At 33.7% G+C, this 72,089-nt stretch overlaps 2 protein-coding genes across 2 annotated transcripts; one reads left to right on the forward strand and one right to left on the reverse strand.

Moving 5' to 3' along the window:
* The first annotated feature begins 3,071 nt into the window (after nt 1–3,071).
* Nucleotides 3,072–5,717, forward strand: LOC149532843 (uncharacterized). The gene is made up of 10 exons (XM_089804048.1): nt 3,072–3,515; nt 3,643–3,829; nt 3,904–4,037; nt 4,114–4,226; nt 4,310–4,397; nt 4,466–4,609; nt 4,706–4,861; nt 4,996–5,075; nt 5,181–5,230; nt 5,320–5,717. Exons 1-10 carry the CDS (start codon nt 3,093–3,095, stop codon nt 5,433–5,435), a joined length of 1,491 nt encoding a protein of 496 aa, XP_089660174.1. The 5' UTR covers nt 3,072–3,092; the 3' UTR covers nt 5,436–5,717.
* Nucleotides 5,718–21,118: 15,401 nt separating this feature from the next.
* LOC149532844 (uncharacterized) lies at nt 21,119–45,114 on the reverse strand. The gene is made up of 11 exons (XM_089805774.1): nt 44,970–45,114; nt 23,001–23,248; nt 22,702–22,888; nt 22,485–22,618; nt 22,296–22,408; nt 22,149–22,236; nt 21,924–22,070; nt 21,670–21,825; nt 21,455–21,534; nt 21,318–21,367; nt 21,119–21,234 (listed from the first exon to the last, which is right to left on the reverse strand). Exons 1-11 carry the CDS (start codon nt 45,112–45,114, stop codon nt 21,119–21,121), a joined length of 1,464 nt encoding a protein of 487 aa, XP_089661900.1.
* Nucleotides 45,115–72,089: the final 26,975 nt, after the last annotated feature.

A 72,089-nucleotide genomic window follows, 5' to 3' on the forward strand; every position in this document is an offset into this window, starting at 1 on the left:
TTACTCAGTGCGGCTTGAAGCATGACTAAGACTCAATAGACAAATTATCACTCAAGTTCCACAATTGTAGTAGTCTTCCATTTCCTCCTTCATTTCTTGGACAACATAATGAATAGATTGTTATGTTAATTTTGACACTAATAGGAAAAATGATTCAACAATAGGAATAGCCCTTATTGAAAACATTTTTTAAAAAAATTTAGTCACAACTGTAATAGTCTTCCATTTCTTCCTTCATTTCTCAGGCAGAATAATGACTTAGTTATTATGTGATTTTGACACTATTAGGAAAAATGATTCAACAATACGAATAACCCTCATTGAAAGCAAAAAAAATTGTAAAAGTCGAAAAAGGAAAATTCAAAATAGAAATATTTTTTGGGTGATGCAAGGTTTCTGTTACACCCAATATGCTCATGCATCAATGTATATTATGGTCATGTGTGAAAAGTAATTTTCTTGTTATTTATCTAAACTAATACTCTATTTTTTTAAAGCTTTTAGAGCTTCAGAACATTTCAATGTCATTCATAGTAGTTAATGGTTGAGTATTATAACTATTGTGTAATTATTCTATTATCTTATTGGGTCATCTTCTTTTAATAGTTTAGGTCAAAGTATAGTCATACTAAGCCAATCATCATGTCTTCTCGCTATAGTATTTCATTCTTTCCTCTATTTAAACACCAAAAGGTGATTTTAAGTGGAATTCAAAACTATCAATAATAACAATTATTGTATGTTAAATTAATTCAAATGGTAGGGAGAGTGCCCTAGAACTTGAAAAAAGAGTCACTTCACATAAAAGAATAGAGAACCAAATTTTAGGCCGTTGCAACCAAAAGTTAGCAAAGCCATTATAGAATTTAACCAAAAACCCTATGAAATGTTATATTGAATAAGTCTACACCATCTATAGCACTATTCGTGTCTATACCAATATCTAACATAAAATCTTAGTAGAACAAAAACTTCTTCTTCTTACAAGTAGAAAATGCATAGTTCGAGTTACAACTATCATAATGAATAAACAATAACATTGTAGGTTATAAATATAACATAAATAAACCCAATAATATTATAGGTGTAACAAAAGTAACAAAAGAAGGGAAATCATTTAGGGGTGAAAATAGACTACTAGTCCTTATAGAGGTGACTGAGATCCTTCTTACAATATTTAGCATCAACATGCTTAGGTCTCTCCTCCACATTCTCATAATGTTTCCTATCTTGGCCCTCTTCCTTATTTTTCTCTTACTCGTGATTTCTCTAAATGAGATCTTCATCATAAAACTATTAGTCAACTTGCATAAACAAAACATAGAAACATTGAATTCCTCTTTATAAATAACATTAGGGATAGAATTTTTAAGAGGATTCAGTCTATTCTAGGGGGCCCTTAATCTTAGTTATCATTGTATTAGCTCTTTTTCGCTAAATTTTGTGAGATAAGGATTTGATTTTCATACAATATCTCTCTTGAATAATAGGTAAGAATGGGATAAGTTTACCATCTACTAAACATTGTCTAAATTGACATTGTCTCTTAAGATTTCTCTTCTTCAATATCATCTAAGTCCTTTTTGTTACTACAGTCTTATACATCCAAGCTATCTATGTCTTTACTCCTCTCAGGGTAATAGTCCTAGTTAGTTTCAGGGCCCACCTCCTCCTCGAGAATTTTCTCTTTAGTTTCCTTATTATTTCTCAACCTAGCGGATCTGTGCTTCCTAGAGTTGACACCATAACTTTTTGCTCCCAATTAGGCATGTAATATCTAGCCATCTTGGGAGTTAGTTTTAGCTCTAGGTTTGGTATTTATAATCTTAGTAGGGATGGGATTCTTAGCACAAGCTTTTTCTTTTAACAAAGGTGACGTCTAAGAGTTTTTTCTTCAAAAAACACCCTCAAGGGGGATTTATTCTAATGCAAACAATATAAAACTATGAATTATCGTATGAAATTATGAAGCAATATATAAATTGAAAAGTAATGTTAGCACTAGTACATGTTAGCTGCCACTATGATGGTGAGTAATTGTGCTTTCTCAATTCATTATTCTCTAATTTTGACTTTTATAGTGGTGGTTTGAATTATAACTAGTAAATAAGTATTACTTAATTTATGTGTGTAACAAAATTAGACCTCAATTAGAATTAGAATATTCAAGACAAGAATCAAATATGCCCCTCCACATGACACAATGGTCTTAAATCATTATATTCCCCTTATAATCATATCAAACTAATATACGTCATTGAAGATAAATGTATCACTTGCACAAGTTTACTATTACAAAGACACAATCAGTATTTGTTAGTGACATTTTCATTTCACAAGACAAATAATAGTCATAAGAAAATGAATTTTCTTATTAAAGATTTTCAAATGAAGAAAATTGTGATATGAGAATTTTGTTTTTAATCTTTCCAAGATTTTCATTATTTCTTACGTCGTCTCTCTTATTACTCTTACAATTAGCATTTGAATTAGTAACTTTTTTAATTGTTACATTGTTTTCCAAATATTTTAAAATAATTTTGTGGTTTATAACATATTAGATTTCCATTTCATTATAATATACAAAATCCATAAATATTCAGTTTTTCGTCACGTTGTTTTTATCATCTCGTTTCTCGATTCCCAAGTCCGAATACATTGTGCCAAATCAATATCATAAAAAAAAAATATTTCATCAAAAAGTCCGCATAAACAGCGATGTAATCTACGGAAATTGCGTATATTGGTGCATATGCGCGCCTATGATGTTGCCGTGAAGTGGTTGAAGAATATGAACAGACGAGCGAGACACAAGTTCATGATTGCACGTTTCCATTTAACATTTCCGATTTCATCATTGTCTGCGTCCTTTTCCATGATTCGGTGTTGTATAAGGAAACAATTTTGTCAATGTCGATAAAGCTTCAAAGTAAACTGCCACGATGTGGGGCGCAAAACCGGATCTTTCAGCCGGCCAGCACCCGTCACCTCCTTCATCTCCCCCACAATGAAATTAAGTATATATTTGATTGAATTGCTTAGAAATAAATATATGGTCCCATCAAAAAAGCTTGGTACAGAATAGTATCGAAATGGAATTCCATCCATTGAGTTTTAGATTGCTGTGTGTAATTCTTCTTGCGATATCTTCCTGTCTGGATGGAGGCTGTGCTTTGGAAGTTGGTGGGTACACGGCGAATCGACTGCGCGGTGGTTTTCTGGAGAAGTTAAAGAGATCTCGAACAAGTAATTCTGACGCCTCTAATGTAAGCACAGCTAGTTCCTACGAGGAATACAACTACACCCAAGTTCTGGACCATTTCGGATACACGCCAGAGAGCTATCAAACATTTCCCCAACGTTATTTCATAGACAAATCCAACTGGGGTGGCGCCCAAAACAATTCTCCTATATTTGTATGGTTGGGCGAGGAACAAGACATTACAAATGACGTCTATAGTAACTTCATGATAGACCAGGTTGCAAGCTTCAAACCTCTTGTGGTGTACATCGAGGTATTAATACACTTTCTCATCAGATTTGACTGCATTTGTTCTTATATAAGAGAACAATTTGAATGAGTTCAGCTCATTGATAAGTACATTATTGGGGCTAATTGCGGCAAGGTATGTATGTATGTAGCACCGTTATTACGGGACGTCAATGCCATTCGGGGGAGAAGAGGGAGCGTACGCAAATGCGAGCACAATGGGCTATTTCACATCCACGCAAGCCCTGGCTGATTATGCTACCGTTATTGTCGATTTGAAGAAAACATTAAATGCTGAGAATTGTCCGGTTGTAGTGGTTGGCGGATCCTATGGTGGAAGTAAGTGGGATTTCTCTCACATATTCTGTATTGAAATTGAATAGGATCTAATGATTGAAATGGTGTTGTCCCAGTGCTGGCTGCGTGGTTTCGGCTTAAGTATCCGCATATAACAATCGGGGCCCTCGCAGCATCTGCGCCGATCCTTTACCTCGACGGCATCGCTCCCACTTCTGGTTATGACAGTGTTGTCACCAAAGACTTCAGAGTATGTCCATTCATGTCTTTCACCTTGCAATCATCCTTATTGCCATTATATGAATTGTTTGAAAACTATTACGCAGGACGCAAGCGACATCTGTTACAAAAGAATAAATGAATCGTGGGACATGATGGACAAAATAGCGTCTAGCTCCCAAGGCTTGGTAAACCTAAGCAAACTGTTCAACACTTGTGAGTAAGTAACGACACCGTTAACTTCCCGTCTTGCATTAATCCTATCGGTAATCAAAATCTTCTTACAGGGTGTTCCTTTTTCAGGAATATTACAGATACAAGGGGTCTGTTCAATTTTCTTATATCAAATTACGAAGGCGCGGCACAATACGATTTTGGAGAAGTTAAAATGGTAAGTACACTAATGAAACCACTTTTGTTGTTCATTAGCTTTAATTCCAACTGCGCTTTCTCATGTAGATCTGCGAAGCCATCAACAGCCAAGCCGGAGATGTGGACACGGTTACAAGAATAGCTAACGCAGTAAATTCTTCAAACGAATGCCTGGATTTGAGTTCATACACTTATATTGATGGGAGCTCAAAATTTGGATGGGAGTGGCAGGTTTCATCGAATTCTATTATTACTATTATTAATATTATTATTATTATAAACGAAATGAAATTATGCTACCTGTCTAAGAAATTTGTTGATTTTCAGACATGCACTGAAATGGTGTTTCCGTGGGCCGATCCTGCTGGAAGCACAATGTTTCCGCCATACTCGTTTGATATCAACAACTATTCGAGGGATTGCTACCTCGAATACGGAGTCCTGCCACGCCAACACTGGGCTACAACTGAATTCGGTGGATACGTATGTAGTTATTTTATCTACTAGCTAGCATGGTCAGAAAATCTCTTTTAAAACTTACAATATAATTATCAAAAATAAAAAATTGGTTTGGAATTGATTTTATTTAAGATAGCCTTGGTCATATTAATGCGTAGGACATCAACGGAGTGTTGAAACATTTTGGGAGCAATATAATTTTCTCGAATGGGTTAAGAGATCCATGGAGTAGTGGAGGGTAAGCGATTCATCTTCTCAGACTTCATGTCCATTAGTCGTTGCAGTATATTTTTTAATTAGTCACTAGTTTAGTTAATTGCTCATGTTGGGAATGAAATTTCAGTGTGCTGGCGAATATTTCTGAAAGCATAGTAGCTTTAACGACCGAAGAAGGTAAGTTTCCTCAGAATTCATTTTTCACTCCTCCACAAAGTCAAACAGAAAGACTACTATTTATATAATATGAATTGACTGGTACGCAGGGACGCATTGTCAAGACATTGTTCAAAGTTCCAGTGGCGATCCGGCCTGGTTGAAAGAGCAACGACAGAAAGAGATAATGATAGTCCAAAAATGGATTAATGATTATACCACCTAACTCGAATTGTTCATCTGTTCGCCATTATAACCTACCTCACATTCAGTATTGACTTCTATTCCACCGACCTTGCTGCAGTTAACCATTAGTTTACATGCACCACGATTAGTGATATAACAATGCATGGTTACTGGGAGAATGCATGGCTTTTGGGATTTTTTTCGCAGTTTAACAAAACAGTCCTCTTGTTCCACCATAATTGGCATACATTTAAAGAGCTGTTCATTGACAGTTGACACTATTTTTACAACAGTGAACTCTAGCTTCTCTATTGTAGGATTTATAGACTTGAGGAGGAGTTTCGAAAGTTACAATAAATATATATTTCATATTTAATGAAAATGATGTTGTGTATTTGTTTGTATTGAGAGCCATGAATAAAAAAGCATGCTTTAGTGTGTTAAACATTGTTTTCTCTTTATGTTTTACAATGCTTTATTTTCCTATATTATTTACCTTATGTTTTAGATTCTTTAGTATTATGTTGAGCTAACTTGATAAATAAAGTGTATTTAAGGATACCATCCTATTGCTTTAAACTAAAGGCAAGCGTGATTTGTGGTATACATTAATTTCTACCAAGAAACATAATTTGTCAATTTAAGTATTTCATGTGGAAGTTTCTCGCAACTTCTTCCTCTGATTTCTACCTACCTTCAATAAATCAATAAACCATTTTGTACATGTTTTCTATGTTGTATCAATCACTGGAGATTTCACAACCCTCTATAAAGAGTCATATGTATTCACCTTTAGTGTAGGCAATTCAAATAAATTTGGTTTGTTGTGAGCAGCACACAAGCATCTTTTGTTTTATGTTCTAACTTTTCTTTCCCTCCAGCCACAATGTCATTGTTAAAGAGAAGAAAGGTGGCTAGATCCACAAGGAAGGACAAACCTAAATTTCAGCTCAAGGGGGTACACTAACAATCAAGCATTAAAACATTAAGACAAATCAAATGTCAAATGCTATTGTTATATGAGGTTTAGTTAGCAAATGAATATCAATAGAGGGCTCAAATGGATGTAGGCAAACAAAATGTAATTTAAAAAAAAGTAGTTTAGAGACATTATTCCTTACATGCCATGTTTCTCATGAGACCTCAAGTTACATTTCATTTCTAGATAGTGCTTGCAATAATCATCTGACATTAAAGAGATAGATTTTTGAAAGACTGGATACCTCAATCAAACCTGAAGTAAAATCTACCAATAATAATAGTAAAATAAAATTTAAAAGGTATAACCAATGTTGTAACAAAGCTTGGTAAGAAGTCTATTGCTGATGTTTATTTTGTATTTGGTTTGAAGAACAATCGTATAAGTGTAGAACAACTTAGTCAAAAAGGTTATAGAAAATAATATGTGTACTATATTCAATCTTCCTCCTAGTAACATGATGATTTCAAGTGTTAATATGACAAATAATAGAATATTCACACTTGACCTAAAAAGTGAAATAATAGAGGATATTGGAGAAACTTTTAAAGAAAAATTCAAGGTCAATCATTGATATGACACTTGATGTATGGTCATCTAAATTTTAAGGGATTGTATTTGTTACAAATAAAGAAAATGACAAGAGGCCTACTCTCCATGGGGATATTTCACTTGAGGTATTGTCATCTAAATTTTAAGGGATTGTGTTTGTTACAAATAAAGAAAATGGTAAGAGGCCTACTCTCCATGGGGATATTTCACTTGAGGTATGGTCATCTAAATTTTAAGGGATTGTGTTTGTTACAAATAAAGAAAATGGTAAGAGGCCTACCCCACATTGAAGCACCATTGAGTTCATGTGAAAGTTGTATCTTGCCTAAGAAATATATGATATTTTTTGTGAAATAAACTTCATAGAAAAAATTTTAACCTTTCAAAATTGTGCATATAGATATATGTGGTCCAATGCAAGCATAATCATTTGTGAGAAAATTAATTTTCTAACACTTATTGATGATATTAGTATCAAGATGTCATTTTTTGTTTTTATAAAATATATATATGAGAAATTTAGAAAGTTTAAAGGGTTCAAGGAATTGATTCACAAACAAAGTGGTCTATCCATGAAGGTATTAAGATCATATAGATGAGGAGAATGCAAGTCATGTGAGTTTTTTTTAATTATTGTACATGCATAATAAAATAAAATAGAAATTTGGTACATGTTACACACCTTAGCACAATGGTATTGTATAAAGAATGAATCAAATAATAGGAATGGAAAAAAGTATGTTGAAAGGGAAGAATCTACTTAAAAAGTATTGGGAAAAAGTAGTAGCTTGTGCATTTTATGTCTTGAACACAAGTCCAAACAAAATTCTATGCGACATAATTATGCAACAAGCATGGAGAGGTAAAAATAATTATGTTTCCTAGATATAAAGTATCTAGTTTTATTATATGTGGTTAAAGAAACAAGGACAAAATTAGAGGATAGTAGTGAAAAGTGGATTTATGTTGGTTATGATGACCAATCTAGGACATATAAATTAAATTATCCTATAACTAGAAGAAGAATCTTTGGATGCCAATATAGAAAAGACCAATATAGGTACATCACAAATACTATATGATGATAAAGATGGAAATTTTTTTAAAAACACCAAGTAGATCAATCAAATGAGAAAGACAAAACTCCATCAAGAAGTAAACATGCAGATAACACATAAGTAGAAGATGACTAAAGAGAATCAGTCTTGTCATTTTAGTGACTCTTTCTTTTTCGAGGACACTTAGCAAAAATTACCAATATCATTGCACTAGACATAAATCAAGGGCACTTTATCTTTCCATTTACCTTAACTTTTGACAACCTTCTTGCAAGAAATGCTTCAAATTGATTGGCAGTGGGTTTTGCCTTGAGGAAAGGCATCACATAGGCTTGGTGGGACCAAACCTATGCCTTCATCTACCAAATTTTGACTAAGGAAATTATTCGTCAATTTTAGGCATTGCCATAATTTTTATAAGGTCTTCCTCATCAAATTTTTTGACAAAAGGAAAAATAGATCTTACTATTCTAATTTCATAAATGTAATTTGAATAGTGTTATGAGTTTATTTTCTATTTTTGCATTATTTATTAATCAAAAGTGTCACCTAAACATAAAATAGTGAGATTCACTAAAATTTTAATAACTTCTTAATTTTTTCATAGTTCTTAAATTAATTTACATGTCATCAATCTGCACACAATTCTTTTGAAGTTAAAAAAATCAAATTTGAAAATGTTAAATTTTAATTAAATTATGGTGTTCATACATAAGAGGTTTTAGAAATTAGCTTAATCCTCAATTAAAAATTTTAAAAATAGAAAAATTCAATAAAAATTCTAAGGAAAAATATTCTCATCAAACTTTGGTGTCTTAGGTAACTTTGTTTAAAAGGATTCAAAAAAATTCATTTTGTTGTGTCAAATAATGGTGTCTATACTCAAGCATGGTATGGTCCTGAAACGAGCATTTTGAAAATGTGGTGTGAAAAGATTCATACAAAATTAAAAATCTAAGTATTTAAATAAATTACATATTCAAAAGGTAGACTTCGAGTACTACAATTTCTATTACTTAAATTTTCTAATATTCAAACTATAGGTGTCTCAAATTCTACCATCATTTGAGAAAAAATCTAAAAATAGGAAAAGCACTTCCACTTTTTGGCCAAAAGTAAGACTCAACTTCTTGCACTGACCCATCATCTAAGTTCTCCTTTTTTTTACTACATTCTTCTACATCCAAGCTATCTATGTCTGCACTCCTCTCAGAATAATACCCGTAGTTAGTTTTAGGATTCACCTCCTCCTCGAGAATTTTCCTTTTAATTTCCTTATTGTTTCTCAACCTAGCAGATCTATGCTTCCTAAAGTTGACACCGTAGATTTTTTCTCCAAAGCTATCTAATTTATGATAATCCTAAGAATTAGTTTCCTCTCCATTTATTCATTTTCTAGATTAATAGAGTTAGTTTTAATTCCCAGTTTGGTCTTTCTAATCTTAGTAGGGATGGGATTCTTAGAGAAGCATTTCTTTTAACAAGGGTGATGTCTAATAATTTTTCTTCAGAAAATGCCCCAAGGGAGGGTTACTCCTTTTTCAAGGAATATATAAATTGTGAATTATTGTAGGAAATTAGGAAGCAATATATAAATTTAAAAGTAATGTTAGCTCTAGTACATGTTAGCTGCCACTATGATGGTGAATAGTTCTGCTTTCTAAATTCAGTATTCTCTGATTTTAATTTTTATAATTGTGGTTTAAATTTTAACTAGTGAATAAGTACTACTAAATTTATACATGTAACAAAATTGGACCTCAATTAGAATTAGAATTTTCAACACAAGAATCAAGTATGCGCCCAAAAATGACATGGTCTTAAATCATTAAAGCCTCCTCGTTATGTGATCATCTCAAACTAATATACTTTGTTCAAGATAAATGTATGACTACCACAAGTTTACTATTACAAAAAGAAAATTAGTATTTGTTAGTGACATTTTCATTTCATTAGACAAATAATAGTTGTAAGTAAGAAAATGATTTTTTTTTTTACTTTTGAATTTTCTTATTAAAGATTTTTAAATGAAGAAAATTGTGATATAATAATAAATTACTTTTTTAAAAAATCTTTCTAAGATTTTCATTGTTTCATATGTTGCCTCTCTTATTATTCTTAAAATTAGCGTTTGAATCATTAACTTTTTAATTGTTACATTATCTTTCAAATATTTAGAAATAATTATGTGCTTCATAATATATTAGATTTCCATGTACCACGGGGTCAGCCCTCTTTTTGGCTTCTATCTAAATACATCAAAAACATATGACATAGCTATCCTCTCTACAAAATGCACTATTGACCAAATTTCAAAAAATAAAAAACACAATGATTTTTTTTGAAATTTTGATCATTTGATCTTCATAATCTGCATATTTTGTGATATAAAACTAAAATAAATAAAAGTTTGACTTCTCTTTGTCTTTAGTACATTTTATCAGATTAGCCAGTCCCAAAAACATATTAGATTTATTAGAACACATAAATATTCAGTTTTTCTTGGTGTTATCATCTCGTTTCTTGATTCCCATCATCCCATGTCTGAATATATTGTGCCAAATCGATATCATTAGAAATAAATATTTCATCAAAAGATCCGCATAAACAGCGACCTAATCTACGGAAATGCGTATTTTGGTGCGTATGCTGCACAGATGTTGCCGTGAAGTGGTTGAAGAATATGGATAGGCGAGCGAGACAAGCACCTACGCACAAGTTCATGATTCGCGCTTTCCGTTTAACATTTTCCGAGTTCATCATTGTGTGGGTCCTTCTCCACAATTCAGTGTTGTATAAGGAAACAATTTTGTTAATGTCGATAAACCTTCAAAGTAAATTGCCACAATGTGGGGCTCAAAACTGGCTCCTTCAGCCGGCCAGCTTACCATCATCCGTCACCTCCTTAATCTCCCGCACTATGAAATTTTTTATATATTCGATTCAATTGCTGAGAAATAAAAGTATGTTCCCATCGGAACTTGGAAATCTTGGCTCAGAATAGTACTGTAGAAATGGAACTCCATCCATTGAGTTTTAGATTGCTGTGTGTAATTCCTGTACCGATTTCCTCCTCTCTGGATGGAAGCTGTGCTTTGGATGTTGGTGGGAACACGGGGAATCGACTGCGTGGTGGTTTTCTGGAGAAGTTAAAGAGATCTCTAACAACTAATTCTGACGCCTCTAATGTAAGTACAGCTAGTTCCTACGAGGAATACAACTACACCCAAGTTCTCGACCATTTTGGATACACGCCAGAGAGTTATCAAACCTTTCCCCAACGTCCATGGTAACTTCATGATAGACCAGGTTACAATAATTTTAGCGATAATCAAAATCTTCTTACTGGATGAATCGTTTTTCAGGAATATTACAGATCCAAGCGGTCTGTTCAATTTTGTTATATCAAATTACGAGAGCGCGGCACAACACGATTTTGAAGATGTTAAAATAGTAAGTACACTAATGAAACCACTTTTGTTGTTCATTAGCTTTAATTCTAACTGCGCTTTCTCATGTAGATCTGCGAAGCCATCAACAGCCAAGCCGGAGATGTAGACACGGTTACCAGAACAGCTAACGCAGTAAATTCTTCAAACGAATCCTCGGAGCTCAAAATCTGGATGGGAGTGGCAGGTTTCATAGAATTCTATTATTATTATTTCAAACGAAATGAAATCATGCTGCCTGTCTAAGAAATTTGTTCATTTTCAGACATGCACTGAAATGGTGTTTCCGTGGGCCGATCCTGCTGGAGGCACAGTGTTTCCGCCATACTCGTTTTATATCAACAACTATTCAAGGGATTGCTACCTCAAATACGGAGCCGTGCCACCCCAACATTGGGCTACAACTGAATTCGGTGGATACGTATGTAATTTCTTTTATCTATTACCTAGCATGGTCAGAAGATATCATTTAAAACTTGTAGTACAATTAACAAAAATAAAAAATTGGTTTGAAATTGATTATATTTAAGATAGCCTTGGTCGCGATTAATGCGGAGGACATCAATGGAGTGTTGAAAGATTTTGAGAGTAATATAATTTTCTCGAATGGGTTAAGAGATCCATGGAGTAGTGGAGGGCAATATAAGCTATTCATCTTCTCAGACTTCATGTCCATTAGTCGTTGTAGTATATTTTTTAATTAGTTGCTAGTTTAGTTAATTGGTCATGTTGGGAATGAAATTTCAGTGTGCTGGCGAATATTTCTTAAAGCATAGTAGCTTTAACAACCGAAGAAGGTAAGTTTGCTCAGAATTCATTTTTCACTCCTCCACAAAGTGAAACAGAAAAAATATTATTTATGTTAAATGAATTGAATGCTACGCAGGAACGCATTGTTAAGACATTGTTCAAAGTTCCAGTGGCGATCAGGCCTGGTTGAAAGAGCAGCGACAGAAAGAGATAACGATAGTCCAAAAATGGATTAATGATTACAACACCTAATTCGAATCGTTTATCCTTTTCTTATTTCAAATAGTTTAAACATCACATACTAAGTGTTTGTTAGTCAATGCTGACTTATTTTTCCAAGCTTAATCATTTATTTCTTAGTGTGTGATGTATAAGGATGGTCTTCTCATCCTGTTCAAATTTGTATTCTACCCTTACATTAAGTATTATCTTCTACCTGTATAAAACCATTTTTATATGATTATCAAAAGTGAAGCTCAATATCACACTTTATAAATTATTTTTTGGATATAATAGAAAAAAAAAAACCAATGGCAATTTAAATTGTAGTTCTCTTGTAGTTCTCTTGTAGATATTAAAATATAGAAATACAAATAGATTAATTAAAAAGATTTGTAGAGTCAGAAATTATATATTTTATATTTATTTTTCAATTTTACATTCTTCTAGTTTTATTGATCAATAAAATGGCTTTAAGATTATCATTGTAATGCTTTAAGGCTAAAAACAAGTGTGATTGATGGGAGGCATTAATCTCTACCAACTAAAAAATAGATATTTTCAAACTAAATATTTCATGTGGAGGTTCTTCCTTGCTTCTTCCACATATTTCCACCTACATTCAATATATCAATAAACCATTTTGCACATGTTTTCTATGTTTGTATCATTCACTAGAAATCTCAAAAGCCCTCTATAAAGAGCCATATTTATTCACCTTTAGTGTAGGCAATTCAAATAAATTTTGTTTGTTGTGAGAAACACACAAGTATCTTTTATTTTATGTTTAAAATTTTCTTTCTCTCTAACCATAATATCATGGTAAAAAGGATGTTGGTAATAAGTTTATTGCAAGGTACAATCAAAGGTTCTTTTCTATTTGGCAAATGTGTATCTGTTAAGATAATTGATGCTCAAGACACTATTACATCGACCTCGCTGCAGTTAACAATTAGTTTACATGTGCTTCTATTAGTGATGCAACAATGAATTTTTTAGTGTGATAGAGAAAAATTATAACTATGACTGAGAATGTGAGCAAGGAGATCAAGGGAGACTATAGCTAGAAGATTGTGCAATGAATTTGTAGCCATCGAATCAGAGTTGTACAACTAGCAGGATGTACTAAAAAGGATATCCATTTTTTTATTTGTCAAAAGAAGATTGTGGGTTTGTAGAGATTAATGAAGATCTATTATATACAGTCCTTAGCAACCAAGGTAACTCATTTGTATAAGGAAATTAGTTTGTTTAAATGGGAAAATTTGGTAAAAATGTAATGAAAGACAATGAGATTTTGATCTATGGGAAAGATTGTTTGAGAGATGAATTAATAAAATTAGAGAAGTGTAATTCTTAATTATTAGAATAATTTAGAAAGTTTGGAATGGAGAGATATGGATATTTGTGTAAACTAGAAAGTCTTGAGAAATAATTAGAAAAAAATAGAAAGGAAAATGATGAGTTGAAAGAAAAATTAATCTTTTTTTGATGAAGTCGAGAAGGAGACTATTGATTTGGATAAGAAAGTAAAAGGTTTGGAAAAAGAAAAAGAAAAACTGATGTCAAACAACAAATTTTGTGTTGTCTCTTGTAGTACAAAAGATTTGGTTTGTTAGCATGTTCTATCACATAGAGATGAAGGTAAGGATGGAGTTTTTCATCATGACAAAAAAGGTTATTTTAAGAATAACATTAGTTTTTAGATTATGCAGAAAATGAGATTTAAAGGAAGCATATTAGGAAAGCATGAGAAAGGCATGAAGAAGCCCATCTAGCCTATTTGGAGGTCAAAATTAAAAGGCCTTAGATTTGGTAAGAGAGGTGGATCCAATCTTTCTAGTATGAAAAGTTGAGAGAAATTGATTGAAAGAGTGCATTGTTCTCATTGTCATGAGGAAGGACATTCCAAAGATAAATGTTGGGATCTTCACCCTTGTCAAATGTGTAGGTTGAAGAGTCATAGTGAGAACATATGTTGGAATATATATTGTCATGGACAATCTATAAAAAGTTGTATGTAGGTTGATTATGATTAGATTGATGGATGTTGTTGGTAAAAGTGACAAAGATGTTGAGAAGGTTGTACAAAGCTCCAAGTTTGCATGTCAAAAGTGATAGTGGTGGATCAAGGTGTCATAACCCTATAATAACATATGGCTAATGTAGACATAAATCTTGTTTTAATAATTTATATATATTGACCATTTATAGTGACATAATATGAACTCATAAAATTACTCAACATATTGTATTGAATTATTATCAATATTTAATAATAGAAAGAACTTATAAATGATGATGATGATGATAATAATATATTACCTTTGATGAATATCCATATTAAAAATAATATTGGATAATATAATGATTATATTGTATAAATAATAGCATGCTTTGTAATAAAAGAATTAATGAGTCATGGGTCAAGTAGTCATGACCCGCGACCATAGAATGGACATACAAATAAAGGGGACGAAGACTTTCAAGGGGGTAAATATAAAGATCAATCCTCTTGCCAACTAAGAAAGCATCAGCAAACCAAAGACTGAAAACACAGCAGATGTGAACCAAGAGCGAGGATATAAATGTGGAGAAAAGTTGACTAACAAAACTCGCACATAATTTAGTGGAGTTATTAAGTAGGCAAAACAATAATTTCCACGTGTATAGGAGTATGCAAGGTACTATGCCATTAGTAGACAAAACATAAATTTTAAAATATATCGGTCTAAGGTGACGTGAGTGCACAAATATTTAAAACAAAGACGTGATTGAAGGTTGATGTAAGCGATAGGTAATAAGGTAATGATGCAGTGGAAGACGTGGAACCCATCAAAAGCAAAGGTATATTTTAGAAAGGTATGATTATAAATATTATGACTGTTAATATTAATTTTATAAATTATTTTATTTAATTATTTATATAAATTTACACACATATATATATAAACTTATAAAAATGTCATTAGGATCATTGATATAGAGAGATAATGTACATCATAATAAATGAATATAATTTCTTATGGGAAATAATTAATCCAAACTATGTTTGGTGAAGGATATTTTGTCTAAATATTATTTTATTATTCAAGTGCATTTGGTGGAGAATGATTCAATTATAACTTGGTGGAGGGCATTCATTGTGAATGTCATGAAACGATCCAAGTATAACTTGGTGGAGAATGATCCAAGTATGACTTGGTGGAGGGCATTCATTGTGAATGTCATGGAATGATTCAAGTATAACTAGGTGTAGAACATTCATTATGAATGTTAATTATTTCATAAAAATGAGATATTTAGTTAAAAAAATTATAATCTTATATTTATTTGTAAGTTATTATTGTCCCAAGCTAACCCTAATATCGAGGACATTACACAAGGTTCCAATGTTGAACTGAAATAGTTGACAACTCCTTGTTTTTTTGACAGTTGGAAGTATCAAATGTCTTCTACATATTACAGAAAGGAGGGGAAGACTAAGCCGTGTGATCTCTCATAAAAGAGAGAAATTTATAAATGGATAGTTGAATTCTATTAGAAATACAATGTGAGTGTATTAGACTCCAGTTATGAAAAGATGCATTCTGAGTTGCATCAATAAAGTTTGAGTTCCTTGAGATTTTATTGTGAGTCTCAACATGAAGGGGGAGTGTTATGATAATTGATGCTAGAGTCACTATTCCACCGATCTTGTTGCAATTAACCATTAGTTTACATGCACTACTAACAGTGATATAATAATACATGGTTATTGGGATTTTTTATAGTATATCAAAACAATCCTCTGGTTCCATTGGAAATAGCATGCATTTATAGAGTTTTTCATTGATAATTCAAATTGTTGTTATAGTAGTGAACTCTAGCATCTCCATCATAGGATTCATAGACTTGAGGAGGAGTTTAGATAGTTAGAATAAATATATATTTCATATTTAATGAAAATGATGTTGTGTATTTGTGTGTATTGAAAGCCATGAATAAAAAAATCATGTATTTGTGTGTTAAATATTGTGTTCTCTTTGTGTTCTATAGTGCTCTATTTTCCTCTATTCTTTTCCTTGTGTTTTAGATTCTTTAGTATCATGTTGAGCTTGATCAATAAAGTATCTTTAAGGATATCATTCTAATGCTTTAAGCTAAAGGCAAGCATTATTTTTGGTACACATGAATTTCTAGCAACTAATAAATAGAAATTGTCAAACCAAGTATTTTATGTGGAAGTTTCTCATGATTTCTTCCATAGATTTGTACATACCTTCAATAAACCAATAAACCATTTTGACATTTTTTCTATGTTGTATCAATATCTAGAGATTTTACAACCCTCTATAAAGCCATAAGTATTCAAATTTTCAACATTTGAACAATATTTCAGCTTTTCTCGTATTCACCCCTAATGTATGGAAAACCCAACTGCTTCTCCTTCTTCGAGGGTGTTCATAAATACTTTATCGCTTACCCTCTTCACCATCTACTATGGATTAGATCCTACATGAGACACCATATTTTTAGAAAGCATATGAGTTATTTTTCCCATTATATGTATTTTTTTCTATCATACTTCCATGGATTACCTAATTGTAGGTGACATGCATCCATTGGTAAAACATGAGACAATACCTTATCTTTGTATCCTCCTATGGTAAACTTCACCAAGTTTTCTCATTAATCAAAACATGTTATCCCTTTAAAAAAAAAAAAAGTAACTCTATAGGGTTATTATGTGGAATTATTTGAAATTTTAACTTGCTAAACATCTCTTCTAAAAATATTGTATATGTATACCCTAGATTTATAATAATTGTACACACTTTACCCATAATATTGTAATTTATCCTTAACAAAGGAGATTCTTTATCTTGACTCCTCTTCCACATGTTCTTTTATCAAAAAAAAATCTCACAAAAAGGTTCCCTCCAACCTATGAATCAAAACTCACCTCTGGTGACTTTACAGTTGCAATGTCCTCTTTGATATAATTCACTCTCTTATCCTCTCCCTGAGATGGAGAAGTCTTCTAAAGGAATCTATAGGTAGGGTATTCAATTTTATGGAAATTATAGCACTTCATTGTAGAGAAATAGGATCATCTCCCTAATCCTCAAGATCTTCCTCTGCTACTACTATACCCCCATGCTTTGTAGCTTCCTCCACTAATGGAATCCTCACTTCTCACTACCAACTTGGATTCCCCTTTAGATCTTTGGTCTATGTTTCTCCCTTCATAACTTCCTCTATGACCTCTACAATCTCTCCTTTCATCTTTTCCTCTTTCACTTTGGTCATGCATCTTTTTTCCCCTCTCTTCCACCTTAAGTGTCAACTGATAACAATTTTGGACCATAGTAGAACTCATCAAAGTAATCACTTCTTCAAAGTTTCATCTGAACCCATTCAAGTATCTTTAACCTTGATACTTTCATTCTCTCACACATTATACCTCAAACAAAACATTTGAAACTCCTTACTGTATATGTTAGCATCAAGATCTCTCTACCTTAAAATTTGCTTCTTTTGATGAAGCTAAATCTCATCTAATCATTAGGTATGTAAGTCTCTTTGATCTTGGAAATCATGCATTTCCAAATAGAAATTGGATTCTTTCCCTCTTGCTTCCTTTCTATTTTTATAAAAATCCAACATGTTAAAGTAGCCCCTCTTAATATTGACTTGAACACCTTGACCTTTTTTGCTTCACTTATGCCCTCACATTCAAACTAATTTACAGACCCTCTATCGATTCCATTAGTAGGCATGGTTCGATATTTCCACTAAAGAGTGGTGTCACTTCTAATTCTTTTCCACCCATAGATCTTAAGACTTTAAGTAAGGGTTCTTCTCACATGATTGTGTCAAGTTTATGTACTTCATCCTCCTTTTCTATTTCTTTTTCTTTCTCCTCTATTTCATCACTTTTCCACTTATGTCTTTAGTCTTTACTTTAATTTCACCTAATTTAATGTCAAACCTCTCCAAATTCTCCCTATGCTGCCTATTTTTCTCTTTATGGTCCTAGACCTTCTAAGCCAATTTTACATTTGTCACCATGGTTGTCTCTTTGATTGATTCTTTACTTGTCATGAAATATGAACTTTTCAAAATCTTTTAGGGTTGTGATACCAGTTTGATAGGAAGGCTCTAGTCCAACTTCACCAATGCTTAGACTTGATTACTTTAAGGACTCATCTAGGGCTTTCTTCAAGACACAACCCTAATAGCTTAAGGGATTCAAACTCATGTGCTTTCTTCTTCAGTAAAGATTCCCTTATATTGAAGGCTTATCAACTAATTGACAAGCCTGTTAGGGAAATATTTCTCACCAATAAAGAGTCACTTCCAAATTCATCTTGAAGGACTCTAGAGCTTCAAAATGTACTAAGAAAATCATTAAACACTCCATTTTTCTTGACCTACTAATTTTTTTTTCGTATCAATCTCAATCTTCATCTCTTTTAGGTCTACTAGTCTTTTAGGCCTCAATTAGCCCTCCAAACAATTTTTTTTTTGTGTCTAATTAAATTTTTTGACAAAGGACCCTATGATTAAATCTCCATTCAAGACACCCTTTTGGTTGTACTCAAATATTCTTGAGGCTTGAAGTCCAAGTCTATCCATACATAGTTAAACCCTAAAATAGGCCATTTTAAACTAAACTACTCTAGAGGTGAATAGATAGCTTGGATCATTCTCAAATGGATCCACCGAATGATGATTGTTCTCCTAGAGCTTTCCTTAGACATCGCTATTCTCCTTGAATCATTGGATTCAATTTTCCAATCTACTTCTACAAGATTTTATCCTTTATTACTCCATTTTTCTAACTAGGCTATAAGAAATCTTGCCTAGGGCATTATTTTAAAAATAAAAAATATCATCTTATAATCTACAACCAAAGGAAAAATAATATACATTGGTTCGAATTGAAGACCTACAATGGTCATGAAATCCTCATGATGGAGTTTCAAGAAAGTGTCATTCTTTTGGATCAAACCCTAAATTGACTATTTTTTTTTTTTTTTTTAGACTGTAGAAATCAGTGCAACACGGCCCCCCTATAAACTGCAGTGTGCTGGTAAACTTTTTAACGTGACCGACTAAACTGACTATTGAATCATGAATAGGAGTTGTATTTTTAAATAGGGAAAAAAAATTGAAAAAAAAAAAATCCAATTTTGCAATGCTCAATGAAATGAAATAAAAAATTATATTGATGTATAATGAAAATGTGTAGATTCAAACCATCTAACATGTATCACTTGTGTACAACTTTTAAATTCCTTAAGAGGCCTTAAATATGTTTAAACTTCCTATTTCAACTAACTTTTGGCATTCCCGAAGTGTTTGAACATGAGATCCAAAACTTATTCAAATATTGTCAATGCAACATTGAAAAGTGCCAAAAGTTGTCCTGACAACTTTTTACAACTTTTCCATTTCCACTATATATATAAAATCTAATGGTAAAAAGTAGTATCTTTAGATCCCTTACGTATGTCTAACACCAATACATGACCTCATATACAACTTTGTGCCATTTTTCACAACGTGCCTAAATTTGACCTACTCAGTGACTTTTGGCCAACAACTTAACAAAATTTTCCAAATCTTGGCAAGAACATATAAACATCTTTTCAAGACTTCAAAACCCATCTATTGGACTCCCATCTAATATGTATTCACCCCATGATCCATAGAGGATCTCATAAACCAAATTTTGAGGGTTTAAGACATATAAACCATCGGTACTTGTGCACTAACAAGAGTGTTGAACATATATGTTGATTCTAAACTATGTTATAAATTTTGTGTCTTTGTTGTTGTGCCCACCAAGGTTCAAACACCTATTAGCTTGTTATGATTACAAACTATTGGCTTCAAAAGTCCAATAAAAGATTTGGGTGATATGTAAATTTTTTTTTTAAAAATAGTGCGATGAATATAAATAAACTTAGTTTTAAATTATTTTCATTTTTTTACCATTTTTTATTTTTATAACAACAAATGAAAGCCAATAGTTGAGCTTTTTCATTAGCAATTATTTTCAACCTATTTGGTATAATTTCAATAAAAACACTTTATAGAGTTGTAGAACAACACACAAACATAACACCCTTTCCTTATTGAACCTCACCAATCAACACTAAAAGAAATTCTTTTTGAATGAGTGATTGAATGTAGGTTATGTGACTCTTTCTTCTTGTGGACATATTGTTTCTATGCATGAGATCTCGTCTCAACATCAATAAAGTGGTCATTTAAATTCTCCATCATTAAATTTTTTTTTCCTAAAAGAATATGAGTACTTTGATCAACATCAATTAAATGCATGTATTATTTTTGAACTACCTCATTTACTTTCGTAGTGAATAGATCTTGATTGCTATTATACTATTTAGCAGTGACCTAAAGATACTATCAATCAACAAAAAAAATTATATGTCAAAAAAAACTAAATTATATTAATTTTTCACTTTTGCATTCTAATCTATACCTAAATTATTTAGCTAAAAAATATTCTCATGTAGACACTATACAGCTACTAAAATTTTTCAAATTGAATTATCTTGATAGTGGAACTACATTGCTGAAATATAAATGTTCAGTAGTGATCATATGCAACTCTCCTTTCTTATAAATGACGTCCGATAATCATTTCAAGATGGTTTTATTAAAGGTAGAAAAGTATTCTAAATGGGATAAAGATTTCAAATCAGCTTTTATAATCGTTAATCCAGTTTTGGATGTTGATTATCTCTTTTTGTCGCTGATCTTTCAACCAGGCTGGATCGTCAGTTGAACTTTGAACAATGTCTTGCCAGTGCGTTCCTGCATGGCATTCAATTCTCATAAGATGATAATTTCTTCTAAATTGTAGAGAATAGAAAGAATAATATTCTGAGCCAACTTACCCTCCTCGGTGTGAATAGCCACAATGCTTTCAGAAATATCCTCTAACACACTGAAATTCCATTCACAACACACCAATGGTTAAGTAAACCAAGAAATGATTAAATGGGCATCAAGTCTAAGAAAATGAATCGCTTACCCTCCACTACTCCATGGGTCTCTTAACCCATTGGAGAAAATGATATTGCTTCCAAAATCTTTCAACACTCTTTTAATGTCCTGCATTTCATTCATAACCAAGGTGATCTCAATTTAAACCAATCCCAAAACAAATTGTTGCTTTGGTCAACTGTCATCAAAGTTCTAGAAGGCATTTCTTTGACCAAATTAAGTAGGAGATTGATATTTACATACGTGTCCTCCGTATTGCGATGTAGCCCAGTGTTGGCGTGGGAGGACTCCGTATTTGAGGTAGCAATCCCTTGAATAGTTGTTGATATCAAAGTAGTGGGGAGGAAACATTGTAGTTCCAGCAGGAGCCTCCCATGGAAACACCATTTCAGTGCAAGTCTGCAGATTAACTAGTTTGTTTAGATAAGCAGCCTAATTTCATTTCATTTGGTTATTACCATAATGATAATGATAATGATAAAAGAATTCTTGGTTACCTGCCAGTACCATCCAACCAACCAACTCGGTTGAGAGTAATTTAACGAACTCAAATCCAAGCACTCGGTGCTGGTTGAGTTTGCTGCATAAGCGATTCTGGTAATAGTGTCTGCATCTCCGGGTAGGCTGTCGATGGCTGCACAGATCTACAAAAAGCCCACTTATAACTTTGTTAATGAGGAACAATATTGGTATGGCGAGACGGTTTTATGTAGTCTGCTTACGCTTTTAACTTCTTCAAAATTGTACTGTGCTGCGCTCTCGTACATTTCTATAAGCACATTGTACAGGTCGGCCGTATCCGTAATATTCCTGCAATATAAATACTCTGAAAGGTGATTTTCAAAAATCTATAGGGTGTTGGTACTTACTGGCACGTGTTAAATAGTTTTGTTAGGTTTAGCATGCCTTGCGGGCTAGACGCCATTTGGTCCATCAAATCCCACGATTCATTTATTCTTTTGTAGCAGCTCTCGCTTGCATTCTGTACGATACTTTCAAATATTAAATTTAGTTCTAATAAGGTTGAGATTAGGGTGAATGAGATTGAATGAACATACTCTGAAATCTTTTGTGATAACACTGTCGTAGCCAACAGTGGGAGCAATGCTGTCAAGGTAAAGAATAGGCACAGATGATGCGAGGGCGCCGATTGTTATGTGCGGATACTTGAGCCGAAACCACGCAGCCAGCACTGCAACAATACAATTTCTATCATTAAACCCTACAACGTTACTCACATGAGTTTCTATAGATAATATAAGAAATCTCACTTACTTCCACCGTAGGATGCACCAAAGACGACCACCGGACAATTGTCAGCATTTAATGTTTTCTTCAAATCGACAATGATGGTCGCATAATCAGCCAAGGCCTGCGTGGATGTGAAGTAACCCATCGTGCTCGTATTTTTATAGGCTTCATTTTCTCCCCTGAATGGCATTGACGTCCCGTAATAACGGTGCTACAGAAATAACTAGCAACAATCAGGCCTAATAACATAGATACTTATAAAAGCAGGACCAGGCCTGAGAAATTGAACATAACTTATTGAACAACATGAATTGAAACTCTACCTCTATGTACACCGCAAGCGCTTTGAAGTAAGCAAGCTGTTCCGTCATGAAGCCGTCCATCTGATATGTGATGTCTTGTTCCGCTCCCAACAATACAAATATGGGAGAATTGTTTTGAGCGCCACCCCAACTGGAATTGTCAATGAAATAACGTTGGGGAAAGGTTTGGCAGCTCTCGGTGGTGAAAGCAAAATGATCTAGAACTTGGGCATAGTTGTAGGAAGTTTGGCCCAGGCTTGAAACATAAGATTAGTTGTTCGAGATCTCTGTAACTTCTCCAGAAAACAAACCGCGCAGTCGATTCCCTACGTGCCGACCAACTTCCAAAGCATAGCCTCCCTCCAGAAAGGAAGAGATGGCTACAATAATTGTTAACGGACTCAAACTAAATCGATGGAATTCCATTTCGAAACTACTCTGTGCGCAGATTTCCAAGTTTCGTTGGAAAGTTATATTTATTCGTTAGCAATTCACTAGAATGTATAACGATTTCAATATTGGAAGAGATGAAACTAGATGTTTGTTGATAGTGATAGGGCCTGGCTTACATCGCCGGTTTTGAACCTCATATAGCTTTTGCCAATATTGGTAACAACAAACTTGAACCCTCTTTTCCAAGCATGAACTTGTGCTTTGGTGGTTGTACCTCCCGGCCGTCCATGGGCGGCCCTACGAATTCGTGGTCCTACCGACGGTTTCATCTATGCTGCATCTGCTATATATATATATATATAATTTTATAATGTTAACTTAATAATTTAAATCTATAGAATTACATTTTAGGTGTCAACTCTTCCCTGTTCATTGTATAGGAATGTTAAACTTAATATTGTCAATTTTAATCTTCAAATTTGATATAGTATTCTCTTTCTTGGAAGCACAACTTTTTAATACTATATGTAATTTTCAGGTTTGACAATTTATACTAAATAGAATATAATTTTGTGTCTTTTTTATATAATTGTAATTGTAAGTAATGTTTCAAAGCATATTTATAATACGTTTATCCTTTTCCTTTCTACAAGGTATGGTGAAATAAATCCTATTTATTTATACATATTTAAAAAAATATTATATTTATTCCGATTTGTATTACATTGTAATGAATAATGTGACTTCTTGTATAGCATGCTTCACATATCTAATTTTGTTTATAAATAGTCTTATGCTTATCATTTACTATTATTCAAATGACGAGCTTAATCTAGAGTTGCTAATTTGTAAGGATGCAAGGGTCATGCTAACTTCAAATCTATGGGTACAAGTAGGTCTTGTAAATGGATCTTTGGGGTACGATCAAAATATAGTCAACAAATCAAGGTAGTGCTCCACCTAAATCTCCAAAATATGTGATGGTTGAGTTTGATAACTATTCTGGACTACCATTTGAAGACCGTCATCCAAAAACAATTCCAATAACACCAATACAGAAGGGTAGAACACTTCAATTGCCTTTAAGATTGGCATAGCCATTGACTATACATAAATCTTAGGGTTTGACTCTTCCAAAAGCAACAATTGTTATAGGACCAAGAGAAAGAACATGATTGACATTTGTGATGATTTCTCGTGTTAATATTTGTGGCAATTTCTCATGTTAATATTTTAGGTACCAACTCTTCCCTATTCATTGTATAGGAACATTAAACTTAATATTGCCAATTTTAATCTTAAAATTTGATATAGTATTCTCTTTCTTGGAAGCAGAACTTTTCAATACTATATGTAATTTTCATGTTTGACAATTTATACCAATAAAATATAGTTTTGTGTCTTTTTTATATAGTTGTGACTGTAAATAATGTTTCAAATCATATTTATAATATGTTTATCCTTTTCCTTTTTACAAGGTATGGTGAAATAAAAACTATTTATTTATACATATTTAAAAAAATATTAGATTTACATTGTAATGAATAATGTGACTTTTTGTATAGCATGTTTCACATATCTAATTTTGTTTATAAATTGTCTTATGCTTATCATTTACTATTATATGAATGTACATAATTTATGGATTTATGCATATGATTTTAATTTCTAGTCTTGTCCTATTGAATGCATTTAATATAGAAAAAAAATCAACAAAATGTATTTTTCATATGTAAATATCAATGTCAACCATATCTTATCTAAATTAAAACATTATTCAATGAGGTAACAAAATTTATGATAGTTAGTCTTAGAACATAAATGAAGAATCTCATGTGGTGACTAAACAATTGCCTTGTTATACATTCTGATTATCTCAATTTAGTTGCTTCATAAATCATCAAACTTAAAACCATGAATAAAATTATTGAATCACCCTTATAGTTTGTGCAATTTGAATTGGGTGATATACTAAAATATGTAATGATGATTAGAGGATTTAATCGATATCTTAACTAAAGCCTTTTGTAATGAAAACAATCCAAGATTGAGAAAGTGGTTACCTATAAAGTTCCAAATTATTAGAAAATAACTATTATATTAGTTGTAGGAGATATATTCTTAGATCTGCAACCTAGCCTTGACCTCTTGTAATGGTGGGCTCTTCCCTGGATGACTCATCCCCTCCAGATATGAAATAGTGTTGTTTGGATCTCTTTCTTGTCATCAACTTTAATGGGGACTCTCTATCACTGGGGCTTCTTTTAACTATGATAAATGGTTGATTTCTATGAATGATACAAGGTTACTAGATGATTTGGCATTTCTTCATTATATTGGTCCCAAGGACATCCTAGTGAAGGTGGAACATGTTGAGATCCCAAGACTGAACTGGAAAAGTGCACTGCTAGGACAATCTAGTCCTAATGCCCCACCTGAGGATCTACCGACAGTGTCACATGAGACTAATTATCTAGAGATCCTTCTCTGGATTCTATGGTGGAAAATGTTTCTCAGGGTTTCTCTCTGGGGTTAGTAGGAAGGTTTTTGTCATGTCGATCAACCATTGAGATGGTAAGGAGATGGGTTTCAAGAAAATGGAAACTCAAAGGATTAGTGGAGGTGGTTGCTACTGTAGGTCCTCTCTTTTTGTTTAAATTTTTAGTTGATGAAGACAAGAACCATATTTTAGCAGGAACATAGAGTATCAGTAAATACTATTTGGCTTTAGCCAAATGGAAGCTCAGTATTGATCCTAGTGTCAATCTAAATAGAATGGCTATAGTCTTAGTTAGGCTTGTTGGGCTTCACTTAGAATACTCATATGAAATAGTTTTTAGATGGATTGGAGATTATTTTAGAAATTTCATCAAGGTGAATGTTGTTACCTTCCACAAATCTTGAGGCTTGGGTTTACCAAAATTTGTGTTCATGTGGTTGATAATAAACTCCTCCCATGAAGTATTTTATTTAAAATCAAAATGGGGGGCTTGGATACATACGATTATCTTTGAGGATGAAGATTATATTATTAATAATGTAGAAATTATGTCCATGTAGTCAATGACTACAAACCTACTACTCATGAAGATGAGAAAATGAAAGGGAAGGTATCCTCAGATGTGGAGAGTGTGCATGGAGAAAAAGACTCAGTGTGGTGCTCTGGGATGGCCCCAAAGTCTCCTCTAGTCTTTGTGGGGGAATTTGAGAAGAAGGCTAATCCACTAGATGGATACTCTTCTGTAGAAAATATTGAGAAGCTAGTAACTTCTCTTGAGAAGGCTAGGACTTTGGAGGAACCTAATGGTAGCCTTGAATAAGGGGAGATCCCTTCATATTATGGGGTGGAGTTGTGGCTCAAGTGATTTAGGGGCATCCTAAGTTGCTTTGTAATCCTACTCATTTTTTAGTTCATGGTGTCTAGTGTTGGCCAAACATTTGTGTATGTGTCAAGTTGTCTAGTGTTTGCCGAGTATTTTTGTGTGTGCCAAGTTATCTAGTGTTGATTGAGCTTTTCTTCGTGTGTCAATTTAATTTGATATTTTTTGATGTTTGATTCCTTCTTTAATTGAGGTTGTGTCTAATTGGTTTGTTGTTTGACCTAACTTATGTATTTAATTTGGATCATGGATTTAATTTAAGGATCTTGACTTGGGATGTGTGCAGACCATTTTAAGGCTAACCTTCTATTTTCTAAAGATCTAGAATCATATGAAAGCTATTTTGAAAAGAATAAATAGGGGTTCTTAGGTTTAGGTTAGGTATTACTTATAGAGTTTGGGTGGGAGAGTAAAGGAGAGGGGTTGGAAGTCTAAATTAAGGACTTAAAAGTTCTAAGTTTAGAGTTTTCTTAAAATATTGTTGGTTTTAATCTAGAAGGCCTTAGAGATGGACATGTATGCTAATAATGGAATGAATCAATAAAGTTTTTATTGTTCTCTCTCCCCTTGGTGGTGTTCTCTAGGTTGTTTTCTTCTATTGTGTTTACTTAGAAAGGTGATTGGATAGTTAGGTGTGCCTTTGGCCCTTTCTTTTCAATCCCTCCTTGCATCATCAAGCACCCCCCAAGAATGAGAATAAAATTTTTATGGAAGGTGATTCATCCCCATTGATGAATACTAGGGGTTTGGAGGAAACATTTTCTTTTTTCACCCTATAGACTAGAGTAGATAATATAGATAGTATGTTCTTCTTGTCCACACAATGATTAGAAGTTACCCCTCTCCAAAGGTTACTTACTCTCTATACCATATGAGAAGGATATTTTTCCTACTTTAACCACCTTTTCACCATTTGAAGATGATGGGGGTTGGCAAGAAACCAAGAAGAAAACCCATGGATTATCAAAGGTAGATGTGGGCTCAGAGATGAGAACTAGTAGGCCAATAGCAAGAGTGGAAAGAACAAAGGTGACTTCTCGAGACATAGCTCATGGGAAGAAAAGGACCTTGAAAGACATTAAAAAAGGTAAAAAATGAAGTTCATTACACGGATATGAGAGTTTTTATTAGCCTTTGCAAATAATTTTCTCTGGAGTAAATGATTGTTGATCATAAGGTTGATATTATCCTTATTCAAGAGGTTAAGGTGAATAAGCACAATTTTGATAATGTGGCAAGATATATTTGGCAAGGCAATAGGTCTATTTAGAGTGAAGCAATCAATGCCTCTAGAGGATTTGTAACTATTTCAAATCCTAATAAGCTTGATGGGGTTGATCCAAACCCACACGTATTTCTTAGTGGTGGCTACTTTTGATCAAATTAGTAGTTGGGTTCTTTTCAAATTTTATGCTCCAAATAGCATGGGGGAGATAACAAGTTTGGGAGGATGCCTCTATTTTTATTCCCAATTTGAATGGTTCCAAAATCATATGTGTAGGGTATTTTAGTGGTCCTTTCTACCCTTCAGAGAAATAGTTCAAGTTAAAGGACTTTTCAAAGAGTATGCATGTTCTAGATAGGTTCCTCTAGAGGAATGATTGAAAAGGACTTGTAAGGAGCCCCCTTCACTTTTTCTAACAATTATATGTGTCACAATCTTATTTAGGTTAGATTAATAGAGTGCTTCTCTTTATTGACTAGGACATTCTTCCCTATACTTCCCTATGTGCATTCATAAGGATTGTTTATGATCACTTTACACTTCTATTTAGTTGTATGGGCCATAAATTTAGCAAGAAGAAACCCTTCTAATATGAGATTATGTGTATTTATCATCCTCCATTTAGAGACTATGTTATACAATGGTGAAATAAAAGTGTATAAGGTACTACCATGTTTCACATAGCCAAAAAATAAGATAAAAATAAAAGGGAGGTGGTGGGATGGCATACATCATCTTTTGGAGATATTTTCAAGTAGAAGAAAGAAATAGAAGAAAAGTAAAAGTGACTCTAGAGGGGATGAAGAATAGCAACCTCTCTCTTGCTAGTCATGAGACGAATAAGACTTGTGAAGGAGATGTAAGTTGGTAATAGGTAGAGAAGAAGTTTTGGTGAAATAGGGATCATAGGTATAGTTCCTTGCTCATAGTGATAGAAATAAGACCTTCTTGCATAGGTCAACCTCTAAATACAAGAGGAGGAACACTATTCATAATCTCTTTGATGATATCAATAATGAACTTATTAATGAGGAGGAGATTGGGGCTTGGACTACTAGGTACTTCCTAAAAATTTATAACCCCCCTCTAACTCAGGTGAATCATAATATAGATGAAGTTATGCTTGGTATCATCAACTCAGTTATTGATGATAAGATGAATGATTTGAGGAGAATATTTTCTAAAGAGGAGGTTAAAGATGTGATATTTTCTATGGGAACATTTAAAGCCCTATGACTGAATGGCTTGCCCCAACCTTCTTCTAGGAGTTCTAGGGTGTCATCATATATGACTTGGTACATGTGGCACATAATTTTATCAAGACTGGTAGAATCCTCAAAAAACTTAACAAAACATATATTGTTCTAGTCCCCAAGACTAGAGAACCTTCTAGTCTAGAGGAATTAAGGCCAATTAGAATGTGTAATACCATTTACAATATTCTCTCCAAGGTGGTAGTGAATCACATAAAACTTATTTTGGATAAGGCTCTTAGCCCCTCTCAAAATGGTTTTGTTCCTAGGCACCAAATTATGGATGTGGTGATAAGCTCCCATGACGTTCTATATTCCATGGAGAAGAGTAGAGACTCAGGTACATAGAAACAAGGTTAAATATTTCAAAAGCTTATGATAAAGTTAGGAGAAAACTTCTATTTAAAATAATGGGGGATTTTTTTAATTTTTTTTTGGGGGGGGGGGGGGGGGGTGGAGATATTCATTTCTTTAATTGGAGAAGTGATTAATTCAGTCCAATTCTTGGTCTTGGCTAATGGTTCCCTAAGAGAAATCTTTAAATATAAGAGGGGGTTACACCAAGGTGATCCTCTATTGCCTTTTTTATTTATTATGGTAGTAGAGATCTTGGGGAGAAACATCCTTTCTATGGCTACTTAGGTAAAAATCATGGGTGTTAAACCAACAACATCTCTATCACCAAAAATGTAGCAATAATTTGTTGATTACACTTTCTGATATGGGTTATTTTCTATAAGGGAGACTAAAGCCTAGAAGAAAAATTTGAACTCATATGTGAAGGGTTTAGGACAAAACATTAGCTACCAGAAGAGAAATATATATTTCTTCAACATTGAGATAGACCTCAAAAATCGAATAACTAGGGAACTAAATTAACAAGCAGTGATCCTACCTACCAATTTTGGAATATCTTTGTTGACTAAATGCATAAGAAGTTGGCAGGTTGGAAAGGCAAGGTGCTTATTTTGATTTGCCTTGTGTGAGTCATTGCATCACTTTCCCCAAGGAAACCCAAGGGAAGCCCAACTCCTCTATGATCATTAAATAAATTGCCATTTTGAAGAGACTCTTCTTTCTATGACTCGGGGGAAATGAAAATTTTTCTGTACAAAGCATATACTTATTAAAATTTCCAAATGCAACACCATTGAAAAAATTGTTTTTGATGTGGAAAAAAATGTGTGATGAGAATACAAATTCAGAAGATGGAGGAAAAGTGTCTAATTGAATAGAGAGAAAGTATGGCTCTAGCTCAATTGAAAGAAATTTGACAAAACTAAGAAACAAATAAAGGAATGACCTAAAAGAAGAAGTTAATAATAATAAAAATTAGGAAGTAATGGAAGAAAGGAGTTTACAAAATTGACCAAGAGTGACTGCTAGAAACTTAGAAAACATTGATTCTAAGGATGAGGACTATTAATTTGTACACGTGGAGGACACTCCAGAAAAAATTGATGATACCTAGATGGTGGAAATAAAAGTGGACATTGAGGTGGAAGATATGGCTCTTGAGAAGAAAAACTTGAATCAAGAAGTTGAGGAGAACACTAAGTACACTCTTAATTTGGTACAAAATTTGCTAGATGGGTTGGACAATAAAATGCAAGGCTACATTTAGGCCTTGCAATAAAAGAATTATGTCTTTTGATTCACTATACCAGAGTTGATCACTAACTTTATGTTTGGAGCTATTGCAATGGCTCTTTATTAAATTTAGTGCGAGATGATGCAGAATGTTGTGCTTGACACCATAACAAGGAAATGTAAACTCAAGAAACCTAGGAAGGATAATAAAGGAATGAACATGGACAAATAGAAAGAAGAAGACCATAAAGACTTGAATGAAGACTTCAAATGCCTTGCTATATACTAGGAGGCAATTAAAAATGCCTAATTGGTTTGTTGTTGTTGATGCTATTGCTGCTAGTTGTTGGGCTCTATTGCTTTATTTTGATATTTTGTGGACCTTGTTTAATTTTCATGCTAAAATATTTGTTAATTTCATAGATACTACTAGTTTTTGTTTAGAACCTTAAATGCTAATGTCACCAGTAAAATGTTAGACTAGATTTATATTATAGCCATTTATTAAAGAGAAAAATCAAGTTTATTATGGATTCAAAACCCCATAAAGTCAGATTGGATGGATATTATTGCTATGACTTGATGGATATTATAGTTAATGTTGATAGTTTTAGTAGTTTTAACTCTCAGATAAATGATGGGTTTTTATTATTTTATCTGATGGTAGTGCACTAGGATGCAATGGTTGGTGTTGTGCTAGCTCTTTAATTGACTATGATGCCCCTTCTTTGTTTTAGCTTCTTGATGCTTGAATTTTTTTTCTTGGATTCAGGGCTCTCTCTACCTACCTTCTTAATACAAAATTATGTTGGTATTTTTTAGTATTATTTTATTGGTTTTTATCCTCTGAGACCTTTCTTCTTATCTCTCTTTTTAACCATCTCTTTCAATCATTTTTCTTTATTTTTCATTTATTCAATTTTTTTCTTTGTAAAGTAATAGATTTACTTTCCAAATATATATATATTTTTTCTTATAGAAAATCAAAAAAAGATAAAAAGCTTTTAAGTGATTTAAAAAAAGCATAAAAAGTATATCATTATAGACAATATTAATTTCACTTACAAAAGAAAGCTCTTAATATCACAATACTAAATACCTTAAGGATAGGGATTGGCAATTGATAACTATAGCTTATGTTTCAATGTCACCAAAGATGGTTGGTAATCATTTGTAGTAAATATTACTATTGAATGGAGAAGACATTGTTGGGCATGAGAAGCAATTGACATTAGTTATTATGATCAACAATCCATGCAAAATTAACACTATTGCATTCATTGATTATTAATCACCTATCATAAACAAATATTAAACTACTGAAAATTTTTTTTGCTTCCTACCGAACCAAGATATAAATCCTGATTCCAAACTAAAACAACACCCTAAAGTACTCCTTTTGTCCATTGTACTTCCTGCCCAATATACATTAGTATAGCCTATCAATCTGATACCTTTTCCTCAAACATATATGATCCTATACTCAACTATACCATGAAAGTAATGCAATACATGCTTGGCCACTATCCAATACATTCTCTTTGGTTCAACCATGAACTAACTAAGAGAGTTTACTGTAAATGTTATATCTAGCCTAGTGTTGACCAAATACAAAAGCAAACTAATCAACTATCTATATAAGGTGGGATCTACATCCTTCTCCTTAGATGTATCTACCTTCCTCCACTTCATGATCATGGGTATAGACATGGCTTTGCAATCCTCCATCTCAAATCTCTTCAAGATTTCAATGCAATATTTCCCTTGACCAAGGAAAATCTCTCCATTTGTCTGCCACACCTCCATGCCTAGGAAATAGTGCATAAGTCCTACGTCCTTCATCTCAAACTCTTCTACAAGGTCCCTCTTACTACCTTCTATGAGCCCTAGTGAACCTATAAGAAACAAATCACCCACATAAAGAACAAGAGTGAGAATCTCACCACCAACCACCAAGTAGTAGAGGTTACCATCTGCTTCACCCTTTACAAAGCCCATTTCCTACAAGTATGTGTCAATGCACTCATATCACATTCTAGGAGCCTCTTTAAGTCTATATAATGCTTTCTTTAATTTGCACACATGGATTTCTTTATTGTGTGCTACAAAGCCTTCTGGTTTCTCTATGTATGCCTCCTCCTTCAATTCACAATTAAGGAATGTTGTCTTGACATCCATTTGATGGATCTGCCATCCCATTTGTGTTGCAAACAAGATCATAGCTCATATAGAAGTATACCTAGCCATTGGAGCAAATGTCTCCTCACAGTCTATTCCCTCCTTCTGAGAGAACCCCTTGGCCATGAACCTTGTCTTGTATTTCTTGATGCTACCATTTGCACCATGATTTATCTTATAGATCTAGCATGATCCAACTACTACTCTATCCATTGGTCTAGGAACTACCTTCCACACATCAATCTACATTATTGATGAATACTTCTCAACCAGAACATCCTACCATACCTAACGCTTTGCAACCTCCTGATAGATGGAAGGTTCATTGTCTGCCAACTAACTAACTAATGCCACATAGTCATTGAACTTGGTTCATTATCTCCACTATCTAGTACTCTTCCTAGGAGCTCCCACAAACTTTTGACTATCCCTTTGTATCTCTTGAACCTTGCAATTCATGCTGCCAACTATAAAGAATGAAATATCAACCTCTAATTCTTCTAGATGCATTTCCTATTGTATCTATTGCTCCATGCTCTATGAATCTTCACCACCTGAGCCTACACTTGTACTGGTAATTGTAATTTTACTTTGTTGCCCTTGACTAGGATTTGGAGCTTCTACTAGTAGCTCACTCTGATCATCTACTGGAAAATCTCTAGGCCTTTTAAATGCCTTGTCCTCCATGAATTTATCATCATGTCCAACAATAATTCTTTTCGTCTTGGGGATAGAAAGCGTATATGCATTTGAGGTTTCACTGTACCCAACAAAGTACCCCCTCTTTGTAGGCTGATCTAACTTGGTACATGTATCACCTGGAATATGACAATATGCCAAATTTCCAAATATTTTGAAATAGCTAACATTAGGATTCTTTCCTATGAAAGCTTCCTCTAGTTTCATCCTCCCTAGTACCTTGTGTGGAACACTATTTTGAATGTAGACTTCTGTACTACATGCTTCTACCCATAAGTAGTGGGGCATATCCTAGTAATGTAGCATAACTCTTGCTACCCTTGATATAAAATTGTTCTTCCTCTCAAAAACTCCATTCTAATGTGGATTGTAAGGAATAGTATACTCTCTGTTGATTCCTTTCCTAGTACATGACTCCTGGAAACTATTTCCTTTGTACTTGCCTGCATTGTCTAACCAAAGAACCTTTATCTTCCTTCTTGTTGAGTTCTTGAAAAGAGCCTTGAACTCTTGGAACTAACTGAAAACCTCACCCTTGGGTTTCAAGAAGTATATCTAGGTCTTCCTCGAGAAATATCTAATAAAAGTAACACAGTACTCAAATCCCCTAAGAGACTTTGTTGACATTGGTCCACAAATATTTGAATGTACTAGATCAAGAACACCTTTAGATTTGGTGTCACTCCTTAGAAAATATGCTTTCACAAACTTCCCCAACACGCATCCCTTACATGCATCATCATGCTTTATGCTCGTCTCTAGAAAACATGTCACTATCTCATGAAGTAGTTTAAGAACTCCATAACGAATATGACCCATCCTCCTATGCCATAGCTCTAAAAATATCTTTAGGATTACACCTACTCATGAGTGCCTGAGGAGTATCAAACTACAACCTATAAAGGTGACCACTCCTAACTCCAATAATTATGGGTGATTTCTAATCCTTGTGCTTAATCAACACATGTGTCCCTCTAAAGAGTAAATTATACCCCCTATCTTGAATAATATATATAGAAATTTAATTCATACCTAAGCCTAACACATGCAACACATCATGAACTAGAATTATCTTTCCATTCTCCCTCTAGAATTGAATAATCCATTTCCCAACTAGGTTGAGTTTGGACAAGTTTCCCATAGAAATCTAGATATTGGTGTTCTCCTCCTTATAACTAGAGAAGTACTCTCTAACTCTTGTCATATGAAATGATGCCCCACTATCTAGATATGAGATAGTCTATGAGGTTGAGCTCACCATGCAATCTATAAGTGTAAACTCATCTTCTAGTTTATTGGAGAGTTCTACACTTGTTGAAGCTACCACCTACTTATTTTCCATATTAATTTTAGGGAAATCACTAATATAGTGATGATACTTGTGACATCCAAAGCACTTGACCTTAGAAAGTTCTTTCTTCTTTTTCTCACTAGGTGAAGTTGATCCTTTGCTAGAGCCCTTCTTTTCTTTCCCTTTCCTTGCTAGGGTAATGTTTTCCTATTCCCACTCACTTTTCTGAATCTTAATGGCCCCATTGGCAAGAAATACTCTAAAATCCTCTTGAGTGAAATTAGTCCATAGTCGATCCCAACTCGGTAATGTATCTCGTCTAATGCCAACTTGAACGAAGACACTCCACTATTTAGAAAGCCCATTTAGGGCTACTTTGACTAGCACATCATCACTAGGACTATCTCCAACATCTCCTAACTTATCCTTGACAAGTCTAATCCTAGTGAGGTAACTTGTAACATCTTCTCCCTAGTTCATCCGAGTATTTTTCGACTTCTCTCTGAGAATCATCTTCCTATTGGTGGTAGTATTATAGTATAGATTCAAAATGGCATCCCACATCTTCTTTGCTATATCTTGCTCTAAGATATGTGGAACAATATGATCCTTGATACCATCAATGATAATACTCCTCACCTTAGCATCATCCTTCTTATATGATGTAAGCTATGTTGCATCCATTGGTATAGCTAAAACACTAGTAACATAATCCTTGATACCATTCTCTTCCAACAATAAAGAAATTATGCCCTTCCAAAAACCAAAATTTGAGGCACCATCCAAACTATCCTGATCTCTCAAACCCATTAAAGTCATCTCAAGGGATTAAAGCAATAATAATTCTAAAGAGATCAACCCTTAATTTCTTTCCTAGGGAAAAGCTTTTATACCCTTAACAATGTTCCATGTGAAAAATAAGAAAATTGTAGTCATTGATTATTAATCTCCCATCATAAAAAATTATTAAACTACTAAAAAAATTCACAGCTAATATCAAAAAATAACACAACTGCAATTTCACCAATAAAATATAGAAAGATAATCACAACACAAAAGAACAAAATATTTTTGGACAAATAATCCCTTGAAAAACCCCTAATAGAAAACCAATTCTATAGATGGAAAATATATTAACTTCAGTAAATCAAGAGATGTGAAATTCTTTGTCTCTCACTAGCCAAATTTAGACAATCTCCTAATTTCTCCTACTGATATTCCCCATTTCTATGCCCAACATTATCATTGTGCACTTGCTAACACTACAAGACTATTTCTATCACTACAAACTCATTTGCTAATATTGCAAATTCTTCTACAACTTCTTGTGTTCCTCTGTTCTGTTCTCCAAATGCCTCCCTTGACCCTCTTTTTATATTACCTAACCAATAGGTCTCTAGTTTCTTCTTGATTAGGAAAACCTAACCAAGAAGTTTCTAGTTGCTTCTTGATTAAAACAACCTAACCAATAAGTTACTAGTGGCTCCTAGAATGAGTCAATTAATTGACAAATGTTTGTTTTAACTCTAACAATTATTTGCTAATTAATCACATATGAACAAATAGTTGTCGAAGCTATGTAAAACTAACAATCCATTGTTAGATGATCATTATCTCTTTTTCCATTGTTCTTTTAGCCAAATTGGATCATCAACATTACTTAGCACAATGTCTTCACAATGTGTTCCTGTGTGGCATTTAACTCTTATAAGATAATACCATTTTGGTTTAATTGTAGATTGGAGAACCAAACAAATCTAGCACCAACTTACCCTCTTTGGTCTGCATAGCTACTATGGTTTCGGAAATATTCGCCAACATACTGAAATTTCATCTAGAACATGCCCAATCAATTAAATTAACCACCACTTTAGAAGAAATGCAAAGATTAAGAGGCATAAAATTGTTGGAATTTGTAATTTCCCCCTCAAATGGATTGTAAAAGAATAATAGAGGATTCTAGAAATTCCAAGAGGATTACTGAATAAGGTTAGGCCAAATTAATATTTAGGTTTATAATGTTCTAGAAGTCATTTATTTTTAGATAGTTATAGAAAAGCCTATTTGTCATATGTCAGTTAATTTAGATATTTTTAGAAACAATCAAAGACCTCTATAAATAGAGGCATCTTGTAATGTTATTGGTATGGATAAAATGTTTAATGAAATATATTAGTGCCACAACACATTGAGTATTTTTCTATTTTAGTTTATTTTGTCCATCCACCTTTCACAAGATGTATTAGAGTTGTCATAGGTTTCTACAAAAACATTATAAGAAAACAAGTTCACCTTCCACTACTCCATGGATCTCTTAGTCCATTGGAGAAGATGATATTGCTTCCAACTTCTTTTAACACTGTTTTTATGTCTTGCACATTAATTATAGCGACTCATTTCTTAATAAAAATCAATCAAATGCATGATGCCCCTTCGGTGTAATTGTAATTATAACTTAACTAAGATAAACATTCCTCGAGAAAATTCCATAGTAAGTTAAAAACTACATACGTGTCCTCCAAATTTAGTTGCTGGCCAGTGTGGGCGTGGCACAACTCCATATTTTTTGTAGCATTCATTTGACTAAGAATTGATATCAACCATGGAGGGCTGTAACATTGTTTTCCTGGGCAGATTGCTTATTGGAAACACTATTTTGGTGCAAGTTTGTGGATTAGGAAAATCTATTAGACATCGACAGCATAAATATATCTTTATTATTCTTACCAAGAAATAATTCGTAGTTACCTGCTAGTCCCATCCGGGATATGTCATTGGATTCAAATTCAAGCATGTGAATGGCACATTTGCTAATTTTGCTCCAGATGTTATTCTGGCTTCAATGTCTTCATCTTCGGGTAGGCTGTTGATGGCTATGCAAATCTGCAGTAAGTTATGGTTGTGTCATAGAACTAAATCAATGAGAGACATAATTGGTATGGCTAGAAAGTTTGGGTAGCATGCTTAATTACTCCTTTAACAAGTTCAAAATTTATTGTGCTGTGTTATCATATATATATTCCTCCAGAATATTGTATAAGGCACTCTTATCAGTGATATTTATGGATGAGGAATACCGAGATAAGATATTTTGATCAATAGTATGCACATTATAAGATACCAAATGTGCATTTTCATTACTTACTAGCAAGTGTTGAATATTTTTCTTAGATATTAAAAACCTTGGGGGCTAGACGCGATTTCATTCATCATACCCCACAATTCGTTTATTCATTTATTTTTTTGGGGCAGATCTCGCTTGCAATATTCTACACATTAGTCTAAAATGCCAAATTCTGTTAATACAGTGGTGAGATTAAGTTGAAAGAGACTAGTGAGCATACTTTGAAAATGTTTGTGACAAAATTGCCATAACCATAAGTGGGAGCTATGTCATTGAAGTAAAGGAGAGGTGTAGATAATGCAAGGGTGCTAATAGTTATGTGTGGATACTTGAGGCAAAACCATGCAGATAGCATTGCAAACTATCGTTTTCAATTCATAAGCAGGAGATATTTTTTGGGACTGTTTAAACATTATACACTAAGTTTCATTCTAAAATCAAAAGTATTAAATAGTCAAAGTTGATTTATTTTTGCCAAGCTTAATTTTCTCCTTGATTTGTGATGTTTAAAGGTACCTATATTTTCCACAACAAGTCAACTTTGTGAGAAATATATTAAAAATTAATTTAATACTCACAACCCTAACTCAAAAGAAAAAAAACTTTACTCGACACTTGAAAAATGCTTGGGACATGAAGGTGCCGAGTGCCAGTTTTGCTCGGCACTTGATGGTGCCGAGTGATAGGTTGCTCGGCACTTGAGGGTGCCGAGTGATAGGCAACAAGTGCCGAGTGAGCTTGACACACAAAGAAAAAAGTAGTAGATGCTGAGTTATCTTGGCACTCAAAGAAGACAATGGATGCCAAGTAAGGTTGGCTCCAACTAATAAAATTTATAACTTAGAAACAATCTAACATGAATGCTTTCACGATTAAAACCAGAGAGCTGAGCTTTAACCTTTCAACCAAGTTTCTCTAATGCAATGAATAGAAGAGGAAGAACAATAGATTCAAGTATACCTACTTTATTTTCTATTCAACTAAGATTTAAACTATTACAAAATCTGGGAGCATTTGACTTCAACCAGAAAACCCTAAATTGATAATACTTCAAACTTCAATAAAATTTTTAACTTGCAGCTCTAATGGTTGCATACAAAGGTGCCTAGAATAATCACTGCTTCAACAGGACAAAACAAAACAACAACCAACTGACAGAATGAATAGAGGATTCATGTGCAACTGGAGAGACTGAACATACTTCCTTCTGTCTCTGCAACAAGTGGATCTGTTGACCACTTTCTTCTTCTTTCTTTTCTCTCCTTTGCTGAACTTCTCTCTGATCTACTTGATCTACAAACTCTAAAAAATCTAACTGAATGAATGAATGAATAAATATTCCTTTTTCCCCCTCTTTTTAGAATTTGAAAACCTCACCTACCTGTATTAATTTTTCTGTCTGTTCTGGACATTAGGGGGTAGGTTAGCATTTGGCTCTAGGGGCAAATGTCAACGCTGCATTAAATATTCCAATACTCCCCCTTTTTCTTGAGCCAAAAAAATAAGGATCATAGCTGATCCAAATCAACTACACCAAAACACTCTCTTAGGTGTACAAAAGATACAATGCATAATGGCTTTGTGAAAATGTCTGCTAGCTGCTACTCAGACTTACAAAAATTCATTTTGATATCCCCATTCTCTACCAACTCTCTGATGAAGTGATATATGATCTCAATATGCTTTCTTCTCCCATGGAAGACTAGATTCTTAGACAATGCAATTGATGAGATGTTGTCAAAATAAATTGTGGTTTCATCCTCTTGCCTTTCATTCAAATCATTCAAAATCCTTCTTAACCAAATAGCTTGACATGTTGCTACATTTGCTGCTATGTATTCAGCTTCTGCTATAGATTGAGCAACAATAGGTTGCTTCTTGGATGCCCATGAAATTGCACCCGATCCCATATGAAACATGTATCTAGAAGTGCTCTTCTTATCATCTATACTTTCAGCCCAATCACTATCCGTGTAACCAACCAACTTGAAATCATCATTTGCAGTATACAAAATTCCAAATCCCTTGGTACCTTTCACATACCTTAGGATCCTTTTTCCTATTTGCCAATGGGAATCCTTTGGTGTTTCCATAAATCTAGAAATTAGACTTACTGCATGTATTAGGTCTGGCCGAGTTGTAGTCAAGTACATTAAACTTCCAACCATACTCTTGTATATTGTTGGATATATTCTTTTGGTAAAGTCTTCCTTGCTCAACTTCAGACCTACTGCTGTTGGTGTGGAGGTTGCTTTACTATTCTGCATTTTAAATCTCTCCAAGATCTGCTCTACATATTTTTCTTGAGAGATAAAAATGCTATTATGCATTTGTTTTAATTCTATGCCTAGAAAGTATTTCAAGAGACCTAAGTCTATCATTTCAAATTCACTTTTCATGACCTTTTTAAACTCACCAATTAGAGCCTTGTCATTTCCAGTAAAAATTAAGTAATCTACATAGAAGACAACAATCAATACATTACCATCTGCTGCCTTCATGTAAAGAGTGGGCTCACCATTGCTTTTGCTAAAGCCATTGCTCATCAAATATGAGTCAATCCTACTGTAACATGCCTTGGAGCTTGCTTGAGCCCACAAAGAGCTCTCTTCAATCTATATACTTTGTTCTCTTCACCTGCAACTTCATAACTAGGTGGCTGCTCCACATACACTTCTTCTTCCAATACACCATTTAGGAAGGCGGACTTCACATCCATTTGAAATACCTTCCACTTGTGCTGAGCTGCAATTGTTATGACAGAACTCACGATTTCCATTCTTGTAACTGGGGCATAGGTCTCATCATAATCTCTTCCATACTGTTGTTTGTAACCCTTGACTACCAGCGTTGCCTTATGCCTATCAATCTTGCCTTCAGCATTGCATTTGGTCTTATAAACCCATTTCACTCCAATCACTTGCTTCTTGGGAGGCAATTCAGTTAGCTCCCATGTCTCATTTCTTTCTATAGCATCTATTTCTTCATCCATGGCCTTACACCATTTCTTCTCCTTAATAGCTTCCTCAAAATATACTAGATCACTATGAGAAAATAATGCAAAATTAACACTCTCATCATAATCTTCATACCTTTCATCTTGGTATACTCTTGGTCTTTCTTGGTAATAGGGAGGAGAGTGTAGGATCAGAATCTTCACTGCCACTGCATTGCCGACTAGCTCGATCTTCACTGGTACTCGGCACTGACACTCGGTCATGCCTAGAGGAGCTCGGCAATGACTGAACTTGCTTGCCTTTTAGTCTATTTGCTCCTTCTTCTTGCTATTCATCAACATCTTCTTCACTCATAATTGACACTTTACTAGAAGTGCTTGGTGACTCATCAATTGAACTATACAAAGACTGATTTTCAAGAAATTCCACATCTCTTGAAAGAGTCATCTTGTTGTTCAATGGGTCATACAATTTGTATGCCTTTGATTTTGAGCTGTACCCTATGAAGATGCACTTCACACCTTTGTCATCCAATTTTTGCCTTTGCTCTTTAGGCACATGTGCATATGCAACACATCCAAACACCCTTAGGTGTTCAACTGTCCATCTTCCTCGTGACCATGCTTCCATTGGAATTTTGTCACAGACTGCCTTTGTAGGACACCAATTAATTAGGTAAATTGCTGTTGCCACAACCTCTCCCCAAAATTCAGTTGGGAGACCTTTCTCTTTCATCATGCTCCTTGCCATTTCAACAATGAGCTTGTTCTTTCTTTCAACCACTCCATTCTGCTGTGGTGTATAGCTGGCTATGAGCTCTTTCTTTATGCCATGTTTCTTGCAAAAGTTTACAAAAGAATTGGAGGTATACTCCCCTCCTCTATCTGATCTTAGGACTTTGATATATGTCCACATTCTCTTTCAGCCTGGGCTTTAAATTCTATAAATTTATCAAATGCTTCAGACTTATTCTTTAAGAAATACACCCATGTCCTACGACTGAAATCATCAATGAATGCCATGAAATAAGTACTCCCCCCTGTGGAAGTAACTTGCATAGGACCAACTAGGTCAGTATGCAGTAACTCTAATGGATATCTAGCCCTTGTAGAATTTTTAGAATTAAAGGGAAACCTATGTTGCTTACCCAAAATACAAGCCTCACACTTGTCACAAGAATTTCTTACATGTGGAAAACCATCTACCATTCTTTTATTTGACAATAAATTTAAACCAGCATAGCCAAGATGACCATACCTTAGGTGCCACAACCATGAAGGGTCTTCAATCAAACTCTTTAGAGCTGATTGTGTGTGAGATGCAGCACAGACTTGAGATGAGAAACATGTCTCAATCCTCAAGGGAAACATTCTATTCTTTGTCATTTGAACTGCTGCAAGTAAGTTCTTGCTCCCATCCTTTTCATGAATGACATGCCTGTCATTTTCCATCAGCACTTTGTATCCATTTCGAATGAACTGACTAATGCTCATCAAATTGTGCTTCATAGTAGTGGCAAAATACACGTTTTGTATTTCCTTCTTCTCACCTTTCTTGGTGCGGACCATAATAGATCTTTTTCTCACAACTGGTAGGGTTCCATTGTTACCCATCTTAATTTCTGAATTGAAACTCTTGTCAATGAATGAAAACAAGGTTTCATTACCACTCATGTGGTTGCTACATCCACTGTCAAGGTACCAAACCTCAGTGCTTCCTTCTTCACCAACATTACACATGATGAAGGCAGTGTTTTCACTTCCCATATTCACATTAGCCACATTTTCTTGTCCTGACTGATCTCTTTGCTTCTTCCAGCATTCACTTGAATAATGCCCATATTTATGATAGTAGTAGAATTCTACATTACTCTTATTTGAGTTGTAGTTTTTCTTACCTCCTCTTGAGGTATTTTGTGAGCTACTTGCTCCATTTGCTCTTCATGAGCTTTCTACTACAACATTTCTTTGTCCTCCATTACCTCAGCCTCTACCTCTGGAGTTCCTAGCTGAGCCATTTCTTCCTCTCCCCCTTCCTCTTGGATTTGACTGAGACTTGAATGTTTGCTCTTGGGAAGATGAAGAAGTAGATCTGTTGATCCTATGCTCATGGGTTTGAAGTGTACCCATCAAATCATCTATTGTCAAAACAGTGAGGTCTTTTGCCTCTTCTATGGTCATGACCAAATTTTAATATTTATGAGGTAAATTCCTCAATATCTTAACCACTATCCTCTACTATTGATAGTCTTCTCCATTTGACTTCATTTGGTTAATCACAATGGAGGCCCTTGAACTGAAGTCAGCAACTGATTCATTTTCCTTCATCTGAAGGTTGTCAAACTCCCTCCTTGTATTCTGTAGCTTTACTGTACAGACTTTATTAGTCCCCTTGAAGTTCATCTCAAGGATATCTTATGCTTCCTTTGCATAATTTGCTGCTGCAATCTTTGGGAATACTGTCTCTATCATTGCTGCTTCAATAAGACTTAATGCCTTTGCATATTTCCTCCTTGACTCTTTCAAATGAGTTTTCTATGCATTTGTGAGGGCAGCATACTGAGTTGGATCAATCACATCATTGAATCCATTAAACACAATAGCCCACAAATCATTTGTAACCATAATGGTTTTCATCTTCTTTGCCTATGTATCATAATTTTGCCCATTAAAGGTTGGTGGCTACTGCCATATCTTTCTTGCATCTCCTGCCATGTCAAATATCCTAAGAAAAATAAATGCCCTAACTCACTATGGATGTGGGGCCTCAAGGCTCTGATACCATGTGAGAAATATATTAAAAATTAATTTAATACTCACAACCCTAACTCAAAAAAAAAAAAACTTTACTCGGCACTTGAAAAATGTTCGGCATATGAAGGTGTCAAGTGTCAATTTTTCTCAGCACTTGATGGTGCCGAGTGACAGGTTGCTTGGCACTTGAGGGTGTTGAGTGACAGGCAATAGGTGCCAAGTGAGCTTGGGACACAAAGGAAAAAGTAGTAGATGCCGAGTTAGCTCAACACTCAAAGAAGACAATGGATGCTGAGTAAGGTCGGCTCCAACTAATAAAATTTATAACGTGAATGCTTTCGCAATTAAAACCAGAGAGCCGAGCTTTAACCTTTCAACCAAGTTTCTCAAATGCAATGAATAGAAGAGGAAGAACAATAGATTCAAGTATGCCTACTTTCTTTTCTATTCAACTGAGATTTAAACTATTACAAAATCTGGGAGCATTTGGCTTCAACCAGAAAATCCTAAACTGATAATACTTCAAACTTCAATAAAATTTTAAACTTGCAGCTCTAATGGCTGCATACAAAGGTGCCTAGAGCAATCACTACTTCAACAGGACAAAACAAAACAACAACCAACTCACAGAATGAACAGAGGAGTCACGTGCAACTGGAGACACTGAACATACTTCCTTCTGTCTCTGCAACAAGTGGATTTGCTGACCACTTTCTTCTTCTTCCTTTTCTCTGCTCTACTGAACTTCTCTCTGATCTGCTTGATCTGCAAACTCTGAATAATCCAACTGAATGAATGAATGAATAAACATTGCTTTTTCTCCCTCATTTTAGAATTTGAAAAGCTCACCTACCCGTATTAATTTTTCTATCTGTTCTAGACATCAGGGGGGTAGGTGAGCGTTTGGCTCTAGGGGCAAACGTCAATGCTGCATTAAATATTCCAACAAACTTGTGGTATTGCTATTAGAATTTAATTCTGCAATTTTTTAGTCAATCTCATTGACCCATGTTCCACAAATAGCCATTCACACATACATCTCATTAGAATAAAGAATAAAAGAAATACGTAAAACTCATTTAATCTAATTTAATCCCAAGTACTTAAAACATAAAAAAAAATTCTATGTGAAATGAATCCTACTTACTTCCACCATAGGATGCACCAAATACAAGGACTGGATAATTGTCAGCGTTTAAGGTTTTCTTCAAATAGACAATGACAATGACAGTGGCATAATAACCCAATGTGTTCGCATTTCCATAAGCTGCCGCCTCTCCGCCGAATGGCATTGACGTCCCATAATATCGGTGCTGTATATATTACAACAATTAACCCTAATAACATACTAGTTAAAGTAGAATCCCCAAAATATGACCGAACATACTAAATTTGTTCTGTAATATAAAACGAAGAGTGTGGAATTAAAGAGAAATCAGTAACTAGCTCTATGCATAGCACAAGAGCTTTGAAGTTAGGAGCCTGTTCTATCATAATGCCCACATCCAAGTCGCCTGTAAGGACTCCTCGTAAACACGTAGTCGACGATAACAATGAAGATTGTTAATTTACCTCAATGCTTGTCGACATATTCTCGACTTCGAAACCTTGTACTTTACCGGTGGTCGACTTATTCTAGAGGACAAAATCTTGTATGTGCAAGAGATGGAGATTTATGGTCAAGGATAAATATAGAGAGAATAAAACAAAATGCAACAGTAAACACAAGAAAGTCTTTTATTCATTCAAACTCTGAAACGATCAAATTTCTGAGAAGTATACCTAAGGGTAAAAATTAAAGTTGCAGTCTCTATAGTAGATATTATAAAAATATCGTGCAAAACAATTTTTGAGAAGCCATGGAACTGATTGTTAAAGTGGTGCATGGAATTGAAAGAATAAATCATGGTAGTGAGGATAACATGTAGACAAGTATCAATTATTTATTAATTGACCCTTGCTGTTACGAATCACTATTTGTTTTTGGAATTTTAGAAACTAATCTTTTAGACTCAATGTGACATTGCTAGATCATTCATTGTGACAATGTTTTGACAACTCATTATAATCTTTTATATTAAATAACACTATTTAGTGTGTCAATCCACCTCTATCCACATTTTTTTCTTTCATTTCATATCGAGATTAAAGGGGTAAATGGAGTGGATCAACACTTCATACTAGAACATAATATTCAAATTCAGACTATGTGCTATTGCACTCTAATACGTCATAATATTTTCTCCTCAAATTCATCGATTACATCTACTTCAATAAGAACCATCTCGAATGATGGATGTTAACAAAATGTGAAGGATGATAAGAACCATCTAAATTGACGGTAGTTAGAATAAGACTCTAAAATGATGCAATTAATGTAGACTTTGGGATTGGTGTTAGGAATTAATATCTACCAACACCCCCATTTTCCATTACTTTTTATGGGAATGTTTATAAATATTCCATTTGGGTTACCTTCGATGAATGTCACACCATTCAATTTTTATTTCCTTTTATTGTCTATACTATCTTCTGACATCCATTGTTTACTGTCCAAATGCTTTCTTCTCTCTAATTCTGAAATTCCATTTCTTACTCTTTAACAATTAGTGTTGTACTTCTTCAAATCTATGTTTTCCAATTTTACAAAACAAAATACTTAACCTTTCGAAAAACTCACTTTCTACAGATGTTTGGCTATACAATTTTTTTGATTTGCTCAATCTATTTGTTATCCTTCTTGAACATTTAAACTTTTCTATCTTTATGTCATTGCTCACAATTGAACATTTGTACTAAAAAAAAAACTTTGGTCATACTTGCAATCTTCTACCATCTTTATTCATAGCTACATTTACATTGCGTTTTCATGTAGCCTAAAATAGAATTGATCATTGATTGCTTATTCCAACATATTTTTGTAGTGTGATGCTTCAAACCTCAAGTACTACATGGATCTAGATACCAACATCTATCCTTTGTATGACCTTCCTATTGCAATGTGAACACTGAATAGTCTCCATTCCTTCAACTAAGTCACTTGAACACATATCCATATCTTATTTTCTTGTAGCACATCAACTAACTTAATATTTTGGTCTCATTATTTACTAAATAAAATTTCTCGTTCCCTGCCCATGCTTGTCTCTTCCTTTGCATTTGAAACCCATTCTTTTTATTATTTTGAGCCAAACATTATCATAAAAAATAACTTAAATATTTTGTATTGGCATTCCACTTGTCATATTTATTTTCACAAAAAAATTCAGAACAATCACATTTCTCGATTGTCAAATTGAAATCTTTTGTACTATAAGAAATGTTGCATACTACTTTCAATTTCAAGTACTTATTGGTCATTTTAAGTGATTGATTCAGTTTTTCTTGTAACAAATGACATTCTTATTCTAATTTCTTGACCTTTTCTTTTAACTCATCAAAAAATTTCACTATTTTTACTAATTAGTCATTTGTTTTCCTAATTTCATCACATAATTTAGTCTTTCTTCTAGCTCTTCAATTTTTGTTTGATTTTTTTCCAATTCTTTGTAAAAATAAAAATAAAACTAAATTTGCATTTTTTTACCTCTCTCTCTCACACACACACACACACACACACACACACACACACACACACACACACACACACACACACACACACACACACACACACACACACACACACACACACATCTAGTCATCTCTATTTATTGTTGTCAGTTATTTCCAAAAGATCCTATAGCATATTAAACTTGTATATCTGTCTCTATCTTTATTAATTCTTCTCCTATATTTTCTATATCAGATATTAAATTTACATTTTAATTTATCATTCTTATATCAAGATTTCACATTTCAATAGATAAATAGAATCACCTTATTCTTCCTTACAAAATTATGTATACCTTTCACTAATTTATTAACAATTGTTATGATCCTCCTTCAAGAGCTCTTTTTGCACCCTTTTTCTCTCCCTTCAGTATTTCTTTACTTTCTTTGACTTGGTGGTCTTCAGATCCTTACAGATTCACTCAATAGAGTTTAAAAATTATTATGAATCAAACGCTTTCTTATTGAGAATAGATTGACTTCACAAAAATCATAATGAATTTCAGAAAACACAATCGACTAAACAAACAAGTACAACTACATTTTTAAGTTTTATAATCAAATTTTAGCTCTACCAAAAATTGAACTCTTTCTATTGGTAATTCATCCACATTTAAATTACCTTTTCAAAATAAAAATAGTTATTCAAAGGTTTCAAAAACTAAAATTTTTTGACACATTTAACTCACAACATTCTTTTTCCTTCAATATAAGATTTGTAATCTAAAAAAATTAAGAAATATACCAGACCCTAATCTAATAACAATTAATCACTAGATTTTAGTGGTTTTTAGAGGGAGATAGGAACACCTCTCTCTTCTATTGGTTAGCTTCTAACCATCCTAAGAGAAATATTATCATTTCTTTCCTAGATGATAATAACAACACTCTTTTTAAACTAGATGAGCTAGGAGGATGTGTTTTCCAATTCTTTGCATAAATTCTTGCTAACCCAAATGTAGTTATGGACTTGGAGATTTGAGATATCTCATTAACTCCACCCCATGTGTGCTAAGAAATATTGATAATGAGAAAATCCCCTCTCTTGCCACTGAGGAAGAAGTCAAGGTGATAGTGTTCTCTATGAAATCTTATAAGGCACCTTGATCAGATGGATTCCCTTGGAATTCTTCCAATTCCTTTTAGATCTTATCAAAGGGGACCTCATTAAATTTGCTAAATATTTTTTTTAGAACTAGAAGACTATTGAGAAGCCTTCATAAAATGCTTTTTATGTGGGTTTCTAAAATCCAAGAGCCTAAATCTCTTGTGGATTTCTAATCAATCAGCTTGTGCAAAACATTTTAAAAAGTTTTATCTAAGGTCCTCAAAAACTATTTCAAGCCACTATTGGTCAAATTTAATAGACCTTCCTAGAATGGGTTTGTACCAAGAAAATAAATCCTTGATACAACTAGCTCATCCCGCAAGATAATTCACTCTATGGAATAAATCAATAAGTTATGGATGACTCACTAGTTGGATATATCTAAAGCATATGATAGCCTTAATTGGGACTTCCTGCTTGTCCCTATCTACATCCTATCTCTTTTAAAATCTCAGGCTCTATGGCACAAGTTCAAGAGAAGACTTAGATGAATTTCCCCTAATTGAACTAGGAGTAACAACTAGGATCATCTTGGTGAATTGAGAGACTATCTAAAAATACAAGGATATGCAATGATTGGGTGTTAGGAAAGTAGGAGACCTCAACAAAGGTTTTCATTAATAAAATTGGTTGGAATTTGGCTAATGACTTCGGATATTGTTAACAAATAATGAAAGGAAAGTTCTTTAATCACTCTCCTTCACCCCCATCTTTTTAGCATGAAGCTTCCCTATGGATCTAGGATTTGGAACAATTTGATTAGTAATCAAACTTCTCTCTAAAGTGTTTTGCAATGACATGTTAGCAAGGGAGATAAAATTATATTTTTAGAGAATAACTGAATAGGGGTAAGCCTCTTATGATTATAAAATTCTATCACCTCAGGAATGAGTTAATATACAACCTAGGTCATTTTGTCAAATATTATTTGACTCCCTCCCAAAAATGGAAATGCCTTAACCAAAATTGGAGGGGATCTCCTGAGGACCTAATGCTAATTAGGGAGTTATAGGACCTCATTAGCCTCTATAGGATTCCTATCACACCTTTACATGATTGATTCATCTAGGAAATAAACTGTATGGGGGAATTCTCTATTCAATCCTTATATCTTCTATTGATTGATTTAGAGACTCCCACACTCTATTAGTATAAGGTTTGTTTTTATAAACTCACCCCCAAAATTAACTTCTTCTAGTGGACTACCATACATAAGGATATTCTCACTACTGATAATGTACAAAGGAGGGGATTCCAATTTCCTCAAATATATATTCTCCAAAAATAGTTGGAGGAAGACATTAATCATGTTTTTGTCTATTGTGTATATGTGTCACAAATTTGGGTTTCATGTTCAACCATTCTTTAGTATTTGGGAGAAGTATTCATTAATATTTTTTTAACTGGCTAATTATGTCATCCCACTAGCCCACTCAGCTTCTATGGAAATTGTTACTCCCATCAGTTTTCTAGAATATTTAGAAGGAAATGAACAATAAGATTTTTTGGGATAAGGAAATGGATGTTTAAGGGATTTTTTTCATGGCTATTATGAATTTTCATGAAAAATTCTATATTTCTACTTCCAAGAAACTTTATAGACCTCCATCCCCTTGGCATTGTCAGGTCATGACTAATTGGTAGCTCCTAGTGGTTTCTAACCATCTTGATAACTCCAAGCTACTAGCCCATTCCAATACAAGTTTCAACGCCCTCCCCACCTCTCCCTCCTACCTCTCATGATTGACTTAAACTAAATTGTGGTGGTGAGGATAAGAATGAGATTATAGTTGGAGGAAGAATTTTTTATGATTGAGAGGGTAGATTGATTATGGCTTATTGTGGAATTTTTTGCACCAACACCTCTAATATGGAAAAATCCTTCACCCTCTTTTGGGGCATTAAATTCATAGCTTATTTGGTGAGTCACATGATCCAATTGGAAGGAGACTCCAAAATTTTCATTGATGACATTAATTAGTTCTTGAAGATGTGTTGGTCGATGACAAGTATGATGTCAAAAATATTTCTTCTCCTTGTAAAATGAAAGAATTCACCTTCCAACACATATACCAAAAAAGAAACAAGGTGGAAGACAAATTAAAAGGCTTGGGTTTGGAGCTAGCTAGACTATAGTGCTCGTGCTAGCTAGTGGCCCTATGAATGGAAATCCAAACTATTGTTGAGAATGAAGTTACACATAATCATGTTGTTGGAAATGTTCACCAACTAACCTGACAAGCCATTTGACATCCAAACTAGGGGTAATTATAGGTATATGATTTATTACTAAGGTGGGGGTGTGCGAGAGGTGGGGGGGAGGTGGGTAAATTAGTAATCATCAAATTAATAATAATTTTCAATAACTTCTAGACTATTTATTAATAACATTTTGTTTTGCCTAAAATACTATTACTGGTTAAATGCATAAACAATTGCACAAAATTGTAAAATCCTATGTACACAATAATAAAACCAATATTTATCTCATAGAACCCTGATATAGGTGGAAATCTTGGTGTGGGAATGGTTCTCACAAATTTTGTAATGTTATAGATAACACTTTATTAGGAGCTTGCCTGATTAAGGGTTACAAAACACTGCTAAGTGTACCTTGTTACAAGATTTTCCTCTATACCTATTAGGATCTTTACTCTACTAGGATTAATCTTGCTAAATGATTTCAACAATTTAATCTTAGAATGCTACCTCGTTAGAGGTTTTAGAATATATTGATAAAGACCACCTATTCAAGAGATCTAAACTATTATATTGATAAGAAGGTAATAGAAATAAGATGATTTGTAGCTGCACTCCCTTTTTATGTCAGATCCTTTAAAACTTTTCAATACAACAACATACCATTACTTATTCTTCTACAATCACAACCGACTTTCTACTTCTGTACTATGATATCTTTATCACTAGCCTTCTCCTCTACTTACTTCTTTTAGTCACTTCCTCTAGTCATGATACCTTCTTTTTCTCTTTTGATTCTCCTTAAGTATATCAAAAACTCTAAAGCTAAATCCAATGATTAGAATAACATCTTTCCACCCTTGTGAAAACTTCTCAAACAATTTACATTTGTCCACCTAATATGAACTTTACTTTACCACTTCTCTTATAAGATATTACTTCACTGATAAGCCTTCTTTTTCAGTAGTCTGTTAAGGCTTTTCATCACTACCACTACTTCCAATTTTTATTCAAATTGCTACCTGATAAGTCTCATCTCACTATTATTTTTCAATTCTTCAATGTGCTTAATAATTTGTAATGATATAGCAACTAGATTAAATGACATGCCAACCATTTTGACATCAATAAAAAACTATATAACTAATGAACATGCAAAACATAAGCTATTTTCTTTATCATTCTTTATCATAAACTTGTAGATCACTTATGGAAACAATATGCCTTCTCACATTAATGAAAAACATTTAGTTAACAATGTCATTCTATACCAAAAACTAATGTGCCCTATACAATGTGATCAACTATATTTCTTATTTGAATTCTTCATCAAGATAAATATTTTTTTTAACTTATTACTTGTGTCATTTTTTTAATTTGTTCATTTTAACCCTCTTCCCCTTTGTAGGGTTTTTTACCTTCTTTTCTTTCTTCTCTTTTTTGGGCTTTAAAACTATGGAAAACCCAACAACTTCTCCTTCCTTGAAGTATTCCAAAATACTTTATCACCTACCAATATCACATTAAGGTGAGAAAACTTACCCTATTCTCCATCTACTATGGATTGGATCCTACTTGTGACACCATTTTTTTGGAAAGCATATGAGTTTTTTTCTCCATTATAGTTCTTTTTTCTATTTTACTTCCATGGACTACCTAATTGTTGGTCACATGTATCCATTGGTAAACATAACACAATACCTTATCTTTGTATCTATTGGTAGACAAGTTTTCCTTATGTTAGCTAGTATCATTTATAAGTTGGAAAAAAACTAACTCATAACAAATGAGTTCTTTGGTTTGAAAAAATCTCTGTGTTCAAAGGCACAAATCCCTTCTAAAAAGATTAATCATTATAACCTTTATTAAAAAAGAATTAAAGTAATTTTACTTTTAGCTGGAAATAGCTAAAGGAAAATAAAACATTCTCCCATAAACATGAAAGAACATTGCAGATTTATAGATGATAGTCTCACAAACACACCACACAACATACACTGGTGAGTTTCTTAAATTCCTAAGAAAATTTACTAAAAAATAAGAAATGAATGCATTTATTTATTCAAAAATTTAATTCATAGCAAAGAATAAATTCCCAAGAAAAATAATCCAACCAATATAGCCATACAATCACATTAAAGATGATTAGTGAATAATCCCATTATTAATAACTGTTTCTCATTAACTTCTTGGCAATAATCACAAAAGATATCTATTGATAGTATGAAAACAACTATATATCAGTAAAATGTTTAGGGAGTCCACCCTTTAAATGATAGAAAAAAAGAAAAATATATAGCCACAAAGGGCTTCCAATTTTGTTTTAAATCTAACTCCATAGGGAGTTACAAACTATCAAAATAAAATTGCTCATATTTTCTAGAACTACAGGCAAAAGAAAGAAAGGTAACTATTGGCCCATGGCCCCTAGATTACTAACTAACTACCACATATATTGATAGTGTTGACATTCAACTCCTAGTTCTTAGGAAAAGCACCAACTACTTCCTTCTAAGTTTTCTATACTGCTAGAAACTCAATCAATTCTTTTTGCTAAGGAACTCCAAGATATTTGAGATACAATTTTTGCATCATCATGATCCGAGTGATATGTTCCAATATTTTATCTTGCACTTCCAAATGGTCATTGCAAATGATCATCATTGAATTGGCTCTCACAATTTGTAATGCCCTATCTAGAAATTCTTGGAAGACGGATAAATAAAATCCAATACATTTGTTTAATAAAAAGAATGGATTCAAAAAACATAAAAATGTAATCGACCAAAATATCACAATGGAGCACTTAACCAAGCAATCCACACAACCAATGATCTCCAAGTGTCACTACTTAATAATAAATTCAAAAGCTAACTCTAAAAGTTAAACAAACAAGAAACCCAAAATATCTAAGATGTCAAGACCTTGGAAGGGGCACAACCCAATAGGGTAACCAAATCACCCTTCAAATTTCAATCGAAAAGTCCCAAGATACCTATTATTTTCTCGAGTAGGGTTTTGTGTAGAAATCAAGCGATACTTTCTAGTATTGTACAACACTATATAATATTACTAGATGATACTTTTACAGTATCATGCAATATTTCTTACAACTACCATACAAAATTTTCCAATATTGCATGATATAACTTACTACTACTGTGCCATACTTTACCAGTGTCGCACGATAAAACTTACTACTGCCATGTGATACTTTCCAGTGTCACACAATTTTTCTTCCTATAGTAATGCAATACCTTTTAATATCATCTAATGCTAAACTAGTGTTTTCTAGGTTTGTAAAGAAACAACTCGACAAACAAAAAGAAGAGGAAAAGATTTAGAACATCCACATTGGGGAGTACAAGATCCACAAGAGTCAAGGAGTAGACACTCGAAAGCATAATGAGACTAATTAATAATAACATCTAATCTATAATATCTAATGTAATCATATATAAAGTAATATCACAGTAAACATACATGTGCATAAACCATTTCAATGAACTGAAACAATATAAACCACATGGAAACATACTTGAGAAGATAGAAAGAACCATGTAAGCATCTAGCTTCGAAACTAAACATGGAGGCAGGTCAAATCTATACATCAGTCCCTAGCAGTGGTAAAGGTAGCTACACCTCCAACCACATGGAAACAATAGGCCCACTCCTCTTGTACTGATGGAGATAGTGATCTAACCTCAAACACACACAATATAGTCATCCATGACTAATACTAAAGCCAAACAGTATAGAGGATTGAAACCAAGATCAAGAGACAATGCAATACAATAGGTCCTTGTTAGATGCTCTATGGGTCTACTATGTAGGGACTCTGGTGAAGAGTAGATTGCTTCGCATCATAGAGCCCAAGCTAAAAATCATATGGAATCTCCATCAGAAGGCCATTGTGTTATATCCCTAGACACACCATACAAACATTAACTGTCGAATAATCGAAGAGGCACAACACACCTTCAGAAAAGTAGTGCAGGTATATAATATATTCTTATCTTAGTTAATTATCCATGAATTCATTTAGTTATCTCTTATTAGAAACTTCTTCACATATACCTTGTCAGGAACATGACTCAGGGTTAGGAGAGAATCCCCTCCACCTATCTACCTGACATACCAATGCTCATCATATGATGAGTATCTATAACAAATTCAATTTCCCAACCCAACCCCAATGAACATAACTCATCCAATAAGAAATGGGGAGCTCGAGTCTTACAAGAACCCATTAAGTGCACACTCATGTGCTTGTGTGTGCACACACCAACTACATGATGATCATAAATAATAAGGGCTAGATGAGAAATAATAAAAGTACCTAGTAAACATTCACTCAACCAAGCACATAGTTAGGAGTAGGGATTTGGTGCAAATCCCTATGCAAGAACTAGAATTCATAGTCAGATTGGATATCTCATGGATAATCTAGGTCCATGGCCAACATCAGTGCCAAGAAAATTCGATGGCACACAAATTGACGTGAAAACCAAAATGCCCAAAAACCACAAAACTAAAACCCATTATGCCATTGGGTACAAAAATCTCAACTATCAAATAAAATTTTGTTTCAGAGTTTGGGTGCAAGAATGACCGACATAACAATCTACCCCAAAACTCTAAGCCCAAAAGGCTTCAAATGCTGGTGCCCAAACAACCAAGTAGATTTTTTATACAAAAATGAAGGGGAACACTAGTTCTCTTCCTCCAAATAGTTTAATACTAGAAACAAACTTTGACATGGAGTGAAAGCAATAAAATAGGAGAGCCTTACCTGCCAGCCAAAAGGGCTAAAATAGGAATGCACATGACAAAAATAATCTCTCTATGGTCACTACCAAAAGTCTCAACAAACAAAGGTCTACCAAAGCTAGATCTAATGAGCTCAACCTTGCCACAATCCCATGCCTGTGGCTTCTACATCAAATAAAATAGTAAATCCATCTAAGTGGATTTTGGAATTTTCTCTTTGAACTTCTATTCCACAAGTGAGAAGTTTTGGAAATAATTTTGTTTCAAAGTATATATGCACTTTTAAAAGTGAAATATAATATTAAGAAATTAATTGGCCCACTAAAACTACCCTTTCTCAACCTAAAAAAAATTAGGTAATTTGAATTAAATGTAATTCAAGTTTGAAAAAGCTATTGGGAATCAAAATAATTAAATCAAATATAAAATTCCCAAAACTATTAATTTATAATATTCGTTAATAAATTTTGTTAAAAATGTGACCCTCTAAGTGCACAAACATGTCCATGGGTCTAATCATATAATACAAAAGAAGTCCAAATTTATTAAATATCTAGAGGATTTAATTAAAATAATTAAATAAGATACATCACACATACAAGGACAACATTTGCTAGGTAAAAATAGTTGAATCATTAAGTGCATGTGCCACTACTGGGGATATAAATCTTGCACACTAAACAATGCAATCAAGTGTAATTGCATATAATAATATAGTTGAAGTGATAAATGCACTAAATTATGTAAATAACCATTCATTTAATTACATCAGAATAATTTGTTTACATTACACACTACATCATAAAATATCTCAAAGGATGAATGCAATAAATATATGTAGTATAGAATCATAGTATCCATAATCCAATAAGTCTATCATATAATCATAAATGGAGTATATGTCTAAATAAAAAATAGCCAGGTATCATCATAAAGCATAATATCAAAACAATAAGTACCATCATGCAGATATGATCAAACTAAAAAACATAGCATCTAACATCTATGATATTGGCAATCAAAATATAGTATCTGATAATTAGGTAATGGTACAAATCTTTCAACTATGTAGCATCCTCCCAAGTAGTAGAAGTCGTATTGTTCATGTCCCATTGGACCCCTACCTACTCTAGATATCAAGTTCTAAGGTTCAATATCTAATGCTGAAGGATACAGATGGGCTCGAAAGATAGTTGTCTATCCTCAATGCACAAACCATCTCAATCAAGTACACGGGTCGCATTGGGAATATACTACCTCAAAATTAAAAAATCAAAAACATCATGGATATGTGATAGGATAGGTGGAAATTCTAGTCAATAAGAAACAAGATCAATCCTCTCAAGAATCTTGAGTGATTTGATAAAATGTGACACCAATTTAGAGCCTTTCCCATAATGGATGAGGCTCTTCGACGGACGCACTCTCAAAAACACCTAGTCACCAACTAAAAAGTGATGATGCAATCTATGAGCATCTACATATTTCCTCTACTTGTCTTGAGCAATTTTTGAATGCTCTCTAATATAAATAACATGCTGCTCCATATCCTAAAGTATCTCTGCACCTAAAATCTCTCAATCTTCCAAATGATCCCAACTCAAAGGGCCACAATATGGTCTATCATATAAGGCTCAAAAAGGTGACATACTAAGAAAATTATGGTACCCATTGTTACAGGAAAACTCAAATAGGTATAAATAGTCCTCTTACTTCACCTGCATGTCCATTACATACATGTGAAATATGTCTTCTAAAACCTTATTCACTCTCTCTATCTGACCATTGGTCTCTGTGACATATACCAAACTAAAATTGAGTTGCATGCCCAAAGCATGCTGGAGAGATGTCCATAGTGATGAAGTAAAAATTGGATCTCTATCTGATATAATCCGATGAGAGATTCCATATAAATGGACAATGTCCTCTGAAAAAATAGATGCTATAGAAGAAGCTATGTACAATGCTCTCATTGGTGAAAAATGTGCTACCTTGGACAACTTATCCATTGGCACCATGATACAATTGTGTCATCATGATGATATAGGAAACCCTATGATAAAATCAATATATAGTATCCCACTTCCACTCTGGAATGGTATGTGTTCGTAAAAGACCCAACGGATGTTGATGTTTCACGTTTACTCTCTAGCACTCAAGAATTCAAGCAACAAAATTAGCAGCATTGCACCTCATCCCTTTCCAAAAGTACAACTATCTAAGGTTGACATACATCCTCTTGATACCAAGATGTACGGAATATGGTACATGTTGTGCTTCTAACAAAATCAAGGTACAACGATCACCCAATACTGGTGCATGAATGCACCCCAAGTATCACAACAGTCTATTGGACTTTAGGGAATAACCTAGAAATCTCCCCTTAGGAGTACATCTAGACTCAATATTTGACCCACCTCCTAATACCATGTGTCACTTTGCAAGAATTTTAAGATATAGTCCCATAAATCCACTCCCAATGAAAAAAAATGATATCTCATATCATCTCCTACTCAAGACATCCACAAGGATATTCTCTCTCCCTTTGATGTAGTGGAAATCAAAATCATATTCACACAAAAACTCCATCTAGCAATTCTATCATATATTTAGGTTTTGCTGAGTAAAGATGTACTACAAGCTATGATGGTTTCTATGTAACTCAAACATGTGTCCCAAAAGAAAATGTCTCCAATGTACAAGCACATACACAACTACCACAAGTTTCAAATCATGAGTTGAGTAGTTAAGGTCATAGTCCTTGAGTTTTCTAGACTCATACGCAATCACATGACCATCCTATGTCAACACTACACCCACACCCTCCAATGACACATCTATACAAACCATAAAGTCATATATTGGATTAGGCGCAACAAGGATTGGCACACTAGTCAATTTCTCCTTCAAAGCCTTACATACTAACTCACACTAGTCCAACCAAACATAGTTCTTCCCTTCCCACTAAAGAGTAGTGATAAGATGAGCCACCAAGTCCCTCACAAATCAATGGTAGTAACTTGCCAATCCCATAAAACTATGAACCTCAAAAATATTAGTGGGCATTGACCTAGATCCTTGATATCTCAATTTTTTTTTGGATTCACTATAATACCATCACTCGTGATGATATTCCCCAAATACTTCACCACTGACTGAAAGAATCCATATTTACCCAAGTTGTAGTATAGGAGCAACTATTCCTTCACTCTCTAGAGTATCCACTACAAAAAAAACTTCATGAGTTACACTCAAGGGAATTCATGCTTGAGAGTCATTTCTAATAAGTAGAATTAGTTTCTAGTTTCAAATAAGCCTACTTGTAAGCCCTAGTGACCATTAGTGTTCCATAAACCATAGATTTTGACTATGGTCATTGGGCACATCTAAGTACTAGGATAGGTTAGGTGAGTTTCTAGGATTCCTAACATGTTTTAGGCTCCTAGGACAATGAGGGAGGTCCTAGTGTGGTCATAGTGCACATTTTGCAAAAAATGAAAAAAAAGTTGCACTTCACGACAAAAGTTGATTGACAACTTTTGCAAAAAGTTGACAACTTTTTCATAATTGCACCCCAATTATCACAACCTTTGAAAATTAGTTGGATTGGTTGGGGAAAGTCTTCAGATAGCCCTTTTAGGTAGGTGGAAGATAGAACATGTACTTTTGCAATTTGAAATCAATAAAATCTCCAATTTTTCCATATATTTGACTGCAACACATGAGTGTATGGACTAGTATGGATTGGTAGAAAAAAATTATTGTTTGAATTTGAATCTTGAATGTTCTATGAGAATAATGCAATTTTTTAAAAGGATTTAAGTGATTAGCATCAAAAGATATCCCACTTTCTTCCTTGGGTGCAACAAACCCCTTATTTCTTTAATAACTTTTATTCCAAAAATTTCCTAACTTGCTTTTCCACCATGGGAATTTCATGCCACTTAGAAAAATGAAAGTTAGGAGGGTGTACTATAATATCTCAAAAGGGTGGGACATGGAGAACAAGTTATATAATTTTTGAACCCAACCCTAGGCCAAACATCTCTATGTGTTTGGTTTAGGATAACACGTATTGAAGTGCCAGAGGGACTTAGGGGATGGATAAAAACTTTCTAATGGTGGAATATGATCTCTAATAGATCCATCCTAGTTTCTTAATTAGTGTCTTATCATGGTCAATATCCTAGTAAGTACGTCCTTCAACAACCCCATCAGTTAGGCCTAAAAGGGCTAACTGCTACATTTTTGGTTTGGTGGTCATTTGATCATTTGGGAATATGAAACCTTGGAGTATGAATCCTCTTCCGAAAGGGTGTCATAGTATCAACTTTTTTTCTACGTCTTTTGGAACAATTTCAAACCAAGTCCTCATTTCCTCTTTGGTACTGCTAATAAGGGTTCATAGGCCTAACAGCTAGTTTTTCTATTTGAGGCTACTGGGCATAAGTTAGGCTAATATAACCAATTAAGTTGAGTTTTTTATTTTTTGAGGAACCTTTCCATTCCCCTTCTGACATATAAGTTCCCATTTTAAGAAAATCCCTACTGTTTGGTAGTATTGTGCTTAGAGATCTAGTTGTGCTCTTTTGAGTACTTAGTTCATGTTTTTGTGCAAGATCATTCAAAAGTGTAGAACCCTCTCTTGGTCCCACTTTTGGGTATTTAAGAAGCCATAAGGCCACACTACATGTAAAGGCTTGGAGTTTCTCAACCCATTTCATATATCTACAACTCAAATTGTCTTGGTTGTTTAGGATGCTTAGTGCATGATTCTCTGTATAGACAATGAATTCCTTAGGAAGAAATTAGTGCCTCCATTTCTTGAGAGCCTAAAACATAGAATATAGTTCTAGGTCATAAGTACTATACTTCTTGGCATCATTGATATTTTCAGAGAAGAAGGCTACCAGTCTTCCCTCTTGACTATGGACTGCACCTATGGCAAGGTTTCTAGCATCAGTCTCCACTATGAATAACTTATTAAAGGTAGGCAGTGGAAAGATTGGATATTGTGCTAATATTCCCTTCAAATACTCATAAGATTCATCTTCTTGTTTAGTCCATTGAAACTTTTTCTTCTTACCTCCTTTGATGGTATCCAATAAAGGTGCACATAATTTTCTATAAAATGTTGCCAATCCATGGAAGCTGATGATTTCCCCTAAGATCTTACATGTTGGAAAATTTATTATAGCCTCTACCTTTTTAGGATCCAATTTCAAACTGCCCTTTGAGATGGCAAAGCCCAAGAATGCCAATTATGTTTGCATAAATGCACATTTTCAAGATTTATTGCCAACTTATTTTCATGTAGCCTTTGAAGGACTTGTTTCAATTTTTTCATATGTTCTTCTTTGGTTATGCTAAAGATCATTATGCCATCTAGATAGACCACTACAAACCTACATATGAATTCATGAAGCACTTCATTCATCAACCTCATAAAGGTCCTAGGGGCATTGCTAAGACCAAATGGCATGACAAGCCATTCATATAATCCTTTAGTGGTTTTAAATGTTGTTTTCCACTCATCTCTAGGCCTAACCCTTATCTTATGATAGCATTATTTAAGGTCTATTTTGGAAAAGTAGCATGTTCCTCCAAGTTGGTCTAGTAGATCTTCAATCCTAAGTATAGGAAACCTATACCTTATAGTTATTTTTTAAATCTCCCTAGAGTTAGTGCAAAGTCTCCATTTTCCATCCATTTTAGGGGACAATACATTAGGGATTGCACAAGGGATGAGACTCTTTTGTATGAGTCCTTTTGCCAATAATTCACTAATTTCTCTAGACACCTCTACATTCTGATCAGGGGTGAACTTGTATGTAGCCTTGTTGGGGAGGGAAGCAGATGGGATGAAGTCTTTGGAAATATAAGGTGGGCAAGGTTATTGAGAGGGAAGGGGTGAATCAAGAACCAATAATACTCTATCTTAATTCACCAATTAATCCTCCATATAATATTCTAATCTAATTGCATGAAATAATGCAAGAAAATAAAAATTCAAAACAATTTGACACAAGATACGGTGACCCAAAAACCTTCTAATTAGAAATTAAAAATGTAATAGAAGTAATAGTTTAAAATGATAAACTAGCAATAAAAGTTGAAATGGCACTAACAACATGAATACCTTGTTGCTACTCACTCAAGATTTATGATGGAGGACCTTGGTGCTTGATAGATGGTGTGTTGGGCACTTTTGTCATTGTAAAATTTAGTTGAATAGATTTAGAGCTTGGTTGGGTGCTTGGTTTAGTAGTTTTATCCACAACCAACTTGGTAGAAGCTATCTATGAGTCAGATTGCACTAAGGCTATTCTTTGAGAGTGTGGAAACGAGGCCATGACTGCTACTACAATTTTCTCTCCATCAATCTCCTCAATAACTTTTATCTCTAGAAGACATTCTCCAATAGCTTCCTATTCTTCCTCTTCATCATCCAAATTGGCATCATCAAGTTCATAATCTTTTATTTTTTTCTTCTTCCTCTTCTTCATCATCTTTTTCATCAACATGTACACTAAATTCAATGGGTTGATGCAACTAATAAATGTTTTTTCTTAAAAAAATTTCTTCCTTCAATACATGTTGGGACTCAAAATTGAAGCCATGATTTTGAGTACCATCCTAAAAATCAAGCCCTATAAGCGCTTTTTTAATGCATGTGTACCCGACTCTTTTTTCAAGGCCTAAGAGGTGTTTAATGATTCTAACACCTTGTATTCAACATTTCCACTCATCCCATGAAGATAAATTTCCATTCTATTTCATTCTATAAAGTTTCATTTTGAGCAATGTCCAAATCTACATTTTTACATGTGTCAAATAGTAACAAGTGGCCTTGTTTGCAATTGAATATCTCATACCCATTAATGTTTTATGACTCACCCCTTTGGGAGTGTTTAGCATCTATAATAGAGAACTATTTATTTTGATTTCAAGTCATATCAATATGTTTTGACTAGGTTTTGAATCCCTCAGAGTCAACTATTTATTGTTGTCATGCTAATACAAATTGTTCAAAATTCTTGGAGGTCCTATTTGACTCGTTATAAGTTTGATACAATTGAAAAAAATGATAAAATTCCTTTTGTATTACGTTTTAGAGGTCAAAGACTTGTTATATTTCTGATTTGAGTTTATGACGAATCTATTTGACCAATTTTTGAATGCAATTCCATTTGCAATTTATAATGTTATATTGGTGTCAAAAAGTTTAGCTTTGTTGGCAACCCTATTCGTGATGTCATAAATCAAAATTTGTTATAGTTGTGGTCTAATTTTTCTAGAGATTTGAATCCTTTCCATGGCTGCATGGGACATGCATCCCTAAGCAGAGCCACTAGTGGGACTCAAAATTGAAGCCCTGATTTTGAGTACCATCCTAAAAATCAACCCCTATAAGTGCTTTTTTAATTCATGTGTACCCAAATTTCCTTTCAATGACTAAGAGGTGTTTAATGTTTCTAACTTCTTGCATTCAAAATTTCCACTCATCCCATGAAGAAAAATTGCCATTTTAAAGCATTCTGTGAAGTTTCATTTTGAGCAATTTCTAAATCTACATTTTTGCGTGTGTCAAATAGTGATAGGAGGTTGTGTTTGCAATTGAATATCTCACACCTAGTAATTTTTCTTGACTCACCATTTTGGAAGTGTTTAGTATCCATAACAAAGAAATTATGTTTTAGATTTTGAGTCATCTTGATATGTTTTGACTATGTTTTGAATCCCTCAAATGCAGTTGTTTATTGTGTCATGCTGATGCAAATTGTTCAAAATTTTGGGAGGCACTGTTTGACTTATAACTTTGACCTAGTTGATCAAAATGAGAAAATTCATTTTGCATTGCATTCTAGAGGTTAGAGACTTGTTATGCCTCATATTTGAGCTTCTGAAAAATCCATTTGACCAATTTTTGAATGCAATTCCATTTGCAGTTTATAATATTTTACTGGTGTCAAAAACTATAGATTTGTTGGTACCCCTATTCATGATGTCATAAATTGAAATCCATGATAGGTGAGATAAAATGGATTGTACCTTATGTTCTACTTTGAAAATACTTTAAGTGTGCTAGTTTACAAGTTTTGATGAATTCATCTGCACACTTTCCCAAGTCCATTCTGTTTGAGAAAAATGTTTTTCTGCCAGTATTGCCAGTCTTGCAAATCTAAGTAGCTCACTTTGACCATTCGCCAAATGATTCTAGTCACTTTTAATGATCCCTAATCAAAGATTTATATTTTCCTCATGATAGTGAACCAATACCCCAATTTTCATGTGCCCATGTGTCAGTTTACCCTATTTTCAAAGACAAATCTAAACACATTTTGCGGTTTTTTGACATGTTTGCTTGTAGGAAGTTCTAAGAAGGAAAATTTGAAAATAAATATTTTTTGACTGAGAATTTTTTTCATGAGATGAGATTTGATAGGGTAAGATTATGTAGAATAAAGAATTAGTGCATTTGATTTCAGAGCCTAGTCAAGTTTTTTTATTAGATTTTAAAGCCAGTTAGAGGACCCTTTGGTATGAAACTGGTAGTCAACAAAAAGGAGTTAAAATGCTTAGTTAGTATTAGATGATTAATGGATCAATTTGATAGTTCAGTTGTTTGAAAATGAAAAAAAATTAGTTGGATCCGCATTGGGGCTCAACTAATTGGTATCAAAATGATAATTTATAGTTGGGGATTAAAAGTTTTCTAAAATGAAAGAGTTATAATGATTGTAATCATTATGTTTTTAATATGGGCATGCATAATTCAAAGTTGAAAAAGTAAAAAATAGTGGTGAGAGGAAACCATTGATTTCTCCCTAGTCATTTCTAAAAGAAAAATAGTTAGAGTTTGAATCTAATAAGAGGTTTTCTACATCAGAGAATAGATTTATGATTTCTTGTTAACTTGATGTTGTGCTCTCTAGCTTCACAAGATCAGATCTCATTGTATCATTTTTCTTTTTAGTTTTTAAAGCCAATTCCATTCTTTGAAGTAGGTGAATCAAAAAATTTGGTGCCATGCTTGGTTACCAATGAAAAACCAATAATGAATTTTCCTCCATAGGTATTGATACAATGATGTTTTGATCTTGTTCTGGCCAAATATGAGCACATCTTTTTTTAGTTGGGCACTAAGTTTTCTTTTAAAAGTGTCATGTTCTGTATGGAAAGAGGTGTGATCCTACACAGGGAAAATCAAAATGCATGAACAAGAAGAGAAATAACCATGAGGGAGAAGATTTCATGTATGGTGATGTTTATGATGAGAAAGATGGCATGGAATAGAGTCTTACCAAAATCCCTTGTTGCAACAATTTTGTCTTGGACAATATGCTATGAACGATTTGGGTATCACATCTTACTTTGGATTGAATTCTAGTTCTTTTTCGGTCATGGCATCTAGGTGACACTATTTGGGCATCTTGTATTATGGTTCAACTGAAATATACATGGGATAACTTCATTATGCAAGAAGATCCCAATCTACTTGTGATGACTATTAGTGAAACTGAGATAACGATGTAACTCTATAATCTAAATCACATATTGGAGGCAATAGCTTGAGCAGATACAGAGGAGCCCCTTCTCAATGCTGGATTGATAAATGGTTTCAAATGAATTTTGAATAAATGAAACCTGCCTGCACTGACAATATATTATTCTAATCAAATTGGGCAAGAGTCAGATTTTTGCCTTGGAAATGTGGCAGAGGTCACTCCTTGCAAAGAGGGAATATGAAATCCTATAGTGCACTAAGAAATAGAAACATGATTCCATTTTTGCATTAAAAAAGGCATGACTACTATGGATACCAAAGGGAGTGATGGGAGCTTTTGGAATCTTTTGGGACCATGCTAGGGATTGGTTTTAATAGAAATACCGACAATTCGAATGATGATGGGTTTTATTTCTACCAAGGTTTAATTGTCATTGATATTGCATGTGTAGCCACATCGAATGGAAGCAAACTTTCATGCCAAGTTTGTAATAAGAGAGCTGGTCTATGTTCTGATGGGGTGGCTATAAGGAGAGTCATATGACTCGGTTATAACTGGGGGCTTGTTGTATTTCTTATCACCTATTTTCCCTATTTAAACATGGAATCCATGAGTTGCATAGAGAAGGAACAAAGGGCAAAATAGTGAGAAGACTTTAGTCCCACATTGGTTTCATGGGGACTTTTCCATATGTTTTTATACCAAATGACACATATCTTAAAAACTCTTGAAGACATAGGTTTTTGAAAAGCCACAAAACTCATTGTAGGCCCCATCCAACCAGAGGAACGAAGAAATTTTGAACAAAACATGCTAGTTAAATTGATGACATGGATTTCCAAGGAAATCATAAGGCAACAAGTGCCAATGATTTGGTGCCAACTAGACTAAGATGGACAAATTGTGCAATGAAAAGTGGTAGAGAACCCTAGATGTGGCATGCTTTTTAAGGCATTGACATGGTAGAAAACACCACGAGTGGCAAGTTTGCTATTTCATGATGATGTGGCAATATGTTGACTCATCATGCAACATAGAAACTAATGACATGGCATGCTAAGGTGGTGCAGTGACACAACAGTGACATGGCAATGTCAACAAGGTGTAGACATGTCTTAAAATGCCATGTGTCCTGAGGTCTCTATGTCATGATGATGTGGTAGGATGCTGACTCATCATGTGACATAGTGACTAATGACATGTCAGACATGTGGCGGCCATGTGGCAAAATAGAGGACCAATGAGGTAGACATGTGGCAGCCACATGGCAGAATAGATGAGCAATATGATAGTGACATGTAGTGCCTAGGTGCAAGTTTTCAGGTGACTATGTAGGAATGTAATGAATTACACATCGACACATGGCAGGACTAGTCAAACAAGTTTGACCTAGATGGAATTTTATAGGGAAAAATCAAAGGGCATAAAAATAAACTATTTTATGTTTTCCCTTTACTAGGCAAATACGATTTTTAAATAAATCATAAGTATATTCTATAGTCCAAACTTTAGAATATATTAAATTTTGAAAAAATGAGATACTATTTCAAACCCAGTCCACGAGCCTTTTTTAAATTTAGGATTCTGGGCATTTCTGTTAGGCAAGTATAGAAGTATTATATATTTCCAAAATTAGGAGAGAATGAAATTTATATTTCTAGAGTTTGTGTTTGCACAAAAGGCCATTGGTTCAAGTTATGAGAGGGTTTATCCCAGGTGCCCAATTTTCAATTTCATTCAGTTGGGGCAATCCATATTTGATTTCCAGTGAAATGGTAAGCTAAGTGAATGTAAAAGGTAATAATAATGCAGTTATGGGCGAGTTTTGTCATATCCAAATTAGTTTAATGAAGGTATCATTAGCATTTTAATGCATTTCAGATATCTTAGTAACACAAGGGTTTTCATCATTGAGGAAGAGATATTTTTGGTTTGTTACAAAATAATGATGAAAAACCAAATTAGATTTCATGGGTAGAAAGATGAGAGATTTCTCTACAACGACAAAGAATGGAGATTCAAGTGGACACATGTCACTTCCATATCATATTTGAGATTCTATTCTTCTTCTATATATATTTTTTTCTCATCCATTGTAAGGTTTGGTAGTTTTCACTATGAGACCATGGGTTCCAGTTTTGATGTGTTTTCATCACTATGATACCATTTTCTTCAACAATTTCCCTTGCGATAAAAAATAACAAATAAGCATACAAACAGTTATAATTTGTTAGGCAATCTTACACTTTTGTTTTCATGCATATTATTGCATTTATTTCAAAGAAATGAATGAAAATGCAGTAGCAAGCTAGTCATCATTTTGATATATTGTCTCACCTTCATGTTGTTTGTGATCTTTTTTGTGTTTTGTAAACAAAGGGTATGAAACTTGTTTGTAATCTATTGGCTGTATATGTTGATTTATTTTTTCTTATGACTCAAGGAGTTATGTAAATGCTTGATTCATCATCATAGAATTGTAAATCTCATGAAGGAATTGGTCGAGTATGAGATTCAAAAAGATGCAGTTGTCTGATTCACAAGTTGAATTGATAGATCAAGAAGTCCTAATGTATGGGATATGCCAATGAATTTTAGGAACGTGTGTTAGAGTTTTGTGGGATTTCCCAATAGACAAGGCACTGATGAGCTATAAGATCAAAGTGTTATGTTGTTCATGTCATTTTTTTTGTTGAAAATCAACATCATTAATCAAGTATTTTCCCTTTAATGTTGAGGAAATGAAATGTCATGCCCTCACTTAGCTTAGTATGTTTTAGCACTGGTACCATATAAGTGAATCTAAGGTCCACCTACCTAAGTTTTGTATAGCCTAAAGTAGAAGAAGGGTCTAGCCTTATAGTTGGCTCAATGTCTGAGACCATATGTTAAGGATGGGAAGTAGCTACCCCTAGATGTATCTTGTTTTCATCAGGATAATTTGAGACTATAATGTTTCAAAACACCAAGAAAATGGTGACTCTAATGGGAAGATCATGGAAGCTGTACACCTTGTTAAAAGGACAAGAATCTCTTGTGTGAATTGAATATTTTGGTCTTGTTTTTCAATATGGTTTTTTCCATTCGATTCACCAACAAAATGGCAACTCTATTGGGGACTATATTGAATATGGATAGTAGAAAAACCTTGAGAATTTGAGAAAAGGAGATTCAATACAAAAAGAGAAGTGTATGAAAAAAGTTGTAGCAGTAAGTTCTCTAATATGTTTTCCAATTATCTTACTCAAATATCATGCACCCCAGTGATGCTTTGTTTAGGATAGTGGTATATTTGAAGGTTGAATGTAAATTGTATTATTAAGAGAGTTCATCTTCAATCAATTCAGTTGGGTGTTGTTTTCAAAGTACTACTATAAATTCAGAGTCCAAATTATTCAAGAGCATTTTCTCTCTTCAAAGTGTTTGATGATTTGTCAGTTCTATAAGTTGAAAGTTTAGTTCAGATTTTTCATGTTGTAAATCATGTTTGAAATCTTTCCCACAATTGTGAGTGGTGACTCTCTAAAAGATCTCTATAACAATGTAGATTGGTTTGATATAAATATTTTCAAGAGCTTTCAACTAAATTGTGCAAATCTGAAAATTATGATAAGATTTAGGCAAGAAGAAAGAATATACAAGTTCTTGATTGATAAAGTTTTGAAGTGTTGTGTTTGATCTGCTATCATAAGAAATCCAAATGTTAAAAATGAATGACAACTGTGATTTCATTTTGTTCTCCTCAAGGAGATGGTGGCTCTACAAGGATTTGATTAGTGGTGTGAAGAATTTAAGTTTGCACCTATGCCAAATCAATACATTAAGTTTGTAGTCATCAATGCTCAAGATATTTTCCACTTTCATAAGATTTTATTTCCATGAAAGTAAGTTCTATAAAAGATTCTCTGTCAAGTAGTGTTTTCAGCACTAAGTAGGAGAATGGTGTAATATGTCTCAACATACTTTGTAAAGGATAAATTCAACAAATGTACTTACATGTCAAAGTGTGTTAGATATTGAAATTGGTAGAAACCTTTTTAGATCTGCTACAAGTAATAAATTCTAAAATTAATTTTGGTGAATGAGTTGTAAGTTTGTTAGAAATGGAAAATTTATTTTCACCTAGTATGTAGCTCATGGATACGAATTATAGATGTATTTTTGCCAAGAGATACATGCCATTATTTTTTTTATGGCATTCATGGTTTCCCAAACCCTATGCCATATGATCTTAGTAAAAAAATTCTAGACTTCGGTGTGAACCATGAAAATTTAGACATTCATCATGTTCAAATGTTCATTGATTTGATTGGTGATTTCAAGATTGTTCATGAAGATGTTCATATAAAATTGTTTGTTCAAACTTTAGAAGGTGATGCTAGAGATTGGTTTTCCTTTTTGTTGGCATGTTCTATTTCATCTGAGGATGAATTATAGTGAGACTTCATGAAGCAATTCAGGGAAAAGTAAGCATCTCTAATTCTTTTGAAAAGTTTGCGAAGATTCATATCAGGAGTGATGAGTTAGTTCCTAAATTTAATGTCAGATTTGCAAGCTTTTAAAATGAAATTCCTAAAAATTGTAAGCCAGATGATCAAGTGTGTTTACTAGTTTATCTTGATGCATTTGATAAAAAGATAAGTTATCTACTAAGAGATAAAGAGCCTAAGACTTTGCATCAAGCATTCATGACAGTGACAGAGATTGAAAACAATGTAAGGTATGAAGTAACTAAGAGTCACTTCTCTAGAAATGTTTGCCAACAAGATGAAGTCAAAAGAAGAAACCAATATCACATAAAGTGTTCAATTTCATATCAGCAAGTAGGCACCTCTGCTGTTGTAAACACTTTTGTGGAAAATTCAATAGTAAAAACATGTGAAGGTGAAGTCTCTTTGTTACAAAGAGGAGTTGAGTCTTTTCTTGCTGAATTTAATGCACATGTTTCTAGTATTATAACAATAGATGAAATAATTAGTTTACTTGATCAGTTATATGTACAAGAAGAAATTTGAGTCATTCCTTCCCCTATTGATGGGTTGCTTTGTGTTGAAAACATAATTTATCATGAAGTTGCAAGATATTCATCTCAATATGAGGATGAAGAGGCTGAAAGTTATGTTTCAAGTGATGAAGGTAAAGCTGCTAATCTAATATATTATGAAGAAGCATCATGTGAAGACAATGATGAGAGTTGTTACTCAAGTCAAGAGGAGGATGGTCATAGCACATGTTTGTCTTCATATGAATCTGATGCAAATTGGAAAGAAGAGAGAAATGATGGAAGTGAGTACTCTTATGCAAGTAAAGGTATGAGTATTTTTTTCTAAATTTGAAAGTGAAGTTCCATTTCAAAATTATACAGATCAGCTTGAAGTTTAAAATTGCGAAGAAGAGTTTTCTATACAATATGAGGATAAGGAGATCATTTATAAAGATGGATTCCTTAGTAATGTAGATGAATGACATAAGGTTGCATGCAGTAGTAATCAACAATATATAAGTGATCCTAAGATTAATGCATGAACACTGATTGGTAAGATGAAAGATGATTGGTTTGCAAGACATTTGAATCATCGTAATGAAGACAATGTAGGTAACATTGATCTATATTCTACATCCTTCATTGATGGAATGGATGGTTTGTCTTCGTGTGGTGATTCTAATTTCTCTTCTTCATACATTGAAAGTGTTCATGATAGTGATGTTAGAAATGGTTTCAAGGTTTTCACTAACCTATTGTATGGTGAATAGTTTGATATTGATCAACACATCACTTATCATAATGTCTACAAAGGAGCTTTGCATGGAGTGATCAACCCATCTTCTTAAGAGCACATGGAATGTTCAGATTTAGTTGAGGATGATCTTAATGATGATACATTGTCCTAATATTGTAAGAGGTTAGATGGTTCTTCTTCTAGATGTGATAGTGAAAGTAATGCCAAGATTGCATCTCATGATGTGGATAACAAGGTGTTTGATAAAGTTGTTAATAAAAATTAGCATGCACCTTGCAATAAGTTCTATGATGAATACTCAAATGTGAGGACTAATCCATTTTTTGATTTCAAAGAACTATTTGAGGACTCTAGATTAGTCTCACATTTTGAGATTGATGAAATTTGTGAGTATAAATCTGATTGTTCATTCAAATACTATTTGGTTATACATAAGGATGCACAATTTCAAGGTATGCGTCATCTTTTTCTCCAAGTTGAGTATGAAGACTTCATATTCAAGATTGATAGCATGCATGATTCAATTGATGAAGAGAATTTTCAGTTTGAGTCTGATATGATTGAGCTTTTTGATCACTACTTTCATAATGAGCAAGTTGTAGAGAATGAATCTAGATTTTATATATGCATTATGAAAGTGAAGATATAGATGCAGTTTTGGTAAGTGGTGTATTTCAAGATGTTAATCTGATTGGTGAAATTGATAGAAATGATTTTTATAGCTTACCTCATGAAAGTACAAATGAAAATTAGATAGATTCAATAGAGATAAAAGACTTTGTTGAAGTTCAATGGCTTGGGGCCATCGTTTATACAGTGTAGGAGTAGTTGTTTTTGTTTTCAATAATGCTATTTGAAAGAAGTTTTTGTTGTCAAGTGTGTGGTCTGCTTCTTCTATAGATTTGAATCCTTTCCATTCCCACAAGGGACATGCATCCCAAGGTAGAGCTGCTATTGGGACTCAAAATTGAAGCCCTAATTTTGAGTACCATCCTAAAAATCAAGCTTTATAAGTGCTTTTTTAATGCATGTGTACCCAGTTGTCCTTTCAAGGCCTAAGAGGTATTTAATGTTTCTAAAACCTTACATTCATAATTTCTACTTATCTCATGAATATAAATTTCCATTCTAAGCCATTATGTGAAGTTTAATTTTGAGTAATGTCCAAATTTGAACTTTTGCATATGTCAAACAATGACAAGAGGCCTTGTTTGCAATTGAATATTGTGTACCCAGTAATGTTTCATGAATCACCACTTTGGGAGTGCTTAGTATCCATAATAGAGAACCATTTTTTTAGATTTCAAATCATTTTAATGTGTTTTTTCTAG

Source organism: Cupressus sempervirens, chromosome 10 (genome assembly GCF_028749045.1).
Source record: "Cupressus sempervirens isolate cs-2001-9-10 chromosome 10, ASM2874904v1, whole genome shotgun sequence".
In the NCBI taxonomy this organism is placed as follows: Eukaryota; Viridiplantae; Streptophyta; class Pinopsida; order Cupressales; family Cupressaceae; genus Cupressus; species Cupressus sempervirens.

What these genes read in the sequence shown, in the direction of transcription:
- LOC149532844 (XM_089805774.1), bottom strand. Translation starts at nt 45,114, where the DNA reads ATGCCATTCGGCGGAGAGGCGGCAGCTTATGGAAATGCGAACACATTG. An exon ending in TGGTGCATCCTATGGTGGAA is followed by an intron (nt 23,249 to 44,969) that starts GTAAGTAGGATT and finishes CGAACAACTAAT; the next exon opens with CTTATGTTTCAAGCCTGGGC. An exon ending in TGGTGCATCCTACGGTGGAA is followed by an intron (nt 22,619 to 22,701) that starts GTAAGTGAGATT and finishes GTATTGTTGCAG; the next exon opens with TGCTGGCTGCGTGGTTTCGG.
- LOC149532843 (XM_089804048.1), top strand. Translation starts at nt 3,093, where the DNA reads ATGGAATTCCATCCATTGAGTTTTAGATTGCTGTGTGTAATTCTTCTT. An exon ending in GATCCATGGAGTAGTGGAGG is followed by an intron (nt 5,076 to 5,180) that starts GTAAGCGATTCA and finishes ATGAAATTTCAG; the next exon opens with TGTGCTGGCGAATATTTCTG. An exon ending in AGCTTTAACGACCGAAGAAG is followed by an intron (nt 5,231 to 5,319) that starts GTAAGTTTCCTC and finishes ACTGGTACGCAG; the next exon opens with GGACGCATTGTCAAGACATT.